The following is a 72,089-nucleotide window of genomic DNA, read 5'->3' on the forward strand; positions in this document are numbered from 1 at the left end:
TTGGCACACTTGCAAAAACGGGTTGAGAAAAAGCCTTTGTGCAAATATGTTGCACTTAACGGAACTCTCGGGTGGGCACCGGAGGTGTCACTGAAGAGATGGTCTTGTGAAGTTTAGAGGGACGCTTGGGGACCACCGGAAGTGTATTGTGGGCTCACTGGAGATTGGTTTTAACTATTGAAAAACATCAGAGCGGCCATGTTAAGTTTCGGTGTGCACCGGAGCTTTGGGAAAGTGGTGTTCAGCGTGCAGGAATTTCAAAAGTGCTCATTTGGAAGTTCCGGTGTGTGCACCGGAGTGCAGATCAGCGAAAGAGGTTGTTTTTGGTGTTTTCAAGTGCAATGTTCATCAAATCTCTCCGGTGGTGTCACTAGAGCTTTTGGTAGGAACGACTAGTTTTTTAGCCATAGGAAACGTGTAACACCTCACCCTGTTAGTAGCATATAGTAGTTATAAATTTGACCCATGTGGCACATGAAAAGTCATAGTTGGTGGGTTTCGTACCACCTTAGAAGTTTAAGAGGGTGAGGGCTAGCTTATAATCCTTGTTGTTCCAAACGTAACACCTCTATGATAACCTTTTTACACGAAGCGAGGTCAAAAGTGTAAGCGATGCACGACACGTATGTAGGCCCGTTCCACTTGCGGCAACATCGACCCTACTGCATGTGTCCGTTGACTATGGTGGGTTCTAGTTCTGACCACCTAGACGCCCTAAAACTATGGTGGGTCACCATTGAGCACCACTTGGTGATTGTGCTAGGGCTCTGATTGATTGGATTATGAGAGAGTCGATGCTCATCTTTGTGGAGATTGCAAGAGCAACCATTAGTGGAATCGATGCTTGTTGGAGTGTTGTGTTGGCTTTACCGGCTCATAGACATGCGCCCACGTCAGGGACAAGCTTGAGTGCTTGCTAGGATTGCGGAGGAGTGGTAGTCCAAAGACTCATCTCAACAGGGTCGTAGGTTGTTGGCAAGCAACTAAACCTCGGGTGAAAATTTCATTGTGTCACTTACCCCGATAGTTTGCCCTTACTACACTTGTTATTCAATTGATCATATTGTGCTTGTGTAGTATTTAGAGTAGCTCAACTAGTTGAGTAACTATTTTGAGTAGTTATATTGTGTAGCTCGTTTAGTTGAGCAATTCAATTCGAGTAGCTTGTGTGCATTATTTGCAATTTAGTTGATATTCTTGCTACTAGAATTGCATAGGAAGGCTTGCTTTGCTTGCTAGGCTAGGCACATAGAAATATTAAGGATTACCTTTTGTACTAATACTTGTGCCTACTTTTGTTTTTGTCATTGAAGGTTTTTAGTTAGGCTATATTCACCTCCTCTAGCCATACCAACAAGTTTTTTTTGTACTAATACGCTTTGTTTCCTTGAGAGGCGGCCTAGAGCGGAAGGCGAAAACCGTCTTTCCAAAATCAGCATATGAATGCCATTATATAGGGTCAAAATTGTCTACAATAGCATTAGAGTGGAAAGGCTAACGAGTAAGCAACGATAATTATGGGCCTGTTTGTTTGGGTGGTCCTGTCCAGCATGGGCAACTGGCCTGGCCAAGGCCATCTAGCTCCATCCCGACTCCCATGATACAAGCTCCTATATTTGTTTCCTGCATTGGAATGAGCCAGACCCAATAGAAATCATGTTTGGTTGCCTGTACACATGGCTATAGCCACCTTGGACTAAAGATGGGCGTGGTTGCTCCATGGATCGAACCATACCTGAACCATCAATCCATTTAGGACCTAAAGGAGCACCGGTTTATCCATGATAAGCTAAAGTTGTTTGGGTCTAATGCTCCAATGGGTATATGGGTCGACCCATGACGTCGGGCATGCGTCTCTGGCTATAGCTTGTTTTCTCTCCTCTGTGTACACCTACAAGCCGCTCGTCAGCCGCCTCCATGAGGAAGACACATGGACAAGGAAGCTCGCTGTCGACTGCGTCGCGTAGGGCGTCTTATTCGCGGAGGCCGACGCCAATGATTTTGGGGACGTGCAGAGCCCACCGTTCTCGTGCTTTAAGCAGTGGATGATGGACTCGTCCTCGCACTCATCTTCCTCCCCGGTGTCGTCCTTTGCCTCGCCGTGCTCCACGATCCACGCCGGCCTCAGCAGCGCCCATGCCCATTCTACCGCTCTACTCCAACTTCGGTAGCAGCATGATGGCAGCGCTCTCCTAAAATGAAGGCCATGGAGCGCTGAGATTCTGGCGTATGTGGAGATGAAGAGAAACTGGAAGGGGCAGCAATGAAGGTGAAAGGTCCTAATGGCTAGAGGGGGGTGAATAGCCTATAAAAATTTCTACAACAACACTTAAGCAATATGGTTAGTCAACTAAACGACAAAGCGAGTGTAGCGCTAGCCTACTAAAAATACAAGCCACCTACTACAATCCTAGTTGCTATAGTCTCTATCTACATAATGGATATGTCACTACACTAAGTTAGTGAGCTCTTAAAGACTAACTAAAGAGCCTCACTAACCACTAGTCCCGACGCAAGTTAGCTCTTAAAACTAATTACACTAAAGAGCTTAGCTTACACACTAGGAATGCAATACAAGAAAGGATGGCGATGATTATATCGACGTGTCGAGGTATCAGCCAATCACAAGATGGAGCCAATCAATCAATCACAAGATAACCAATGAAATCCTCGGACAAGGTGACATAAGATTTTTACCGAGGTTCACTTGCTTACCGGCAAGCTAATCCTCGTTGAGGCGATTCACTCACTTAGAGGTTCACATGCTAATTGGCATCACAAGCTAAACCCTCAATAGGATGCCGCACAACCAGCACAAGATAAGGATCACACAAGCCACGAGCAATCCACTAGAGTACATTTTGGCTCTCCACAGGGAAAAGGGTCAAGAACCCCTCACAATCACCATGATTGGAGCCAGAGACAATCACCAACCTCCGCTCGACGATCCTCGCTGCTCCAAGTCGTCTAGGTGGCGGCAACCACCAAGAGCAACAAGTGAATCCCACAGCGAAACACAAACACCAAGTGCCTCTAGATGCAACCACTTAATCAATACACTTGGATTCTCTTCCAATCTTACAAAGATGATGAATTAATGTCACTGATGGAGATGAGTGAGAGGACTTTGGCTAAGCTCATAAGGTTGCTATGTCAATGCAAATGATCAAGAGAGTGAGCTAGAGCCGACCATGTGGATTAAATAGAGAGACCCTATAAATAGAGTCGTTGGGCTCTCACTGCAGCCTGTCACGCGCTGACCGGACGCGCCGATCAAAATGATCAGACGCACCCTGCCAGCGTCCGGTCAATGGATGGCTGCCACATCACCCCTCGGTTCAACCTCGTTTGTTCGATTTCAACGGCTAGTCTCGCCCACGTGGTTAAGTTGTGATCGGACACACCGATCAACGACCAGGCGCGCCCGACGCCACTCCGTTCACCTGCTCCGCTACAGCCAACACGCCTTGACCGAATGCGCTACTGCCGCACCTTCCTAGCGTCTGATCAGATCCAGAGAGGCAAAATCATGACCTGACGTGCCCAGCGTCCGGTCCTCTCTGATCAGCCCACCAACGCCACATCACCTATGACCGGACACAGGCCCTACGCGTCCGGTCACTTTCACTATGCTGAGTCCGGTCACGAACCAACAAAGGCCGAGCGCGACCAACAAATTTATAAATGACCGGACACTGACACCCAGAAGTTCGGTCACAGCGTAACCTACGTCTGGTCACTGTTTCACAGTGATAATTACCTCATTCACTTCACCAACTTCTTCACCCTTGCTCAAATATGTCAACCACCAAGTGTAACACCTTATGCACGTGTGTTAGCATATTTTCACAAATATTTTCAAGGGTGTTACCACTCACTAGAATCTAAATACATATGCAATGAATTAGAGCATCTAGTGACACTTTGATAACCGCATTTCGATACGAATTTCACCCCTCTTAATAGTACGGCTATCGATCCTAAATGTGATCACACTGGCTAAGTGTCTTGATTACTAAAACAAAATAACTTCTACAACTTATACCTTTGTTTTGAGCCTTTTATTTTTCTCTTTCTTCTTTTCTAAGCCCGAGCACTCAATCACCATGATCACACCACCATCTTGATCATCTCCATCATTGGTTACCACTTGGAATGTGCTACCCTATTTCATTATCTCTTTAATAAACTAGGTTAGTACTTAGGGTTTCATCAATTCATCAAAACCAAATTAGAGCTTTCACATGAGGCCACGACGCCGGCGGCAGCGTCAGGTAGAAAAGGGTTGACCATGCGATCCTTTGGTTTGGGTGGTTCAGATCCGTTGCCCCTCTGATGTGTTATGGGATGTATTAGGGGCCCATTTGGTTAGCTTTTTTGGATTGGTTCGATGAACCGCTAGAGCGACCCACTCCACCCCTATCTTGGCCTTGGACTGATAATTTGGTCTGGTAACTTTACCACCACCGTTTCCCATCTCTCTCCTTAGAGGCATTTCATCACTCGGCGCAGACGCACAGAAGCAGAGACGGCGCCAGCCGTGGCGGTGTGGCGCTTAGCTATAGTGTCTGCCATGGCGTGCTGCGCGCGCGGCGCCGTTCATGGAGAGCACGTGGACCCCAAAGGGAGCACAACGTCGACACGATAGAGCCCGAGCAGCAGCACCACGAGGTTCCTGATGGAGGCGGCAGCCACCTTGGAGGCGGACCTCCCGCGCGTGCTCCAACGGCTTGGCGCGGTCGGGTCGAGGCGGCGGCGGCCCCGTGTGCGTGTGCCCCGGCTTGGCGCCGTGGGCATGGAGGTATTTCTTTTTCTGGAGTGGAGCGCGATGGGCATGTAGGTAAGAGCTACGGAGGTGACAAGACACTTCAGCTTGCGCTTGATCCAGTAGAAATCCTATTATAGAGAAACCCAACGTTTGGAGTCCTATAATAGCCAAAATTGGCTATTATAGGACTCCAAACGTTGGGTTTCTTTATAATAGGACTCCTAACGTTTGTTTCTCTAAAATAGGACTCCAAACAATTATAATAAGCTCTAATGACATTTTGTTTCTTTTTTAATCTCTTTTGTCATCTAAAAATACATGTATTTTTCGTATTGACCCTATTACCCTTCAGCAAGAGAAATTGGCTAGCAATGTATCGACTCATCTATTCTGGATTCCATTGTTTCATCTACTCCATATACGCGTAGTCGCGAGAACACCGACGCTCCTCCTTCCTGCGCGAGAACACCGGCGCCCGCCGCTTCGCTGTGAAGACCGCCGGCCCTCTCCCTCCCCCACGCCGGCGATCTGACCTCCATGGAGGAAGAGCCTCCAGCCGAAGATGTCCACACTGGGGCGGTTGCCATGGACATCGAGGCAACATCAGGGCCTGCTGCCCTAGCCCTAGGCGCTTCGGGGCCTGCTACCCTAGCCGCTGCGGCGCCTGGTGCACAGCCGGACGTGGCTCCTGGAGGGCAGGCTGCGGCAGCTGGTGCAGCCGATGACCTTCCACAGCCTCCAATGGAGAACCCTAGCGACGATGCTCTAGCTATAGCAAGAGCTCTGCTGCCCACTGTTCCTCATCCGATAACAGAGTACAATCTTCCGATGCTTGATGTGCAGAGGTATTGCCCCTAATGATTTCTGTTTTTTGCCATTAAGGATCCTTTCAGTTTGATCGTGCATTCAGTTTGCCTTGTTCATCCATTCAGTTTGCTCGAGGCATGGAAAGTTCAGTAAATTGTCATATGTAGTAAATGATATAGTACTAGACCATGCAGCCTAGCTGTAACAATTGTTCAGTAACCATGCAACCTAGCTGAGACAACTATCATATATCGCTCATAACTATTGTTCAGTATTGTAACTAATCAATTAAGAAGGCATAAAACATATATAGAACGTAAGGCAGATCATATATCAACCATGCAGCCACTAGTACAGTTGTGTAAAACATCAATCATCATCCTATCATATATAGTAAGTTTGTAGTATAAAATGTCAATGTATTTATTAGTATCAATGTTACTAGTATAGTAAACTAGTTTTCGCTTTTTTGTAGGTCCCAAGTAAATGATGTCGAAAATACAGAAAGAGTTGATTGGTCTACCATATAGATAGTTGAGACAGTTGATGATGAAGGTCGAATTGAACTTATGAGCGAGAGTCAGATGTGTGAGCTATTGGGATTGGGAGATGAGGACACACCAAATATACCTACACAAGCATCTGATCGTCGAATGGATGAAGAAGGCAATGATAATGAGCTTGGTCAAGATGTTGATGGTGCTGCCATTCCTACTAATGATGCCGTATCGGGTGAGATTGTCATTTCATATGATAAGAACAACCCATCAATGAAGGTTGGGACACAGTACCCAATAATGGAAGAGTTCAAGCTGGCAGTGCGGACATATGCCATCAAGGAGTTCCATTTAGGAGTAGAGAAGTCAACTACGAAGAAATATAGGGGTTTTTGCAAGTCTGGTGATGAATCGATGGGCCCTTGTCCTTGGAGGATAAATGGGTCGAAACTGAATGGCAGCACTACTGTGGAGGTAATTTTTTTTGTATCACTTAATTCAATCATTCATCTTGTTATGTAATTTAATATTTTTTTTTGTTTTTGTAGGTACCCGTGTTAGTTGATAAACATGAATGTGTGTCTAGTGAGAGGATGCAGGTTACAACTCCAAGTTGCAAGTGGGTAGCTAGCAGGGCTGTGGATATCCTTAGAGTTGAACCAAACATTGGTACCAAGGAACTGAAAACGAGGTTGGAGACAAACCCAATACATAGGTGTATAATTGGATATGACACTGTACAGCGGGGTAAAAAAAGAGCTCTTGAAGAGATTTATGGGAAATGGTCAGATAGATTTGAGCTATTATTTAGGTGGAAGGCCGAGGTGATGAAGCGGAGTCCTAGGAGTGTCGTTCATATCGATGTTCTTGAGGTAGATGGTGAGGTATATTTCCACCGTTTTTTCTGTGCCCTGAAACCATGCATTGATGGATTCCTGGAAGGTTGTAGGCCTCATTTGAGCGTAGATGCTACAGCACTTAATGGGAGGTGGAATGGTCATTTGGCTGCAGCAGTAGCAGTTGATGGTCACAATTGGATGTATCTAGTCGCTTATGGCTTCATAGCTCAGAAAACAACAGATAACTGGACTTGGTTCATGGAACAATTAAAGAAAGCTATAGGTGATCTTCTAGTCCTTGCTGTTTGTTCGGATGCTTGCAAGGGCTTAGAGAATGCAGTGAAGAATGTATTCCCCAATGCAGAGCAAAGGGAATGCTTTTTATCATATGGTCAGAAACTTCAAGAAGAGATTTAGAGGGTTTGTCCAGATATATCCTGCTGCAAGGGCTTACATAGAGGAGATTTTCTATGACAATATAGCAAAAATGATAAGTGAATCAGCTGCATCAGTGCAATGGTTATAGGCCAATCATAAGCTATTATGGTACAGGTGTGGTTTCAATCCAGAAATTAAGTGTGACTATATAACTAGTAACATTGCTGAGACATTTAATAACTGGATTAGAGACCATAAGGACTTACCGGTTGCTGACCTTGCTGATAAGATCAGAGAAATGATCATGGTACTGTGGAACAAGAGAAGAATTATTGCATACAGGCTACGTGAAGGCAGGATACTCCCAGCAATTATGGTTCAGCTAAGGGCAAACACTAGAGGTTTGGGACACCTGAAAATTGTACCATGTTCTAACTAGAGTGCAGAGGTGTGGGACCATAGCAGAGCCGTTTCTGTGAGGCATATTGTCAAGCTAGGCCAAAGAACATGTACTTTTCTTGAATGGCAGCACACTGGTAAGCCATGTCAACATGTACTGGCCTATGCAACCCGCTAAAGGGGAGTGGATCTAGAACAGTTTGTGCATGACTACTACTCTGTGAATAGATTTAGGGCTGCTTATGGTAGAGAGATTGAGCCAATGACAGATAAAACACAGTGGCCACATGTTGACCTACCATTTGGCGTTGGTGCACCTCTGGCTAAATTATCTGCTGGAAGAATGAGGAAACTAAGAATCAAGGGATGGGATGAGGGTGGACACAAGAAGAAAGGAAAATCTACCAATGAGGGTGAAGGTGAGAAGAGATGGGATGAGGGTGAAGGTGATAACGATACTGTTCCAACAAATGCAAAGGGACAGAAGATCATCAGAGGACCTATGACTTGCAAACGATGCGGAGAAAAAGGTCACAGGCAAGCTAGTTCCAAGTGCCCATACAATGGGACCGCAAAAAAGGGGTAATTGATGATTTTCTTTATCAACTAACTTGAATGAAAATATCAATATTAATTTATTTCATCACTTGTAGGAAGCGTAGGCAACCTAGGAAGAATGTCACAAAAGAAGGACCGGCGGAACCTAGCACCCCACGGAGGCCAACCGGGGATAAAATCCTACGAGATAGTCCAGGAAGGGTCACTAGAAGGTAAGGAATATTAACACATTTACTATACACAATAATTGTTTTATATATACATCTAATTGCCGATCGTATTTATGTGCAGCAAGCTAGCGATGTTACTTGGAGAGGGCACATCTTCACAAACTGACAACGCTAGCCCCGTGAGGATGCCTACCCCGGTGCCACCAAAAAAGATGACTCCAAAAAGGAGAAAGCTAAACATTTGATGATGGAGCATTTTAGTTGTGATGAGATGTAACCTCATGATTTATTTCATATGACATTGATTTCGTTTGGAACTACATTATGGTCTTCTGAGATGAACTTGTTTATGCTACAAACATGGTTTTATGAGATGAACTCGTTGCTAAATTCTTGCCGTTATATATTACTTGTAATTGTGTATGAATCAATTCTTGTTATATATTACTTGGAACGCTGTTATATATTACTTAGAACTGTACATATATTACTTGTAACCGTACATGGCGGCCATTGCCACGGCCAGCAAGCCAAGGCAGCTGTGGCCAGCCAGCCATGGCCACGGCCGGCCAGCCAAGGCACCTGCGGCCAGCCAGCAAAGGCCATAGCCAGCCAGCCAAGGCAGCGGCCCAGCCAAGGCCAAGGGCCGTGGGAAGCAAGCAGCCAGCAGTGACCTTTTTTTTTCAAAACGACACAACAATCACGGTCAAAACACTGAAGGGTAAAACGGTCACGTTAGGAACAAATACATGTATTTAGATGTTAAAAGAGATTAAAATGGCCCGAAATGTCATTAGAGCTTATTGTAATTGTTTGGAGTCCTATTTTGGAGAAACAAACGTTATGAATCTATTACAGAGAAACCCAACGTTTGGAGTCCTAGAATAGCCAATTTCTCCATCCAGTCGGACTTTTGAAAAAACGAGACTCAATCTCGTTCTATGAGAGCCAGGCCAATCGTGCTTTAAATCCCGTGCAGGTCAGGCCCAACAAGCTGTTCAGGAAGCAAACACGGGGTTGCAGCCCGGTGGCCTGGCTAGGCCGCTGAGCCAGGAAACAAACAGCCCCTATAGTATTTGTCACTGTTTTTCTATTTCTCTTGTATTTCCTCCATTTCAAATTATAAGACTTTTAGGTGCTGTTTGGATACCAGGATATAGGAGATGGGATAGGGATAAGGAAATGAATGAATGGCTAGGATTAAATGAGGTATAAAGAATGGATGGCTAGGATACAATATCTCCTTATCTTATCCCAATCTCAATCCCCATCCCCACCCATCCAAACATGACGTTAACTTTTCTAGATACATAGTTTTTATTATGCATTTAAATATATACTATGTCTAGATGCATTAAAAATGTATTTAGAAAAATCAAAATGTCTTAAAATTTGAAATAAATGGAGTAAATTGTAAGTCGTTCTGATTTTTCTAAGCTAGGCATCATAGAAGTATTTAGTGAAAGTTATGTTTCTAAAAAAAAATAAAATGACATATAATTTCGAATGAACGAAGACTTAGAATAATAAAACCATCTTCCGCAAAAAAAAAGAATAATAAAACCATATCCTGGGACTAGGCAATAGTAGGCTACGTCTAGATGTGTTGGGTTGCCAAATAGGCTCACCGAGTCATCGTATACATGGATCAGGGGATGCAGGTTGAGTAGAACGGTATTTTAGAGGAGAAAAGTGATTGGTTAAATGCAGTTGTGAATAGAAACTGAATTGAGTCTGTGTTTGATAGGATTAATCTGAAGTTGCATGAGAAGACACAATATGCTGGAAATGTGATTGATTGGTTGTATTAAGTGGATGTTGCGACCCTGTACCTAAGAAGTGGTGTGCCTACCTCTCTTCATACTTTTGGCATGTTCGCTCGTTGGTTTCAGCCAGCCCAAACCAGCCAGCCAACAGTGTTTTTCTCTCACAGTAAACTAGCACCAGCCAGCCCAAACCAGCCCAGAAACCAACCAGCGAACAGGCCGTTTGTCTGGTGTTCTAGAATATTTCTAACTCTGTAAGAGCATCTCCACCAGATTGACCAAGTGCGAACCCCTTTTCCTATAATGAGTAGTAAAGGGGATTCAAGATAAAAAAAAAATCATCCTCCAGCAGATCTCCTTTCCAGTCCCCTTTCCCTAAAAGAAATTTCCCTCAAAACTCCCCCCTCAATCTCTCAAAGAAAGGGAAACAAACAACATTTTTTCTCATCTTCTTTCTCTATTCTCTTCTCACTGACATCTGCCCCCCCCCTTTCCAAGCGTTGCGCTGCCGCTGTGAGAGCCCGCTGCCGCACTGGGCCGCGCACGCATGCCGGACGGGTAGCCACCGTCGGGCCGCACACACGTATGCTCAACGAGTAGTTGCCGCCAGGACCGGGAGTCATGTCCCGCATCGTTTCTCTGTCCGCACAGACGGCGTGTTCGCTGGTTGGTTTCTGGGCTGGTTTTGGCTGGCTGGTGCTGGTTTGTTGTGAGAGAAAAATACTGTTGGCTGGTTGAATAAGCCTGGCTGAAACCAACAAGCGAACGGGGTGAGAGATGGGAGTCACAGAAGGAAGACAATATAGAGGAAGAAGATATATCTCATTGCCAATGACAGGTGGGTCCCACATATTAAAGGAATTAGGCTTTTTCAATCTGTGGAGCACTTGTCCCACTATAGTTTACAATTCAGTTTTTTCAATCTCCTATCCTAAATTTTAAGAGAAGGAGGAAAGGGGGCCGGTGTAGATGCTCTAAGGATGTGGGTAAATTAATTTCGCATGTGAATGGGGAATGATATACCATGACCACATGCTCTCCATCCAAACGGATCACTTTGCCAGCAGTGTTACCTCTTGTGAACCAAATAATCTAAGTATATTTGATTAATTTCTTCAAGCTGCAGTGGTATTCATTTCCCATTACGTTTTGTTTTTACACTGTACTTATGAAACAATATATACTTAGATTTTGTGAAAGATGAAATGTATGCATATCAACGTCACAAGAGCACGAGCAGTTGAACACCATATATAGCAAGTGGTTTCCAAATCTCTTATATTTCATCTGGCAATGTATATTCTAGCCCGGTGTGATGCCCAGTACAATGCATGCATGATGCATTAGTGCAGATGCCTTCCTCTCGTTGTTTGCATCGTAGAGTTACACATACGTGGGTTTCGATATCTGGTTCTAGATAATTGGATCGACAACGCAAAACAGAGGAGAATTTGAAGTTGGAGGTGCAACATGAAGGTCGTCCACGCATACCGTTCTCTTTTTTCATTCCTCAAACTAGGATCAGGGAACCAAGGAAATTGGCACACACTTTTACGTGTTCTTGACTTGAATCCTCTGCCCGATGAATGCCCCTTTAGAATGCAGAAATTCTCGTTTTATATGTTTTCCATATGAAAAGAATGTGTCCTATGAAATTCGTGTATATGAACCATTTTATAGAAGGCGCTAGTAATGGAAAGTTGCCCAACAATTAATCTCTGGAATTTTTGTTCTGATAGTATCAATTAATAGAATAGAAATAGACTTATATTCGATGATTAAGGGCTAATTAATATATTTCACTTCATTTCATGGGGGTCATTATTTTTGCCTTTAAATATGAAATTTGAGTAAATTTTGTTGATTTATTAATTTTTTTAGGCCATTGACCATATTTGTGATGTTAAATATCATATGATGTATATTTTGCCAATGTTAGCGTTATCTTGGTTTTTCTACACTGTCAATAACCAATATTATTAGTGGACTTCTTCATTTCGGTATACTACAAGAGAAACACCTCTTTTGCAATGGATAGTTATTAGTTGCAAGGAATAAGATGGCAACGTTTATCAAACCGTTGGAAGCATATCCGTGCTCTTGTGAGCGGCTCTCGGCTCTTCTGAGCTACTAGGCCGGGTTGCGCGCTTCGCTGCGCACGCAGGTGATGTGCACATCTCTGTTTTTCTTGCTGTGAACCTGTGATACCGCTCTTGCTAAGGTTACATCACTTTGATCTTTGTGAGTTGTGACTTGTATTCGAGCATCGTCGATGCGTGAGGATAGCGTGGCTTGCCTTTCCGGAGTATGTTGACGTGGTATTTCCCTTTCAATGTGGTATATGTATTGTTTTGGTGATCCATTTAGATCTTTCCGTATTATATATAATGTTTAGCTATGATGATGAAGCGAATACACATGGGATACAAAGGAACTTAGAAAAGTATACATATGCAAATACTGACTGAATTCATAAAGGGAGCATATAACGTTCTTTGCAAAAAAAAAAAAATCCAAATTTGCCCAACTATGTATTGATTATTTTAAAAATACATGGACACAGGACACACGATTTAAAAATAAAAAACAGTTCTGGCCGAACCCGCTAAGGGTCATACATCGTGACATAAGCACCGATTCACTTTCGCAAGCCAAATTGCCTAACTTTCCCTTTCACCTGTAACCTGAAATAAAAATAGAGAACATATATCAAATGAATAAACATTATACAGATTGGGGTTTGTCAGAACAGATGGAGTGTAGTTCCATTTGAACATTGGAAATTACCTTAGCTTTTATGCAACAAAAAAGAGGTGGTCTCAAGCTTTGAAGATTCACATGTTTCAAAATTGTGAAGAGGTGGTTTCAATATTCACAAGGGATCATAAAAAAAAAAGTGAACTGACCTCTTCCAGATTTGGTGCTCCAGCTATTATTGTATTATAAGCAAGTAAATAGTTAGTCCCCACTAAAAATATATAGAAGTCAAAAGAGTCATGTTGTAGAGGAAAATGACAGATTGTAGATGAAGTTATCTGAAGTATGACAGGATCTGGTAGCTTTCAGGACATAATGTAGAGTGGTTCTACTCCAGGTTTCATACATAAAACTGATAAAACAGAGGTTTGCAAAAGAGTTTAAAGCCATCAGGAATATATGGTATTTTTTATCATAATAAAATCATGATATCACTAACCAAAAAGACTGTCGAGCACTCGAGCATGAATATAATTTAGTGTTAATTTTATATGCAAATTATGCTAGCACCATGAATATAAAGGTCACCTAAAGCACATTATTTCATAGTATTTGACTGTACTATAGGTTTGAAACTTTGGGCAAGTTCATTTTCTTTGAACAACTGCTTTTTAGCCTGATCAATAACATCATTCTGAGGTTTTCTGAACACCTTGTCCATGTAATGATAATAACAAATATGCCACTGACCTGTTGAATGTTGGATCTCCACTTGCAGTAAGAAGCTCACAGCTGACAGCTCCCAGGCAAGGAAGCAGTCATTGCTATTCTGAGTGGTGTGTGCTCGATGCGTCATGGCTTGCATTTAGCAACTCAGTATTGTAAGGCTTCAACATTACAATTAACTTTTAGAGCAGAAACAGAACCGCAACACTACTGATCTCTCTGCTACACGATTTTTATGAAAGAATACCACTGCAAGACGTGTGTTTACCTTTTTATGGGAGAAGAGGCTTAACAAAACGATTAGCTCAAAAAGATATAATGTAGAAAAGATTCATCAGGTGAACAACTTTCCTTTAACATTCCCCCCTCCCACGGGCCAAGAAGAAAAAAGAAAAATAGATTCCTAGCATTTAGTGCAGTGCAATTCAAATACAGGACGGCTTATATTGTAGGCATGCAAGTTTTGATCGAAGTCATCACTCTAGTGTCCGGTAAGCACAAACATAAAAGAAATCGCCATATAGGGAACATTCCGGCACATCAGCCAAAGATGCTCGACGCATATTTTATCAGAAGTGATAATAGCAAGAGGAATAAACAACAGTGGTGTAAACTCACATTTTAGAATCACATGATTGAGGAAGAGGAAGAGGAAGAGGAAGAGGAAGAGGAAGAAGCGCGGACAGAGGCGGCGAGGCGCGATGCCGCGGTAGGAGAGCGGGTTTTCTCCATTTTTTTATTTACTTTGATTTGACGCAGGCACAGGAAGAGACCATACGCGTGAGGTATTCATATATGATTATTAGTAGGCAGTCGTAGGGAATGTGTGGGATCGGATGATAGACCATCAGTCTCACAGTGGGATGTACCTGACCCAAGTCCGATTCTGCAGCAGCTTCCTGTTGTGACCAAGCACACAGTATATCGAAGAAACATCTACCTGCAGGAACACAATAGCACATGATATCAACAAACCATACATGCCACACATTGAGAAAAGCACGTGCGTTAATGACATCATCCCCATAAAGATTAGCATGAAACCATGTGAACACGGAGAGTTAACAGATTAAACTATTATGAGCCATAAATTATCAAGAATATATCTTCACTCAATTGTTATGTGAAGCACTGACCAAATGAGTAATCTTTTAGCCACTACAAATGGATCTTAATAGTTTAATTGGTATAAAACTAAAATAAGTTAGACAAATTTGATTAGACATTTGGACTGGCAACTCTGTAAAACCTTCATGCACATAACAAAAACTCCTGGCCACAATCCAAGAGGAAGCTCCTCGAAACACTCAACATGAAAATAAGTATTAACATATGAGCGGTTTACTACTGTGGGTTAAAACAGAGGCCTTCCCATGGGTCTCATATTCGTCAAGATTTGTTTATGGTAGGAGATGTATCATAAGTTCGAACTATTTATAACCAGAGTGAGCTTGCGCTGCTTCTCCGACCCTCCTTTTCTATGTCTGGCTATCTGTAAGTAGTAAGTAGCCTCACCCTGAAATAATTTGAAAACTGTCTACAGAGTAGTCTTATCTCGGAACTACAATATAGCTGTCACGGTAAAAAAAATAAAGCTCAAGTAACAATAGGGAAACAATTATAGGTACCTGCTGTCATAGTTGAACCCCTTTGTCAATCAAAAGAGATTTTGATAGACATAGCCAGAGGATAATTTAGACAGGAAAAGGCATGGGAATGTCATAAGCGTATCTTTAGTCGCGAAAGCACAAGCTTAATCTGGCCAAATAAAAGCAAACCAAAAATTGGTTAGTCTAAAATAAATATACTTCAACGCAAAAGACAATCTGATTTAAAAGCTCTTCACTCTAAACTGAAATATTAAATATCAGAACACCAAAAATGCACTGAATCTTTTTTTTTTCCAAAAGAAAATCAGTGGGGAACTGAAATTACCTCTAGGATGTACATGATCAGCAGCAACAGCATTGTTTGATGCAGATGACGTTCACAAATTATAATATAAAGCACCTAAGAATATAACAGTCCCCCATCTCGTCCTTAACCTATGGAAGGCCGGTCCAAGTTTGTTCGATGGAACATCGATTTGGACATAATATGTTTCAGTTATCACCCATGTCATCCCTAACCTGTAAAAAGCAACGATGGTTAGGCGATCTTTTGCAGGCCATATCTAGTTAGCTGGACATAATATATTTCAGTTATCTCCCATGCCATCCCTAACCTGTGCAAGGCAAATGATGATTAGGCGATCTTTTACAGTCTGAACTGAAGAGTTATTGCATCAGAATATATATTAACATGAATTATTTATTCTTAAAAACGCTGGAGCTATATAAATAAACCAAATTTCTTTTCTGAAAGTGAATTCCTGTGAAGATAACACCTTATATAGGATATAAATGAACAATATTTCTACAGGCAAAATAAATACGGCAATATCATATACTGAAGTGCTAGCTAACCAAGTATCCTGAATTCCAGAGGAAAAAGGCAATGGAAAAACTGATCGTATGATTAGCTAGTTTGACCTTTTTTTCATTCCCTTCCAGAGAGGGATCCAAATCAAATAGCAGTTAGGATGAGCATGGATAAAATTACAGATCAAATTACCAGATGTAATTAGAAGTACTGTGGCAAGAGTGACAACGGAGGAAGAGAATATGTGTACGGCTTAGGCCTCGTTCGCTGGTCTGAACTTTGGCTGAAACTGGCTGAAAAACACTGTTCCGGCTGAATTGTTGGGAGAGAAAAACACTGTTCCGGCTAAAAAAATAAGTCAAACAAGCCAAATTTAAGCACTAGGGGCCCCTGCACCCGCGCGCCGCACACAGCAATCAGATGGAGGAGAAAGAGAGGGAGCGAAGATCATCGTATGAACGAAACACAGACATAGGAGAAGGATAACAGAGAAGACCCTGGCAATGGCGACGGCGGCGCGGAGGAGATGGGCGAAGGAGCAGATAGGACGCGCAGGAGGAACAGTGAGTAAAGCTAAGTGGAGCACCTCAGAAGCGCGGCGAAGAACACAGACGAAGGAGCCGAGGAGAGCCCCCGGCAATGACGACGACGGCGGCGCCGAGGAGGCGGGCGAAGGAGCCGAGGAGAACCCGCTGCCGATCCCAGCGGCGCTGCCGAGGAACGGCATGCGACTCCGTGGGGCAGCGGTGCCGTGTCCGAAGATAAGGAAGAGATTTCTTTTTTATTTTGACGGACGGAGAGAGCGAGGGTCAGCAGGAGGGCCGGGCCAATTAAACGACGCGAGACCAAATCGAGGACTACACACGCACGAGGCCAGGTGGCTGCACACGATTGGTAAACAGTAACTAGAGCGCTCTCAACGCGCGGATGCTAGGAGCTTTATGGAGTTTCATATATATATGCGGGACGTGCTCTTTGTTTAACTTCTACTTAATAATAATTAATTAATAAGCGGCAAAAACAATCAAGCACGGATTTCGAACATGCGACCTCTTAGAACCAATCAAGCCACTCCGGATCCAGCACTTATAGCCCCTCTCTCTTACGTACACAGGAAATATATTATCCTGTACGCAGGAAATATATTGAAAAAAAATAAAAGTATTAGCACTGTAAAGGTATAAGACTGAAATCAAATGGCTATAAGTGCACCGCAGCTTAGGTGTGATTTTAAAAAACAAAAAAACATTTTTCAATATTTGATTTCTAAAAAACAAAAAAGTATAAGACTGAAATCAAATGGCTACAGGTGGGCCACGCGATTTTTAAAAAAACAACAAGACGCCTTTCAAGATTTGATTTCTAAAAAAACAAAAAAAAAGTTTTCATATGGATTTAAACCCATACCACCCAACAAACTGAACAACTCTCTACCATTAGGCTGCACATACTTTTGTTGGGACATGTAGGACATTGATTTTTTTATCACATTTCGTAACCTTGTGATAGGCTGCACGAAAGACTTCGTAACTTTCTCATATGATGTCCAATGAAGACAAACTTATTCCAAGATTATAGTACCTTTCGAGATCTACAACTTTATAGTTAAAACTTTTTTGATTTGAGGTCGTTTGGATATCCAAATATGTATCACAAAATTTTATAGAGTTAATATCAAAGGAGTCCATATGCTCTAAAGTCACAAGTAAGTATGTAGTGGTAGAAAAGGAGAAACAACCAAAACAAAAGTTGTAGATCTCAAAAAGTTATAAAACTTTATAGTTCACAACTTTTTAATTTAAAGTTGTTTTGATGCTGAGTTATTTGTTTCACCAGATTTAATAGAAGTCAATACCAAAGGAATCCATGTGCTCTATAGTTATAAGTGAGTGTGTAGTTGTAGTTAAGGATGTCGGATGGAGAAGCGACCAAAACAAAAGTTGTAGCTCTCGAAAAGTTATGCAACATTGTAGTTGACAGTTTTTTTCGTTTGAAATCGTCTGTCCAACGAAGATTACATTTAATTTCTCATATTTAAAATTTGATTTTTTAAAACAACCTCGGATGGAGAAATGACCAAATCAAAAGTTTTACATCTCGAAAAGTTATGCAACTTTGTAGTTGACGACTTTTTCATTTAAAATCATTTATAGAGTGAAAAATATGATCGAATTTCCTCATATTTAAAATTCAAATTTTTCATTCGACCTCGGATAAAGAATTGACCAAAACCAAAGTTGTAAATCTTTAACCATATTTTATTTTATCTTGCACAAAAAAACATATTTTAATTTAGATTTGATTTGCTTGATAGAAAGTATCAATTTAATGTAATTTAATTTGCTAGGCCCGATTAAATGCCTAGGTAATTTTCAGATGTCTTACTTTATTAACTATCGGATTTAAATACTAACACTAAAATAATAATATAAAAACGTAATCACAAGCTTTTGGTTTCGCCTTTTATGGCTCCTGCTATTCTTTCCCTCGTAATCACAACTTCACAAGTTAGTATTTTTTTTTTGTCATGTTTTGCTCCCGCCATTCTTTCCCTCCATTTTTTATTTCGCCCTTTTTAGATCTTCAAAAGTGCACTATGCAAAAAGAAGATTTTCCGTCACATCAAACTTGCGGTTGAGTACTAAATGTAGACGAAATCAAAAACTAATTGCACAGTTTACTTTAACTTTGCGAGACAAATCTTTTGAGCCTAATTAGTCAATGTTTGGACAATAATTCACAAATACAAACGAAATACTACAGTGGAGAATCGTACACTATGTAGTGTAAACTTTGCCGAACTAAACGCGCCCTTCGTACCTTTTTTCTTCCACACAGCTAATCTGTTTTTTGGTTACTCATACTAATTGTTAAGAAGTCTAATAGTGGGCCCACCCTTCATAGAGACTAGCCAATGAGGACTGCGTGAAAACAGCATAAGAACCGCCCCTTGATTGTGGATCTCGTCAGTTATCCCAGCTGAATCGTGGTTCCTTTTCTATTTATTATTTTTCATCGCACCAGCACAACTCCATACCTCTCATCTCCCTGCTGCAAACCACTACACCACCACCGGCGCAGCAGCGGCGCTGCGTCCCCGCACCAGCGCCGGTGGCTGCACCGCGCCGCCGCAGGACAATGCCCACATGCCCCCACACCCTCGCCGGTCCCTGTCGCCGCCTCCAGCGGTCACCGTCGTTGGTCCCTGTTGCCACCTCAAGAGAATGGTGTTGGATCGATCCCTTCTTCCGTGCAGCACGAGGATGATCTGAGCTCACTTCTTGGCCGCAGGTTCGTAGCATTCTCCCGCCTTCTGCATACTTCCGCTTCTTCGCCGCTCGCGACGAGTTCGCGCCGCCGCAGCGTGCGTGGCTGGTCGATTCCGTGCGTGGCTCGACGATTCCTGAATTTTTAGAATTCTACTAGAAACCAAGCGCGGAATTGCCCGCGTCTCCCTGTGTCGGATCAGCCCGTGATGTGAGATGAGTCCATCCGAAGATGATCAAAGACTATCAGTGCGTTGCCCAGCCTTTGCGCCAAACTGACCAATGGATCTTTTCGTGTTTGAAATGAGTTGATGATGTCTTGTTTGGCGCATGCTTGTCTGAAATCAAGCTCGAAAGTATAATAGCAGTTCGTACAATAATAAGATCTAACATTTCCTTACATTAGTTACTCACATTGAGGCACATTTTAATCATTTTCCATTTATCACTACTGAATCATTTCTATGTAAAGGCAACGCTTATTGTCTCATCAAGCAATCTGCAACACAGAACAATCATGAGCACCCTTGATTAAAAAAAAGGACCAACCAATAAATAGCTATACCAGTCTCTGCTAATCAGATGGGGCATTAGCACAAGTGCAGTGGCTAGTGCCCCAATTGGAACAAGCTGTGAGACACCATCATCTCTTATTGGCATAATGGCATCACAATCCCAACACTATGCATGTCAGGATTAGGCATTCCGCGTCCAGTGGGATAGCGGTAGCCATGACCACCTGTAGCCTGTAGGGGACATTTGCAGCATGCAGAAATTTCAGGCCTAATTCAACGAATGAAATTGAATGCCAAGAACAATACATCATACCTGTTGCTGACCACCCATTGGCATGGGTTGCTGCACTCCACTAGTGCCAACAGCCCAACACGCCTACTAGCAGTAAGCTGTGGTTGCTGACCCTGCTGAACCATAGGCATCATAAAGTTCAGCATTGGACCAGCAGGCCTCATCCCAGGCATCAGAGGTTGTTGGAAGGCAAATCCAGCCTAACAAACAACACAGAATTCATCAGATCACAAATACGATTACAAAGACACCAAGGAGTTCTGGTTAATAACAGGATTCCTAATGCATCTTACAAAGCATAATTTCATATGTATCCATCAACTTTCAAGGCAAGTCACAATAAAATTAGAGAGCAATAGATGTGTGATTGTGCACAGTAAGATTTCGTGTTACTGAGGGAAAATACACCAAGCACATATATGAACAACTGAATGATACAATGGTACAATTGAATTGGATTTTTCATACCAGATTTATGTCAAATATTTATTTGTTTTAGTTCACTGCAGAATGGGCAAGCTGACAATGTGGAGGATGATGATCTGCAGCCACATTACAAATACCTTAGTCCTGTAGAGAAGGTATGCACACTAATATGGATGAGAGCTTTTTACTATGGTTGGCACTGGAAAGCTACAACTAGAATTTTATGCTGTCATTTAACTGTGACCTGTGCCTTGCGCTTGCAGAGGCAAAATGTTATGAAGCAGAGAAATATAGATGTTGTTAGCTCAAAGAAACAGGTAAGAACAGCTATTTTTTCAGTGATTAGTCATTGTAAGGTATTTTGGTTAAATATTCTTTTGGTTCCTCTGTAAAGAAGGTGGCTGAGCACTCATATGAAGCCACAAATCTGGACTCATCTACCCTAGCCACAATAAATATTAACTTACAGGTAACTATTCATGAAGCACTAGCTGTAGATTTTCTTTTAGACAAGTTTCTGCAATCCTTATTTCAACTTTAGTCATTAGTGTTTACTTCATGCTTTACCCGTGACAGCTATCTGGTGTGCTTGTCTTGTTGACTTGATTGATTACTTAGAAAAAAACTTATGAATTTTTGTTAGGCTGAACTGATAATACCTTATTTATTTACTTACATGTTATGGCACATGGCCTTAATAACCTATCTCTGTTCTGATTCATTTTGTTGGTGAAAGAAAATATTAATTTATTCTTATTCACTATAGACGGAACAAGATGATTATGTGGAGCACAAGGATCTGCCGACACATTACAAATATAATTGTACTAAACATAAGGTTTGCACACCAAACTAAACACATGGATGCAAAGCAATATATTATGTTCATTTTACTGGATACCGTTAGTGTCACTGCCTTTTGACTTTCCTGACATATGTTTCTTTCTAGAACAAACACAGTATAGTACTGAATGACAGTATAGTGTTAAATTTTATCATATCTTTAGTAAGTGGATCATTTCTACTAGACCATACCTTTCCGCAAATTGACTAGTAATTTCTATTTAATTACAGGAAAAACATATCCACAATGATGTTATGGTGAATAAAAGCAAGTGTACTAATGAAATCAAGGTGCTGTATAAATAACTCTCTGTCCTATGAAGTTTATCAAATTGTTGATCAAATTATTGTATTTAAACTAGCACATATTACAGGTTGTGGCAAAGGAAACATCTGCCACTGAAATTTTGAAGCATCTGACTACCAAGTAAATATTGTTTTAGCAATGATATTTTTGTTACATGCATATTTTTCACTACTAAGTTATCTGTTTTGACTTGTTTCCAGCAGAACAAGATCTCAACAAGGCCTAGTGCAACAGTACCTGCTAGTGTATAAGACACATCTTTTAAAACTTCATATTATCCCTTTCTTAATTGTTCTTACAATTGGAGTCTAAGAATCCTCATATATACTTTTGTAGAAACATCATCGTGGCACAACAAATTGGTCAATTGGCAATTCAATGACGGTATGGTCATTTGATTTCTTGCAAGTAGTCTGATCTGTTATGCACTTATTTTTTTCCAATATGTGAACCAGGTTGGCACCAAAGTATACTTACAGAGCTGGAAAAATCAAAATAAGTCTGTTGCATTGGGTACAATAGTAAGTTGTGATCCAACACAGAAACTTGATGGTGTTCAGCTAGGCAAAGAATTTTGAATGGTTCATGTTAGTTTTGCAATGGTAGATGATGAAACATTGATACGACCATACAAAGGCTACAAGGTTATTGGAGACGTAGAAGGATGAGTTACTGTTGCATGGCCTTTAACTTTTGTACGGTCTTTTCTATAACCCAATATAACTTTAGTTCTCATAAGTGTTATATTAAATTAATCCAACTTTCATCTGTAGATCAAGAAGATAAATATATGATCACATGAGTGGAACGCTAGACTAAAGTGAAGGAAGGAGAAATGACACTGCTGGCATACTATGACGGATCACTTTATATGTTTTATATTTTGCTCACATAGGAACTTGTACTCCGAACAAAAATTACGTCATGAATTATGTGGATGGTACTCATTGTAATGCAATAAATTCTTTATTATTATATATATATATATATATATATATATATATATATATATATATATATATATATATATATATATATATATATATATATATATATATATGGTTGAATGTGCTTATTTTCTATGTGTTGGATGGTCTTGCATTTTTCATTAAATTGTACATGAATTATTTCTATTTTTGTCTCCAAAATTAAATAATTATATGATATTAATGACTGAATAATTTATTTCTTACAACACATGTAACTGTTGCAACAGACCAAATCTATATGTTACAACAAACCATAGAGGCCGTTCACCCATGGTTTTTACAAACACATATAAGTGTTGCCATAACCCATCATTATACGTTGCAACTTTGCAACAATTATCAGTACAGTTTACCGATGCATAAATAAGTGTTGCAACAGATTCTTGCAACGTCACTTTAGGCAACACATATTAGATGCGTTGGTATAGACCTTGCCAACGTATATATAGACATTTAGCAACGTATATTTGCGTTGCAAAAGGAAGTGTCATTTTGTAGTGGTACAGAGTTTTACGTCTCTTTATTATCGTAACCCTCGTTTTACTCTAGCTTTGCCAAGGTTCCGTAAAAGAAAATTGTATATATCTATAAGTTGGTGCCACTAAACTGGAGCTCTGTTAGCGATTGAGCTACTACTGAATACTAATAAGAGAGAGCTAAGGCCGGGTCAGTTCACTACGGTATGAGCAACTGAGCAAGCAGTGCATATATATGTGCCTAATGTGATACACGCATCTTGCATTGGACAACTGTACTAGTAGTGGGAGTTATTAGTTGTTGGCCCATGCGAGAACCATGCTTGATGTTCATGAACTGCCAGAGCAAATCTCTCTTAACCGTCCTTGCTCAGGCAGTTTGGCGCACACGTTCTTCGTGCAGCTGCAGCAGGCGGGTGCAGAGAGAGAGAGAGAGGTCGGATCAGTTTGTATTGTACTCGCCGATGCCTAAGAGCTCATTCACGTTGCTCGATCGCAGAATTACTGTGCCATCTGTAGATGGCTAAGAGCCAATTGGTAGTAGATGAGAAATCAAGTGCTTGTGCTACGAACCAGCAGCTGGGCATCAACCATGCATGCTTGCATGTGGCTGTGGCTCCCGCAGTGCCGGACCGATCACACGGAACGCAAGACGCAGTGCCCAGTTCCATTTCCGTGGTCGTTTCCAATCCAGCGAAGCGATCTGACCGAACGAGAAGGCTCTCCAGCACATGACCACGCCACACGTTGCTCGTTGCCCCTTTCACACGGACCATAGGCTGGCTGTGTGCCGTCGCAGAGTCCGGAACATTTCTTTTTAAAAAACAGAGGGCTCACGCTGCGCCAATGCTTCTTCCTCTCTTCTCTCACCTCTTGGGCGCTCTGTTACCACAGGCCAAGGCCGTTGAACTTTAAACCAAAAGTAGTCAAAACTGAGATACTTAGCGACCGAGGTATTTATTATTAAGAATTAGTGGTAACAGTTATGGTTATGTTTCAAATACAGTGATGTTGAGAAATGGAGTTACTGTTGTTCAGATATTGTGGAAACCATTTAGCGACTGAAATATTTATTATTCGTAATTCCCCCCCTATTGTACTAGTCGAATAAAGGCAACATTACAGAGTGATTTCGAATTTCCGTAAAAGTCTATCCTCCACAACCTGTCCTTTTTGTATTATTCCCACCTCTGCTGTCACCACCCTTTTACAGACTCACTAATACTTATCTGCAGCCAAGACAGAACTAAACCCAACTAGTATGACTTAAATTTTTGAATAAATAGACATATCAGTAAATGCCTTATTTCTTTATTTATTTGCTCGTGGTGGTCACGGAACATACTAGTATTAGAAATATAGGATGAGTAGTCCTTGAAAAGGTTATTAGTGTAATCCGGTAAAATTGTAATTTATTCATTATCAGTTCCTCGTGAATTCTGTATTCTAAGTTTTAGCTGTGGATTATCAGATATCATGTTTTTCTTTTTTTTTCTTCTGCAAATCAACATTATATTTTGTGTTTATTTTTTGCATTTATCTCATTTTTACTCTCTCAATCTAGCTTTGACTTTCAGAACAGTCTCCAATTAATGAGGTTAATTTGTTTGCAGCCCACCATGGTGCAATTGGTTCTTTTGTTGCTACTATTGACGCCTTCTTGTCCTTAGGTGAATGCAATCACACTAGCCAACACAGAGTAAGCACCACACATATTAAATAGAGTCATGGTTGGGTTAATATCTTTATAATTTATTTATTTATTTATTTCTCTGGCCAGTAAATGGAATGCAGGATCTACAACATTACAAGCTAAACTTAGCCGCGAATCCTAGTGGACGCTGGTATGAATTGAAGCCTGAAGACGGAAAAAGACTAGTGATACCACAAAGAGTCGTTCTGAACTTTGGTGGAAAGTATGCGGACCTTCTAGAAGTAGACCCCAAATCAAAACTGGAACAACTGGCGCTAAGCCAAGATCTTTTTCACATTTCCGAGCAGCAGCTCTAGATTGTAATAGCATGAATAATTGTCATGGTTTCTGAGGCTGAAGGCTTATTACGATAGGTAATAGAATAGTCTCAGCTTGGCCCAATCCAACATCTCTTACAAAAGATGAAGTAAAATATATGGTCACATGGGGGAAGTGTCTATGCTTATTATGTGTGAGTCAGTCAATTTATGTGCCTGTTTTAGGACCAATTCTATCCTTTGTTTTCCTCCAACACCTCAACTTATGACGACTAAAAAATACACAAACACACTCATCACTCAGACAGAAGCTTACAACACGGCCAACCACTTATAAACTATTGCTCTTGTTATATACAAGCCAACAACTTATACCAGGACTATTGGTACATAGACAAGCATGCATGGCCCCGTTCGGCTGGAGGGTTTTTAGAGGAAAGTGGAGGAGAAACACTGTTCCGGATGAAATGTTGTGAGAGAAAAACACCGTTTCAAATGAAAAAACAAGCGGATCAAGCCGGGTTCAGGGCACGCGAACGGGGTGATCTACCTATTCGCATGCAAGTATGTGCTACCACATGAATCAACTACTTTATTAGCATCGCACGCGGCACGCACGCTCATCCAAAGCAAATTTCTTTCAACCTTTTCCTGCTGCACCTAACCTCGTGGATTGGTGTGGCATCCAGTTGACAAAGTTAAACCTAACCAACAGTTTAGTGATAATGATAACTCATTTAAAAGGAGAATGGATCAGCTCGCTCGCCCACGAGTCCACGACGTTATGAATGGATGAAAGAAAAACGAAAAGGTACGAGCGGCCCACCTGAAGTCTGTATGGCAGAACCTGATAAAATAGGGAATCCTCGGCCCAATAGCTAATGCAAAGCCTACAGTTAAATTGCCAATCTCTCCAACCAAAGCCCACCACGACGTAAACCCAGAACCAGAACCTGAGAAAGTGAGAATGGCGCAGTTTCTCCGCGGCAAGGCCGCCGCCGCCGGGGAGGCGGCGCTCCGCGCGTCGGCTCCGGCGCCGTGGCGGCGGACGGCCTCTGCGTCGTACCACCACACGATCCAGGCTGTACCGCGCGAGACGGCCGGCCCGCGCGCCGCGGCGCGCGAGCGCCGCCACGGCCGCGTCCCGGCGGTCCTGCTCACGCTCGCGGGCGCCGCGCCCAGGAACGGAATCGCCCACAGGCAGCTCCTCACCGCCGACATGAGGCAGCTCGCGGAGATGCTCAGGCAGTCGCCCTACTTCCTCTCCACCCCCGTCCGCCTCCAGGTCCGCGCGGGCGAGCGATCCAACGCCATCATCCACGACGGCACCGTCCTCCCCATCAAGGTAACCCAAATTTTCTCGTATTCCCACCAAATATTGCATCCATTGCCTGCATTGCACATGGAAATAGAAGTAGCTTCTTTGGGCTTTGTCGGCTGAGATTGAGAGCTGCTTATCTGCTCACCTTGTGTCTGTGGAAATGCTCCTTAGTGAAAATGTTGCTCGCTAATGATGATCCCTAAATGGTAGAGGGACACTGATGAAAATGTGCTTTTAGCCGTATGTCTTTGCAGTAATCGTCTATGTTGTCCATGTAGGATGTCTGAATCATTTGTCATGTCACACGCTGCAATTGATGTATCTGCTCTTTGTGTGCAGGTGCATAGATATGGAACTGGGAATATATTGAACTTGGTAATGGTGAAGGCAGGTGAAGGAACAATGCTGAAGGTGGATTTGCCTGTAGAGTTCAAGGGGGAGGATGCTTGCCGTGGGTTGAAGAAAGGTATCACTTTTTTCTTATTCTCTTTTTTTCAATACATCTTTGCTACACTGCATACTAGTGTACATGACAAGGGAATCTAGAAACATGCTGGTTCAATAGTGAACACATACTTTGAAGTCGTCTTGCATCGCTTAAGTAGCATGGCTGTGGCCTATGTGAGAAATATCAGTTACAGTCGCAAGCTCTTGATTCATCTGGTACTTGTTGAAATTCTCTTTGATCTTTTGTTGTTGTTGATGCTGTGAAGAGAACGGACTTCGGTATAGAAGTTTATTTGGCATTCGTATGTTGGTGAGTCCATTTTTCAATAATGAAATTATGAAAACACATGCAGATCGTTTTCTTCCACATGTATATACCCAGTTGCCCAAATACTATGGTTACTTGAAAACAGTAAGTCATGTAGTTGGTGCAAAACTGGTGGTCTGGCACTTGTTTTCTCACTGTTGCATTACACTGATAAAATTCTGGACTTCTCGTGCTTCCTAGCTTAATAGGCAGCGAAGAGTGACAATTTGGATGTGACCTGTCATCTGTTTTGTTTCTCAAAGTACTATCACATGTGAAAAAAAGTGTTTCTTAAAAGGACCTTTTCATAGTAGATAGCATCTAGGATATTCAATGTTTTTTGATCTAGGATTCCCTATCTAGTCATGTAGAGTTGATGGCAGAGTTTGTTGTAGTGTTTCTCTACCTTTCTGGGGTTGTTGGAAATCGTAGCATCAGGCTCTGCAATTACATGAAATGCTAAGCTTAAGATTGTTTCCATGTTGGCGTTGATTTCAGGGGGGCAAATACGTGTTTACGATTATTGTTCAGAACATATGTTGCGTATGAAATAATATATCATCTTACCTGTACTTAATTTATAAATAAAAATTAGAAACTGTACTGGCACTTTGAAGTAACTGGTCATCTTGCAGTTGACCAATGGGGTATGTAAATCTTGAGCCTGGTAGCATGGGCATTTGAGGGAGAACTGAAGAAAGGTAAAACATGACTTCTTTCAGTGGTGCTTGAGTTTTTATGAGCCCATAAGGCCATAACTGACTGGGAAGAATGGGATTGCTACCAAATCCTTATTTCCTTGTAATCTTGTCTATAATGTCATGCAAGAAGAATGAGAATTGACTCAAAAAATAGTTTGTTCAAAGTCTTAAATTAAACTAGTTAGGTCCTTTAAAACAAGTATATCACTAATGTCATAATTGCAGGGTCTGCCAAAATTACTTTTTTCCTTAATTTTGGGATAACTTGAAATCAGTTGGCACTGTTTTGTAAGATGTTGACAGATCACAAAGCAACCAACTTTTATTCTCTGTGGTAAGCAGGCAGAACCCAGTTTGATTTTATTTACCAGATTACAGACTCCTTTCTGTTATCTGAATCCATTCATGTGTAAACAACTTTCCCACCCCAAGATTGGTTGAGTGTAGTGTAGGGAAGTACTGAGTAAGCAGCATGCAGTATCTACCTAATTTGTTTCTTTATCTTATGTGAAGACATCGCCCATGTAAATACCAATTACCTTTCTCAGAGCAACTCCAAGAGCCTCTATAAATTTCAATCTCTATATCTCTATTTGGACAGTCATTCAACGAATGTTCTCTTTGTATATCCCTCATGTCTCCAACAGACTTGCCAATTTTTGTTATCTGTACTTCAATAGTTTATCATAATTTTCCTTGTGTGAAAAATTTCATGAGAAAACTACCATCTATTGTATTAGAGTCATGTAGCCTCTCCAAAAGTGGAGAGCGAGAAGGGTGGTTTTGGAGAGTGGAAAAGATGGAGAGTGATTTGGAGAGTCTATTGGAACATGTTTTTTTTTGGTTTGTTTCCTAAATTTTGTGATAAAGAGCTATATAGAGAGTCTCCTGGAGATGCTCTTAGGATACCAAGGAAAACCACACCTTGATTAGTAAGTATACCAAAAAAAAACCATGCCTTGATTATTCAGTAAGGACAGATGACTATAAAACTTCCACAGTAAGATTATTACTCCTGTTATGGCGTTCGAATAGCTTTGTCCTAATTCATGGACACATTTGAGTTATGTAAGTTCTAAGTTCTATATCAGTATACTGTTCTAGGCATCTTAATAGTAGTTTTGATGCTCCTCCGTTTTCTACAAGGCACGTGTATTCTCTGTAATTTACTTCTGCATCAATTGTGGTCCTGGCCTGGTGTCGTTTGTCATTGTTTGTATCAAAACGTCTGGTATGAGATATCAACCATGACTTTGGTACTTCTGCAATGATAAACTGCAATCAATAGGTCCCAAATGTGCTTCTGATATGAAAGGCATGTCGATTGTGAGAGGGACAACTTCCTGTACTTGATTTTCACTGACCTGAATGCCAACTTGAATGTGCGTATTTGCCTTTAGAAGCCACATAAGCTGGGCTTCTCGAGAAAGCTTGGGTCCAAGGATGCCCTCATGCTTTTCAGTACAAGTGTTGTTTAGTCTTATCTGGGAAGCCATCATCATTGCTGCATCTATGATGTCATAAGTTCATAGTATTTAGCGCCCAAGATTCCCCAAGCTTGTCCTGATTTTTTAAGGGCATTTCAGGTTAGTGCCAAATTGGCTATACCGCTATAGTAAAAAAGAATGAAAAAAAAGTCAGAAATTATACAGCTCATAGTTGCAATGCCCAGTAGATCAACACTCAGAGTCAGGGTAGGACATGCTAGTTGGCACATCTGTTCAAAATATTACTAGTCAGTGTCTCCTTGCTTTTTGCATTTGTCAGTTTCCTGAGTTACTTGAACTCTATGTACATCTACTTCAACGGTTTGAAGTCTGTATTAGTAAAAAAAAAGGGCGTACCCAGTGCAGAGAGCTCCCGCTCTGTGCGGGGTCTGGGGAAGGGTGTTAATGGCAAGCCTTACCCTCGCCTGTGCAATGCGAGGAGACCGTGACTCGAACCCGGGACCTTCCGGTCTGTATTAGTAAGGTGTTGTTTAATGTTTGTTTGGCTCATTAACTGACATACGTGATGTTTACTACCTTCTGTCAGACTAAAGTGTTGCTTTTTACTTTTTGGAGTCTTCATGATTTTATGTCGAGTGTTGGTTTGTACAATCCAATCACGTATTCAAGTTGTAAAATAAAGACTATGAAATTATTTCTATGAAATAGACTTTTATTAGTTTGATGTGGCGAATCTAAAGATTACATAGATGTTAATGTTATTACTCGAAGTTGCTTGGTTCAAATTTCACGCTTTCCATTGGCACCTTCTATTGGCCAGTTGAGACTACATAACTTGCAGTTTGGTGGCAGTGACCATTCATCTGGCTGCAGTATTTGATAATTCATTTGTTACTCACTCGAATTTTAGTTTTCTCTGGACCCCAGCACGATGCGTACAATTTGCCACCTAAAAAAACCTGTCTGCATACGTGCAGCTAGAGTATGTGATGATCAGTTCATCACAATCTTTTTTTCTTTCTTAGGTACAACTATACAAACCTGAAGAACACACATGTAACTAGATATAAGGCAGGGTACCCTGACAAGTTAAGTATCTGCAGCAACTCAACACCTTTTTATGTGTGTTGCCTAGCTCATGCTATCATATTCTTTGATTATGTAATTTGCTACTGGTTATATTGCTCGCTTTGAGTTCTTGGCCTGACTATCAAATTGGTTTGATAACGCAGGAGGCTTTTTGCAGAAAATAAGGACCAGCCTGGTGTATCTCTGCCCAGCTGAGCACATCCCTCCAAAAATTGAGGTGGACCTGACAAATCTTGATGTCGGAGATAGGGTATTAATGCATGACATTCCCGTCCATCCATCGCTCAAGTTGCTGAGTAAAAACGAGACCATGCCCGTCTGCAAGATCTTGGCCTCAAAGCCAATTGAGACAGTCGAGTAGGCAGTACTGCAAATATTTCAGAGTTGATAACATTGTACCTTTGGGTGGACAGTCCTCCAGCAGCTCCATCTCCTGGCTTGGTTTTTGGTTATCCGTTCCCTAGGTTTCAATGTGATAGTGGATTCAGACAAGCTATGAGCTTCAAGTAAAGATATGAAGGAACAAAATGAAGAACAATCACTGGAGAAACCTTGTCTGTACCAGTCACTAGAGAATAACATCCTCTCTTTTAGTTCGGGTTCAGGGACACATGACATGTAAGAAGACATTGTGGACTATCCTTTGCTGTGGCCTGGGTGAATTGATTCTCTGGTCTTGGTGTTGTTTTGAAACTGTAAGCTACTCTTGCAATGGCTTACGATTCATCGTTCTGACTGCATGCATGGCACTGTCATGATCTTACGTATTGAATGTTGAATTCACGCGAATGATCCGGTAGATGAGTGTTGCCCTGTACGGGCAACCTTTTCGTATTTAACCATCGTGTATATCAGTCTCCAGAGCCCAGTCACCGACCATCTGATCTTTTTCTGGTCTGGCAGGGATGGACCATTGCATGCATGCATGCACGATCTTGTACAGACAATGGTGCGGCATCTGCATGCAATCTCTTTATAGTTTCATCCATCGTGAGATGGTAACACCCTGCAGCAATGTTGTTCTTCATTCATGTTAATGTTTCTCTGTCTTGAAGGCCAGTTAAGATGGCACAAAAGGAAGGAAGCACGGCATCATATTTCTGATGCAATATTACAGTTTCATTTCAGACTCTGACACTCTGTTTGACTGATGCATTTCATGGTGCTGTTTCTTTTTTCAGTATTTTTGTGCTCTATATATAGCCTTTAGCTTTATTATGTATGTACGTTTGTCTGATGATCCTTTTTTTGGCCCAGACAGCAATGCACTGCTATTGAAAGACAGTGAGGAAAACAACACTTTGTCCTTTTGATCGAGTCCAACGATTGAAAGATACTACTAATCTTTGCTCGCAGGCCTTTCATTCATCAAAGTACTACAAAAAAGAGGGCAGAGTGACTGGTGAAATCGGGCCGGGACAGCTACTACTGCGCGCGGCGTTGGTAACTACGTATCGCCGGCAGATAGTCGTGGCAATAACTCCAAACCGCGGCCAAACAACAACAACAACTAGGAGACTAAATTCAGAGGTCCCCAGAGTTAGATACACCAAAGCTACCACGTCTGTTTCTGCATTTATGCCACGGATTTCTTCCACGGAGGAAATCGCTGCGCACACAAATATATGGATCCACCCAACTAAAATTTAGCTAAGCTAAAATTTAAAAGCTAAACTTTAGCTGAGGTGTTTGAATCCTCCAACTAATAGACTCAGCTAAGGTTTAGCTAGGTTGAAGTGGCTAAACTTTAGCTGATTTTTTAGTTGGACTGTTTGATCTATAGTAGCTAAATTTAGCTAGCTAAAGTTTAGTCAGTGGATCCAAACAGGCCTACGATCCATGTGTGCAGTGGCTGCCAAGGTGGTCCCTCTGGCCCCCCCTGCTCTTTGCATGTGTACTAATATGCTTGAGTCGTCCTTATACTTGTACGGCCTGTTCGCTGGTTGGTTTCTGGGCTGATAAGCCCGGCTGATACTGATTTGTTGTGAGAGAAAAACACTGTTGGCTGGCTGATAAGCCCTGACTAAAACCAACAAGCGAACAGGCTAGCTAGCAGTTAGCGCTCATTTGCGTAGTACTAGACAGTTGCGCAATTAAATTCAAGGCTGGGGATACATGCTCATCTCCTTATATTTTGGCGTATATACATATACATATACATATATCAAACCAGGACAGGGATGGCGATGGCAGCATATACTACAACTTTGTTTCTATTCCCATGCATGCAAAGGGAGGCCTACCACGACATGGCCACCCATGGCACTGATTGGTGCACCACTGTTTGCTAGTACAAAGTACAAACGCTAGATCGGCTTCTGAATCCTGAATATTTCTAATTAATTAATGTGGGTCAATAGCTTGACATGGGGACGAGAGGAGCTTAATTATGTAGCCGTCCTCTAATAGATTGCACGTACACCAAAACCTTGGTTTGCACTACAGGCTACACTTTATACACATACATACATACGTCAACTTGAGCTAGCACACATGCGATGAGAAATAAGAAAGTTAAAAAATGACATAGTAGGCTGCAAGCCATGGAATATGAGAAAGGAACTATATATGGTGGCCTGGTTGCATTGGGGAGATGGGAAGTCAGCCCTAGTTGTTTGTGAGATCCATTGATTTCAGTGCAATCCAAAAACCATTGCTAATGACTACCCCCTCTTGTCCAAACACTTTCTCTTACTCTAGGTAGCTATATAGCTCCCTGTACATAGAACGACTCCGATGGGATTCATGCGTCAAGGTTTAATTTGACGTAATCTATTTACCTCAGGGCAAAATTTGTTGTGGTACATCAACTGTTGGTATCATGATATATTGATACATTGCTGCTTGACTCTGCTAATTTTTTGTGCAAAGAGTACACAAGGCACAATATTCTAGAGAAGAATTTCGATCCACATATATATCCCATTAATTAACTGCAAAATGCGTTTAATACTACTATCGAGAAGAGAGTGCCTCAATGAAACATGTCCCCCCCTCCCTAGTAAAGACCTAAAGCAATGAAAGTTCATTTGAACCTTGCTACTTAAACTTATATATTTTCCGAATGAAGGTACCAGATTAATTTTTCCTGATAAAGAGATTAATGTAATAGGACATTTGATTTGATTTGAACAAATGTTGGCCCAAAAATTTGAGAAAAAAAAAGAAAAAGGAAATGGCTGGCCGGCCACCACACAAGGTTTTGAAATATCAACCAGTTATTAAAATACCGAAACTAGCTTACAAACGTAGATTTCTGGTTATAGCCGTTCATGTGTGTATTTTGCATTGGTGTTGATTATGATACTAAAAAATTAGCAAAAAACATTTCTGTTAGACTGTGCTGCCTAAAAGTGAGCGGTGGCCGGGTGAGTGCACATTGGTGTGTGTAATGAACGAAATTATTAAGGGATTGCATGAACTATTAGCAAGTTGGACTGCGGTGTGAAGGTTATTCAGGTGCATTGCATGAGAGATTGTTACTGCTGGAAGTAAGCTTTAAGCTCCTGGAAGTGTACCGACGCGATCCACTTGAAACAAAAGCATGAATGATTAGTAATAACAATCAAAGATATACACAATTGTCATACTGCTTTTTTCTATCCTTCCAAAAAATTAAATAACGACACATCTTTAAAACTGTTATAAATTGATGGGACAATATATATGTTAGGACACTAACATATTTAATTTTTATATAATGATGAAGCTAAGTGAGCCAGATGGCCCTATCATAAGCATGAAGGCTACCGCACATATATATAGTATAATAATTCAGAAGAAATCGATAATGACTCAATATAATTAAAATGATGACTAGCTAGCTCCATGCCTCTCCATCATCCATTTATGTAGATTCTATTTCTTTATACACACAATGCAAGACGACAGAAAGAATTTACCAATATGAGAAACCAGAAAAAGAGGGAAAGGTGAAAAGAATACTAATAAGAGCGGTGAAGAAAGAAGATACACATATGTTCAACACCAAATAAATGCACAAGTGAACGAAGATATATGTTTAGCTGCTCCTCCTGTTAATTTCGGCCATGTTCCGCTAGCCGGAAAAACGGCTGATGCTGATTTGTTGTGAGAGAAAAACACTGTTATTTTACTGAAATGATACGGCTGATAAGTTCAAAAGGACAGGGCCTTCTTTATTCATCATGACTGCTGCTCCCTCCTGCAAAGTGCAAGCTATTTGCATGCATTTTGTTTCTCTTCACCATTTGCTGCTCCCCTCCTCCCTGCGCTGCAGCACACCATGCATGCTTCTCTCTGCTGTTTCTGTCTACCTCTACTACCCCCGTCTCTCCACCTTCCCACCATTAATTTCTCTGTGTTACACTGATCCATATGATGAGTATCTGTCCCCATTTCCTACCACTCCTTCTGTCTTGCATTTATTTGGCTCTAACTCTTGAGGAAGAAAGGCAACTGATCATGAGGAACCTGACAGGGCATAATTCCAGGTGAATGATATGTCAGCAAGTGTGATTCAATGGGTGATAAACAGTGTTTGATACATCATGTTCATGCTTCTTATAGTAAGATGTCCAACGGGGGAGGATAGAAAGAGGGATATTGAATTTATGCACTAGAAGTTCAGAACACAAAAGAGTCATAGGTATGCATGTACAGATTAAGTGCAAACATAGAAGATCATTGCGTGTGATCAGATTCTAGAGATTAAAAATGTAAGAGTTGGTTACTTGTGTTTCCTAATCATGCATCAAACTGTTGTGTCTTTCAAGTCATGCTTAGTGAATGGAACTAGCTAGCACTGCTATCAATAACTGTTTAAGCAACCAAGAGATATTATTACTGAACTAGGCAGATTCATTGCACCTTTAATTTCAGTGATCAATCATTAAAAAAATACTTGACTCGCCATGGGTATGACCCTCCCCCCAAAGGCATTGCTTTTAAAGTAGAAAGCAACCAACCTTCCTAGCGAAGAAAATTCACAAACCCCGACCCCTGCTTTGCTAGCGAGTTTTTTTTTTAACCAGCATAAATTTGTTCCCACCGGGAATCATACATAGGACCTGGAGGTGCTTCTAAAGAACTATAAGCACTGCGGTGTAGGCTCGTGCCTTCGGGGATCATCATGGTCACCCTAGAAGGCAAGAATCCCAATTTAGGGATGACCATAAACCCACCAGGTTGTTCACTTTGTCAGCCCTTCAAACCATGCCAATCCTTTTTAATTAAGCTATTTTTCTACCACGGGAACACACTTTACAAAGAGCTAAAAATGTGGACAACTGAGTTTTAGCAATACAATGTGTTAAAGAAGTCCAATAAAATATATTTTAGATCGTGCACATTTCATTTTACATGTATCTAGCTGCACATGCCTAGCTAGTATTTCTTGTAATCAAGCCAATTGCTGGCTTGGTCATTTTGCTAGCTAGCTACATCAAGACTAACATACTTAACATGTGTTAACTTGTGTGTTACACATGCATAGATATATATACATTAATGATGGAAATTGCCTTTTCTGATCCACAATGAAAAAATATGGACAATGAACTCAAGCAATCAGTTTTCCATATGCAAGCACCTATATATACTAGCTAGTATACTTAATTAACATGACAGGATAGTCATTTCATGAAGCTAAGCCACACCACTCTACTTCTGTATATATGGGTGAACAATAATATTCACCAACTCAAGATTCACTTTTCTCTATAAATTTCATTAGTTCATTCTGCAAGCACTAAGAATATATCAGCGTTACTGGTTAGTAAGATTAATAAATATACAGCACTCCCAAACAACTAGCAAGATTCAGCTCAAGAATTTAAATAAGCTCGCTTGGGATACAAAATGGTAGTAGTAGCTGTAGCAGCTAATAAAGCTAACACAGTGAACGTTTTAGTTATTACTCCCTCAGTTCCAAATCTAAATTGTAGGTGTGTATGTTTTGCTATGCGCCTATATATATATATTAATGTCTAGATACGAGGTAATAAAACTATGTATCATGAAAAGCCAGAATGACTTATTATGACTTAGAACATTTTTAATAAGGATTAACAAGATTAATAAAAACGTATACTTTTAGTATTCTTTGTTCATGCACTGCTGGCCGGTTCCAAAGAATAAATTTGTATGTACAAACAATAGTTTCGAAGATCGAGAAAGTCAAAAGAGAATCAAACAGAGAAGGCCACCATAGTCAATATAATCGGAAGAGGAGGATATATCTACTTGTGGTAAAAAGAATACCTTGATAAGAATCCAGCTATAGCCTGCCTTCGGGAGGCGTGCATGGATCCTAGATCGACGATGCCGACGCGACGCCATATGATGAAGACGACGGAACGGGAAAAATTCATAACGAACAAGGAACGAACACCAAACAAGAAAGAAAGGAAAAGGCTAAGGCTAGAGGAAGCACGAATCAGATCAGGCCGGCGGCACGACACCGCCGCTGCCCTCGTCGCTGCCATCCGTGTTCTGCTGCTGCGACACCTCGGGGTGAGACTGGCCCGTGGACGACGGCGGCGGGGACTGCTCCATCTGGTACGTGAGCGCCATGGCCGTCTGCGCCTGTGACGGCGGCGGCTGCTGCTGCTGGAAGAGGAAGCCGCCCTCGTACGGCACGGCGTCGGGCGGCACAACGGCCACCGTGGCGCCGCCGCTGCTCCCGGGCACGGCGTGCGCGTAGACCGCGGCCTGCCGCATCATGAGATCCTGCTGCTCACGCGCGACCTCCACGGCCGCAGCGAGCTGCTGCTGCGCCTCCGCAGCGGCCATCTGCTGGTGGTGGTGGAGGTGCTGGTGCTGATGCACCATGATCTGCTGCTGGTGCGGATGGTGGTGACCGTGCTGCGGTCCGACGCCGACACCGACACCGACGGCGAGCCCCATGCCGGTGGCCGCCGCGAGAGGCACGCCGCCCGCGGCGTACTGATGGTGGTGGTACTGCGGCGCGGCGACGAAAGGCGCGAACGCCGCGGGCCCAATGTAGCCCGCCAGCTCCTTGCGCGCGGCGGCGAGCTCCTCGCGGACCTGCTTGATCCTGAGCTGCAAGACGGAGATGTAGGAGACGCAGCCGTAGACGGGGTCACGGAGGCGCGCCTCGGCCTCGTACGCCAGCGAGTTGACGGCGTCCTCCCGCTGCGCCTGCGGCAGCTCGTTGAGGAGCTTGGAGACGTTGCTGGCGCCGAAGACGCGGTGCACGCTGGAGAATTTGGCCGGGTTGTCGGGCGGGAAGTAGGGCGCGAAGACGCATCCCTGCGTGCACTTGCGCCGCAGCAGCTTGCACGCAGCGCAAGGCGAGTTAGACGACGACATCGTCCTTCCTCGCCGCCGCCAGCGGGACGACGGCTCCTTCGATTCCTCCTCCTTCTCCTGTATCCGCTGACATACAGATACGTAGAAATGAGTACTGGGGTGATCGAGATCGGTGGAGCCCTGGCATCGGATCAGCCAACATGCGCCGCCGCATGTCGTATGGATCCAGGAAAGGAAGAGAGAGGGGGATTTGGACCGCCGCGGGACTTGCTAGGGCACGCACACGCGCATGATTCTTACCGAGGGACGACGAAGAAGGGATCACTTCATGGCGGGCCGGAGGGATCTCCACTCCTCGACGCGCGCGCGGCAGTGCAGGAGGCGGCAGGGGCGGCGAGCGAGGAGGACGCGGTGAGAGAGAGAGAGAGGGAGATGCGTGATCTGGAATTCTGGGCGGTCCAGAGCGCTCCAGGAGTTGGGGTCGTTCGTGGGGAAGAACCGAAGAAGGGGAGGAGGGGCTGGGGTTGCACCGACTGATCGATGGACCACACGGACGTGTGGGCCCGGGGTAGTTGAGGTGACGAACTAGCCATTCAAAATGCTGGCCGTACAATACCAAGTTTATTAGGCCGGCATCTCAACTGAACTGATCGTGGAAGTTAAATCACAACAGAACGGTGAACAAATCACACTATTTTCAGAGTTGTCTTAGTAAGTCAAACTTTTCTGGATTTGACTGAATTTTTAGAAGAAGAAAAAAAGTCAAGATTTATGATACTATTAGTATTATTAGATACACCATAAAATATATTTTCTTGATAAACTTATTTGATGCCATGTATATTTGTGTATTTTTCTATATTTTTTGTCAAACATAAAAAAAGGTTTAACTTAGAATATATAACTTTAGCAGTTGATTTATTCAGAGGCCGAGGGGATACAATTATACAAATAATCTCCGGAGTAACGGGTTTCTTTGTTTCTAGTAAAATTCTATATGAATAAAATATAAATTTCAGGGCTAGATTTGGAATATCATTTGTTTTGTGACATCATTTTGGGATGAAACAACTATTTTCTCATCTATATGAAGTATTTTTTTAAATATTTATAGCATTAAGTTGGCATATATCCAATTATATATATAGTTTGTTTTCCTGTTGTTGGTTTTTGCTCACAAAAAATTATTATATACTACATAAAATTGTTGTTCTATCCCATATATATATATATATGTATTAGTCTGACACGCATGGTTTGAATTTTCTGATATGCACCATTCTTGCATACCCATTAGAATTGGCGTGATCATCCCATGCCTGTGCTGACTTTTCTCCGATGAACGCCACACAGTAGGCTCAGAGAGCTATCAGCTAAACCTTGCCATTAAATGGATTGGTACATAAGTAAGGTTTTACATCCAAAGATTTTGTGCAATACATGCAATATATATTAGAGGTACCCACGTAGGGAGAAAAGAGAAACAACACTATAGAAGGCTACGTTGAACAACCTATATACATGTCTTACATGTCCCCAAGATCGGAGTTTATCCTTGAAGCTGCCCAGTGCCAATTGCCCTAATTAGTAATCCCGACTATATATATTAGTCTACCTCAACCAAGTGGTAGAATGATGAGACAACTGTGTTGACAACGAGGACTGCCTCCCCAAAACTTTATGTTTGCCATTTCTTTAAGCCTCATTCTCTCTTCTACCATCCATTGACACCACTACACAAAGGATGTTTAGTCATGGTTACAATTGATTTGTAGAGGCATTTTTTTCAGCATGCCTCTACTCAAGGAGCGTCATTTTCCTTGGTGCCCCTAAAAATCATTTTCTAGAGACGATTGGTAATATAGCCGTCTTTTAAAACTAATTTCTAAAAATTGTAAATCAGACATAAAAATTGAAAAAAAAATCCCAGGAGAAGTCACATGTCCAATAATATTTCACACAAAATATTTGCGAGTGCGGTTCCTAAATTTAAACTCAAGACCTCTTGCCTCCCACAAGCCTCTCCCACTATTATGCCACAGAGTCACTTGTAACTAAGTGTAGGATGTCATCCTTTTGCATTTGGTAAAAAAATTGCTATGAGACACTAAAAGTGATGTCATGTTGCCAGTGGACACCGAAAAGAATGCAATTGGCTTTCTAGCAATGTGTTAATTTGCTTGAAGACACCACACTCGTTGAAATATTCATTTCCAACTAAGAGGTGAGCTAGAGAATTATTGTGCATTGTCCATTTTGCCCAAGCTCTACATATGCCCACACCCACAGGGGCGGGCCCAATACAGAATGAGCGGGGGTATGTGCCCCCACTCAAATTCTAGGTTTCCAAAAAAAAATCTTTTTTAATGTAGCTATAGAGGTCCATCAGGAACAGGCAACCACTCAATTTTTGTGCTAGTTCTGCCCCTGCACACCCAACATGATCTAGTCTGGTTCAACCATGTCAGGTTGAACTAGGTTAGTCTAGCTCGACTAGGACCCTAGATCCATTTTGCCTTCATCTCTCTCTTTCTCATTGAAAGGTCCTAATGGCTAGAGGAGGTGAATAACTTATTAAAAATCTCTACAACAACACTTAGCAGAGATGTTAGACAATTAAACGGCAAAGCGAGTGTTGCGCTAGTCTACTAAAAGTGCAAGCCACATACCACAATTCTAGTATCTATAGTCTCTATCCACACAAAGGCTATGTCACTACACTAAGTTAGTGAGCTCTCAAAGACTAACTAAAGAGCCTTACTAACCACTAGACCCGACGCAAGCTAGCTCTCAAAACTAATTACACTAAAGAGCTTAGCTTACACACTAGGAATGTAATACAAGAGAGAGGATGTGATGATTATACCGTCATGTCAAGGAATTGAGCCAATCACAAGATGATCACAATCAATCACAATGAAAACAAAAAATCCTTAGAAAATGATGACACAAGATTTTTTATCGAGGTTCACTTACTTGTCGGCAAGCTAGTCCTTGTTGTGGTGATTCACTCACTGGAGGTTCATGCGCTAATTGGCATCACATGCCAAATCCGCAACTGGGTGCCGTACAACCAACACAAGATGAGGATCACACAAGCCATGGGTAATCCACTAGAGTACCTTTTGGCTCTCCACCGAGGAAAGGTCAAGAACCCCTCACAATCACCATGATCGAAGCCGAAGACAAGCACCTTCCTCCACTCGACGATCCTCGCTGCACCAAGCCGTCTAGGTGGTGGCAACCACCAAGAGTAACAAGCGAATCTCATAGCAAAACACGAACACCAAGTGCCTCTAAATGCAATCACTCAAGCAATGCACTTGAATTCACTCCTAATCTCACAAAGATGATGAGTCAATGATGGAGATGAGTGGGAGGGTTTTGGCTAAGCTCACAAGGTTGCTATGTCAATGCAAATGGCCAAGAGAGTGAGCTTGAGCCGGCCAAGGGGCTAAAATAAAGAGCCCCATGAAAAGAGCCGGGCTCCTCACTGTAGCTTTCTTGGGACGACCGGACTCGCTAGCCATCCACGTGTCCCTGCAGTTTAACCATGAACGTTGATCTCCAACGGTCAAAAACTCCCGAGTGGTTACTTAAGTCATGACCAGATGCGCCGCTCTAGACGATTGGACGCGTCGGTGCTCACACTGCTCACGCACGCACCTAAGCCACCAAGACTCAACTAGACACGCTGCTCCCTCCAGCTATTGCGCATTAGGTCACTTCTAGAGAGGTTCTAGAGCGCCCAAATGATGATCGAACACGTCAGATGCACCTCGACCAGACCCAGCCCAGTGTTCGGTTAGTTCTCCTCTACGCGCCAAGTTTTGTGCCCGACATCAGCGTATGTTACCTGTGATCGGACACAGGCCCTGCGCATCCAATCACTTTTACTGTGCAGTGTATGGTTACATGACCGAAGCCGAGCCACTGCTCCACTACTGACCGGATGCGTAGGTCCAGCGTCCGATCCTATGTCTAGTTAGCACAGTGACCTCCTCAACTTCCCAAACTTTACCGCCCTTCCTCAAATGTGCCAACCACCAAGTGTATCATCTTGTGCACATGTGTTAGCATATTTTCACAAACATTTTAAGGGTGTTAGCACTTCACTAAATCCTAAATGCATATGCAATGAGTTAGAGCATCTAGTGGCACTTTGATAACCGCATTTCAATACAAGTTTCACCCCTCTTAATAGTACAACTATCGATCCTAAATGTGATCACACTCGCTAAGTGTCTTGATCACTAAACCAAAAAGTTTCTATGAAGATTCACCTTTGCCTTGAGCTTTTTGTTTTTCTCTTTCTTCTTTTCCAAGTCCAAGCACTTGATCATCATGTCCACACCATCATCATGATCTTCACCATTGCTCCACAACTTAGAATAGTGCTACCTATCTCATGATCACTATGATAAACTAGGTTAGCACTAGGGTTTCATCAATTCACCAAAACCAAACTAGAGCTTTCACTCATCCCCTTCTCCTAGCTCACAGTGGCGGTGACAATTAGGTGGTCGAAGTGACAACCATGGTAGTGATCTAGTGGAAGGCTTATAGGGCTATCGGAGGCAACTAGAGATATTGAGGCTAGGCTATGGTGTCCAACTCAGGCTCTAGGCCATCTTCCTCTAGTGGGGTAGTGCGATCTCAAGTAGGAACAAATCTCAAATTCTCAAACCTAGGTGCTATTCTAGAAAACGAGGATCATAGTTGAGTGGTTGTTGATGACGAAGCCAATACATTCAAGAACTTATGCATGAATCATGATCAATTCAATAATTAAATTTAGTTGTTTGGATTTGCTATTTTGGGGGATTCAAATGCATAATATAGGGTTCCTTGATGTGCACAAATGTGCTAGCCCTTCATGTGGAAGTCAACAAGCAAAAAAGATTCCATGGAAACTGTCACACTAAAGATGTTGACTGCAGCTGATGAACTCAAAGGTGCTATGAAGGAGTATGTGTGCATGTTGACTATTGCAATGGCTACTTAGAGAGTTGAGATAAGGAGATATGTTGCTGTTGAGATAAAGAATTCAATATAGTTTCTAGGTGGTTGATTGGCTTTTTGTGTAGGCTTAGGATTTGTCGTACTCTTTTTGTTGTGTTATTGTTGTTGTTGAAGTAATTAACTAAATGAGCTATATGTGTTGTAATGTGAGGAAAATAGATGAAAATGTTGTTTCAAGCAATCCACTAACACAATCCATGTAAATAATAGGCACAAACATTATGTGTAAATATCATTACAAGTTGAGTACCATCCATAACATATTATTGTCGAGTTCACAAACTGAGTACCTTTCATACATTACCAAGTTTCAAAAATAGATACCATTCAAACATTACCATGTTCGCAAACTAATGACCACAATAACAAGCAAGCTAGTTTTGGAACCATAGTACTACATGTCCATAAAACTGACATGACACCAACTGACAAAAATGAAATTTATGCACCAAACTACCTATGTTCAACACTATTGCTTCCTCTTCTCTATCCACCACTACTTCCTCTTAGGTAAGGCATTCTGTCAAGCTATTCATCATGGCCCTCTAGTTCCTAGTCAATGGTCTTAGGCTACTTATCACTTGAGTAGTGTTAATGATCCTCAGAAAATTTGTAAATAAACTAGATGCATTAAAGAAATTAACCATATAGTTTGCACCTATTTTCATGCACTAGAAAATGCATATAAAATTCTACCTAGTTAATTAGCTATAGAATAAACTTCTAAAATTCATAACTTTTAAACCATAACACTGTTTTGCATGAAACCACATCTAAAATTCATCTAAAATCAAAGCCTACCATATGCACCTAGTGCCACCATATAGTTCTATGTTTGCTTTGGCCTTTTTCTTTTGCGAGTAGCGATAGTCTTATTCGACCGATACGTCCGACAGAGTGTTAACGACAAAGGCAAGTCCTAGCTCCCCTCCCTACCATCTTGCTTAAAACCACCAAAATGCTAAAACATGACTATGAGATTATTACCTTAGAAAATAAGCTTGGTTAGCATGAAATAATTAAGATAAATGGTTATCTTGTTATTTTATAAGCTCCACACCATGACTAGATTTAGGAATAATAATAGAACTTAAAACTTGTTAAACCTAAACTAAACCCCGACATGAGGCGAGTAGTGGTAAACTATGGAGGTAGTTTACCATGGCAGGGATGACTAGAGAGGATTCCTATGGGCGATACTCGCCTCGGACACATAAGGACCGGTTCGTAGTCCCTCTCGCCTAGTGAGTTATTTTTGTATAGTCACATGTCTATATGGGTAGGCTTGACCTCACACCCAGTTAGATAAAAGTATAGTTCCTACTAGGAGGCCAGTGTAGGCAGTGGAATATCAGGAGCCGATACGGGGGATGGATTTCTTTCGTATCCGATTGACGTGGATGCTATGTGATGTTCCACGTTAAGCTTTAGGTTTTTAGGCCATGTTCGAGCCACTGCTTTCTTGGCTGTGTTCGAGCCATGTTTTCTTTTGTGATGATTTGGTATCATCACGTTTGGGGGATTTGGTATCTTCCAGGTTTTGTGTCTCCAACCCCTGAAAAGTCGTAGTAGAGTTATATGGACATCTAAGGTCATGTACATTTGGGTACGAGGTGTAACACCCTAGGTGTTAAGCATGAATTTGGCATTGACATTGTATGAGCACAAACATCATTGATCATTCATGAGCATGAGCATCTCAAATTTTATCTCTAGGATTGCTTATATCACATGTGTTTGTTACTAAATGCTTTATATATGCTAGGATTTACATGTGACCAATGTATCAAATGTTTGTGGGACCTTAGGAGTACCTTAAACATGTTTAGAATTTCACATGGAATAACTTTGGTATTCATGACTTGGACCCATTTGGCCTCTAAGTCATGGTTATAGTGTAGGCTTTCATTTTCAACTGTATGTTTGACCTAAGTCGAACAATAGCATAGAATGTTTGCATGGTAGTGCACCCTTAAGCAAAGTTGTAGTACTTGACTAGGGTAACAACTTTTATTTTTGGGTCAAGATCTAATTCGGTGCATAACATGCTCAAAAATAGCTCACAAGTATCAACAAAATACTGTTTTGGACTTGCAAAATTTTTCTAAGTCTTAGTGTTGTTTACAGTTTCAATGTACCTTACTTTAGAGCAATGTAGTTTGTTAACTAGTGAGAATTAGATGATGATTCTTAAAACAAAGTTGGAGATCTCATGTAGCTCTACAACTTTCATTAAGGAAGTTTTTGCTAATTTGCAATGGATTTGAAGTAATTGGATCACTAATTCACGCTGTCAGTCGTCGAAGGCAACACCTGAACCGTGCCCACGAGCCTGGTAGTGGCCGTGGCCAGCCATACGCCAGCGTTGGCCTGGCCGGTCACTCCACTCACATGCCTTTACCTTCTCCTACTCGCTCTGCCTCACCGCAGCGCTCCGGGCACCACCACAGCTCTACCATAGCTGCTCATCGCCGACGTAGCTCCACCGGCTGATTCGTCTCGGCCACAGCTGCTACACCATCACATCCACCTCCTCGAGCCAACCAAGTGCACCCATCGGTACAGGACATCGAGGCGAAGCCATCGGTGGTGCCTCACCACCGACGAGCTATAGCCGGTCAGCACCATGCTCTGCTTCTGTGTGTCTGACTTGTGGGTCCCCATTGATCGTGGGCCCTAGCTGTCAACTTGAGTAATGTTGATTTTCTGAATTGTTTTCATAGATTTGAATGCATGTTTCAAAAATTCATATTTCAAGCTAGGAGTGTCAAATTTTGGTGAAACAAATTTTGTTAGTTTCATATTAAAGTGTAGTATTTGATAAAAATATGAGATGAACTATTTCTGGTATTTTTTAGGAAAATAAAATATAGCTAGATAAATGCTTTTCAAATAGTTTCTATCTTGTAAATTGCATAACTTGAGCTAGAAAGTGATAAAATTGTGATTCTAATTTTGTTGGTCTTGTGCTGGCATGCTCTAGCTAGGAAAAATATTAAACCTACAGTAAACATACTTTTAATATGGTCTTCATATTTAATCCTAATTAATTGCTAGTTTCTAGTGAAATTAATTGAGGTAAAAATACATAACATATGATCATGCAAATTTTTACATAGTATCCTTATGCTTGGAGGAATATAAGAAAAATATTAAATCTGTTGTTTGACACTTTTCACTATACTAAACTATTTTTGCAAAAATTAGCCTATGTAAATTATCATTTTTGTAGAGATAGTTGTACTTATCCAAATGACATGAAACTTGTACAGTGGACTATTAAGGTCATTTGTAGGCAACTGTAATTTTATAAGAATTTATTAAGCAATAAAATTATTTATCCTTTAAATCACCCAATTATTTAAGGGAAATAATAAATGGATATAAATAAGTTAGTTATGTTTGACCATGATGTTTTATATGGTGCTTGTGATACATATGATATGTTGATGTTATTAGTAAGGCTTAAAAGCAATTGGTTGTATACAACTAATTAATTATTATTTTATAATTCAACTAGATGATTGCATGTATAGTTTCAGTTGAGTTGATAATTTAATGATGATAATGGTCTTTTATGTAAAACTTCTTAATAACAAAGTTGTATATAACTTACTTATCTACCTTGTGTTAAATTTTCATATTCATAGGCCTTATGGTTTAAGAATTATGGCTGTTAGAAGTCTGCTATCAGAAATGCTTGCTCTCTGTACATATTTCAATGATTGAATTGTTTGACCTGGATAACTGCTGAATCACATTAAGATAATTAAAATAAAGTTCTAGGAAATTTCATAAGATTTTCTAGAATGTCCACACTCATATTATTTTGATGTATATAAATCTAGTTCGGGTCAAAACAAGTGGCTATTGTCTTGTTGTCCCAAAAATAATTTACATAAGTGTTTGCTTAGTTATTAGAGATCAGATAAGCACCTACTCAGTAAAATGAGATGCAACTTGTTATTAATTTATACAAAGTCATTGAAAACACTTATGAGGATGCATTCATCACATCATATCATATTATACGTCTCATCGTATATGCATTCGTGATATCTTATTTCATTCTCATGCATATAGGATCATCTGAAGGAATAACTCTGTTGGAGTTCAACAAAGAAGAAGAGGAGGATCAGTAGGAGATGCCTCAAGCCATAGCTCCAAGAGAAGAAGCACAGACTCTCGAAGATCTCCCTAAGTGCCTGGATCAATGGCCAACCTCATTCCTCAAAGACAAGCCTCAGAGCATTCTAAGTCTCCCATGTTTTACAAAATATAACTTGAGTCATTTATTCTTGATGCATTAGGTTATAAGAGTTGATTGAAAACACTTTATGCATAGAACTATCTTGTCTAGTTACATATACCTTTAACCCTGTGTAGGTCTAGGATCAAATATATGCTTAGCTATGCTTAGACCGATAGAAGTCAGGTGATTTCCTGTCACCTACGAGATACAGGTGGATACCAAAGCACGATTGGCTATATTTGCTATCGTGAAAAAAAATCATGAGGTAATGTAAATGGAGGCTGGGTGGAGTCTATATATAGGTTGACTTATGTGATCCCATCTATGCCGATTAAGGACCTACTGTTGTTGGGTTCATAAACCCAGGGTCCCTCGGGGACCAGCTTCCACGCCAGGGCTCGACCTAGGAAAACGGCCTTTCTTTTTTCTAGACCGGCCCGAAAGTCTAAAACCAATAGACCGGAGCACTTGCTTCAGGCCTAGGCCGCCTTCGGCCCATCTCTCCGACCGGAGCACTAGCTCAGGCTCAGGCCAGCTTCGAACAGCCTCTTCGATCGGAGCGCTAGCGTCAAACCTCGGCTACCTCCGCACAGCCTCCACTCAAAAAGCCTAACCCGAGGGCCACCTCTGACTCTGACCCCATGTCTCCGATTGAGATTCATAGAAAAACACCACCATCACTATTCTCCAACTGGCGTGCCTGAACCGACTGGGGACCATCTGACCGGGGACGCCCGCTCAGAAAGAACCAGAAGGCATGCGGAGAAAGGCAAGGCATGGCTCACAAGTCAACACCACTGTACCTAGGACCATACCTTGCATGAAGCAGTGCTCTGCAGCTACCCTGACACAAAGTATTGTAGGGGCTGCTAGAAACTCCCATATGGTAAGCCCCCCATGTGTCTCTAGACATCGATCGTAGTATGGGCTCCAGGATCTGCCATACCGAGTGAACATAGCACGGCTCCTCACATGCCACCAGGCATCCAGAAGTATTTGCAGGTACCAGCGTCCATCCTTCCTGAAGAAGATATCTCGACCCCCGTGCACATCTAACATCCTATAGTGACATCGACAGTATTAGGAGGCTTCAACCATTGTCCAGTTTTCATCACCGTAGGCAGCAAGACTTAGAAATATCTATACTCTCTCCCTCTCACCTATAAAGAGCCATCCCCTTCATCTATAAAAGGGGATGCGCTCTCTCCCCCAAAGGGGAGATCAATTTTCTTCAAGCCCAGACTCACTAGAACGACATCAGCCCCTTACAACTGCAGGACCACCAAGTTCCGACCACAACCCTTCCGATCGGAGCCATCCGAACTTCTTGTATACCACAAGTTCCAACCGCGACCCTTCCAATCGGAGCCGACCGAACCTCTTGTACACCCCCTTCTTCCTCCTTCTCGTTTGTACCCCCACTATAGACTTCGAGCACCTGGGCTCAGGAATAAAGTCGCCGACCGACTCCGACTGGATATAGGGCACATTGCCTAAACCAGTATAAATCCTATGTCATTGAGTGCTAGGCCACCTCCGATCACAACGTACAGCAAAACTACAAATCTTCACTAGTTGGTCACTTTTTGCACCGACAGTTGGCGCCGTCTGTGGGGAAGACGCTGTACGTTCAACACTCTTGGCCATCGGATGGCCTATTTTTCTGCCACCCCCGTCGTGGCAGGCTCGGGCGATACGATTCGCTCCGGCTCGCTGGAGTTCCCTGCAGTCTCGCCCACCGGGATGCGGGTTCCACCTGTCTTTGAGCCATTCTAGGCCTTCCGCTTCAGGAGCCTAGACTTCATCGCTGACCGGCTCAACGTACTCCACCTCCGTGAGGAGGCTCACGACCTGGCACCCGTCGGAGGAACGTCCTCCATCGACTCTGGGATGCGTGACTTCGATAGAGCGGCATCTGTGCTTCATTCCGAGCAAACTCTTTGCTCAAACCCCACTGTAAGTAATATGCGTACTACTCACTCTTTATTTGCTATCTCTCACTAGTCACCTAGAGGAAATGTACCGCCCATGCCACAAATGCCATATGATCGGTTTCCCTATGGCCTTGTGTCCTCTGTGGATGCCTACGCTCGAGGGATCTAAAGGATGCTGGCACTGTCCCCCCTCACGTCCGAGTTCATGGGAGTAGTGGGCTTCGTTCCTACCATTCCTCACAAACTTTTAGATGATGATGGTGAGAGCGACGGTTCAAGCATCGGTGACATGGCACCCCGCCACTGTCCATCCCGGGAGTGCGCTATGGCAGACGCTCTGCGATAACCACCGATGGTTGTAGAGTCTATGCAGACTCACACCCCTCCAAACCCATGTGCGGGAGCCCTCGCATCTATGCAAGCACACGCTAAGGAATTACAACAACAATGGCAGAATCAACCGCCGTCTGCAGCAGCGCAGTCGGTACAGCACATTGCACCCCACGCGCCTAGCCTGGCGGGTGGCGCCTGGGGTCACGCTCGTTAGGTTCAGCATGACATCATGAGCGAAGGAAACGATGTCCCACAATTCGCCCGGGCCAGCCAGAATATTGCTGCTGCAGCAATGCTTCTCCGCGGTGTTCGAGCCCGTTGACTCTCAGGAGCGGGCAGTCTACCAGAACCTCCAAGTTCTAGTAGAGGCCGCCGCTGTCCAACAGGCAAAAAGCTCTGCATCACGACTTCGACCCTCGCCCTCTCTCCCCATGGGGGACGGGGACGCACTAGCCGGATCAATCCGTTCGCTCACCGTCGCAGCCGGTAGGCTCAGCTCAGGGAGTGGCAGCCACGCCACGGTCCAACTAGGTGCCTGCTCCACACCTACTGCATAGCAACCGTCGTCGAGCCCAACACGGTAACGACGTCCGCCATACAGCAGCAGGCGACATGGACCCTAGCTGAATCATCGAGGGAAGCGGAGAAACACGCCCCAGGCATGATCACTGGCCAGATGACTAGAGCCCTAGCCTTGAGGGCCTAGGGCCACGGGCCTTCAGTCGGCGCATCCAGAGAGCACAGTTTCTGTAGTGTTTCTGGCCTCCCACCAACATCACCAAATACACCGGGGAGACAAACCCAGACATTTAGCTTGAAGACTTCTGGCTCGCCTATCGAGCCGAAGCAGTGGATGATGACTTTTTCATCATCCAATATCTTCCCATTTGCGTAGGGGAGCATGTTTAGGCATGGCTCGAATTCCTTCCACATGACAGTATCATCGACTGGACAGACCTCAAGAGGGTCTTCGTCGAGAATTTCCAGGGGACGTAGGTCTGCCTGGGAAACTCCTAGGACCTCAAGAGCTGCCAGCAGGAGCCTAGTGAATCCCTATGGGATTACATCCATAGGTTTTCCCAATGTTGTAAGTCCCTCCCTGATGTCGTCGACACAGACGTCATCAGCGCTTTCCTCTCCGGGACAAACTGCGAGTCCCTGATCCATAAGCTTGGCTGCCTAAAACCCCGCACCACCCGCGATCTACTCAACGTCGCCACCAACCACACCTCTAGCGAGGAGGCAGTCGGAGCAGTCTTCAGCGGAGGTTGGGACAAAGGCAAGCCCAAGAGCATGGATCCAGACGAAGGCCCCTCCACTCAGAGGGGCAAAAAGAACAGGAAGGATCGGTGCCGGACGGACGACACCACGTTGATCGCCGTAGCTGATCGCGCACCCAGGCAACCCCAACAGGGACTGCCTGACCACTTCAACAAACTCATGGATGGTCTATGCCCCAACCACAACTATCCCGTCAACCATCTCTATAAGGACTGCTAGCTCCTCAGGCGCCTGCTAAGGTAGGCCGGTAGGCCAAGGGAAGAAAAAGGTGAGGAGGCAGCGACCGAAGAAGGGGGCACATCAGACAAGGATCCAAACGACTAGAGCATGAAGGGATCTGACTAGAAGCCTACCAACTAAAGGACAATGATGACGATGCTCTCTCCGATGACCTTAGAATGACTATGTCTTTTCTTCTCTTCCTAAGTTTCAGTCTTACCTTTACTTAGCGAATGCTCCCGTAAGAGCACCCCGACCTGAACACTTTTCAGCTTGGGGCGCTCGGGGGGCTCCACTTGGGGGCTCTACTACCCCTTTGTTTTTGTTTTTACCCTAAGTACTCTTTTGGTTTTGTATGAAGAAACTCCTTCCTACCTGAACAAAAGGGTAGTTCATTCCTTTGTTTTACCTTACGTAACTTTGCTTTAGAATATTCCAACTGATCGCACCTCGCCTTTTCCTATGGCTACGATCGGCCAAGCCTCGTGGGCCATGCCCTGGGCTCGCAAAGTTGTGACCTATGGATAAAATGGGCAGGTACGAGATAGAAAGAAATTTAAAACAAAATTATGCTAAGGGAAAACTAAGGAACGAAAGGGAACAAGCTTCCCTGAACGGAGTGACTCCATCATAAGAACAAAAATCGATTACAGTCATTAAAACACACCACGAAATGTCTTACACGGGGGCTTCCCCATGAACTTAAAACTTTCTACATTTGCTAACTACTATTATATTTTTACATGCTACTAGGCCGACCCGGCGACATCCGACGATGGTGCAACTGATGAAGGCTCGAGCTACTCACTTCCTGACGACGTGGCATCCGGCTCGACCAAGACCAGGGTGACATTCACCTCCAATCCGACATCATGCTCTAGGTTTGCAAAAGGATCCATAAGTCCTCCCCCTCGCTCACTCTTCCTCTCACTAAGGAACCACCGTAGCATATAGGCACTCTTGGTGAGAAAGAAGAAGGAAGGAAGAGCGAGGAATCTCTGCCAGAAGAGACCACCAGACCTCCCTGAGTCAATTGAGTCACCTAGGAGAGATCAACCAGCCTCCTAAGTCGATCGATTCACTCAGGACAAGCACCTGAGATACAGGAAGGAAGCGAAGGGATGCCCCATGTGGGGCATGCCAACTCTGTCTCAAACAACGAGCACGGGTCCTGGTCGGACATTTTTGACTGAAGCTCTCCGAACCCCGTCTCTTAGGTCATCAAGGTAAGCATGTGTTCATTAAATACCAAACTATTCACATGAGAGCTAACCCACGATTGACAAGTGTAGGTCCCGGACGGACGTTTCTGACTGGAGCCCGATGAACCCCGTCGCTCCAGTCTTCAAGGTAAAACACCATCAAAGCCCCTCTATTTCATTACAAATCATTCATACATCCATACGTGCATTCATCTCATACGCCTGACCCCCCGGACGGTTAGGGCATGAACCACCTGGGGACTTAGGAACTAAGCATCGCACGTGCAGCAAAATGCACCAAAACGCTCCATGTTGTGCCATGAAGCGGTGGCTTGCCTCATTCGACATGAGCAACCAAACAGAGCCAGGGGAGAAAACCGTAGATGAGCACCATGCGACCTTCGCCCAGTCTAGCAAACCGGGTCATCTCAAGCTTCTCGTTCGATCCTGAACCCACCAAGCCCACAGAATCTCCATCGAGGGGAGGCCATCAGGCCACATGGGTCGGTCTATCGAACAACCTAGGCATCTGCTGGGCTATAGGTAAAGAAGTAGTGGAATGTCACAAGAGGGCTATGCCGACCTTGTCATGAATGACAGACCTGGATTCCCCTCGATCACACCCGTTAGCGAGCTCACCGAGCTAGTCTTCGAGCCCAAGCGATTAGGACAGGCGACGAAACTCAGCCCCTGCGGTTGTGAGGAACCAGATGGGGTAGCACAAAAATGACTCACAGCCCCCACGAAGGCCCGACAGGGCTCGAGGGTTTAAACACCATGGGACCGCGACTCCGAATTCACGTCGACAGGATAGGCGACATCTGGCTATGGCTTGGGACCACGACTCCTTAACTCGTGTCAACGAGATAGGTGACATCTGGCTACGGCTTGGGTCTGTGACTCCTTAATTCGTGTCGATAGGATAGGCGACATCCAGCTATGGCTTGGGACCACGACTCCTTAACTCGCGTAATGGCTTCAGATGACTTCACTAACTAAAACTAACTCTTTCGATCCACGGCGAGCACCAACGCCTGGGTCTACTCGTGACTCCACCTTACCCAATCCCACGACGTGCACCAACACCAAAGATCAAACTCTGTTGCATCCGAAACTAAGTTTTTTCTATTCATGGCGCGCACCGACGCCAGGGCTTGTTTCAATAACTAAAAACTTCCTCGTCCGATCCCCGGCGCGCACCGATGTTGGGATCATTAAATTCCATCTCAAACTAAAAAACATGCATACACGCCTGCTAAGACAACACCCCCAACCGGTTCGGCCCGAACCGCCTAGGGCTTGGGGCTACACCCGCAGGTGCGCTCACGCGCACCCGCCGGTAAGATAAAAATCCCCCGGACGATTCTGCCCGAATCGCCCAGGGGCTCAGGGGCTCCTGTCGGGTTCATAAACCCGAAGTCCCTTGGGGATTAGCTTCAACGCCAGGGCTCGGCCTAGGAAAATGGCCTTTCTTTCTTCTAGACCGGCCTGAAAGTCTAAAACCAACAGACCGGAGCACTCGCTTTAGGCCTAGGCCGCCTTCGGCCCATCTCTCCGACCAGAGCACTAGCTCAGGCTTAGGCTAGCTTTGAATGACCTCTCCGATTGGAGCGCTAGCGTCAGGCCTCGGCTGCCTCCGCACGGCCTCCACTCGGAAAGCCTGACCCAAGGACCACCTCCGACTCCGACCCCGTGTCTCCGACCGGGATTCATAGAAAAACACCACCATCACTATTCTCCGACTGACGTGCCAGAACTGACTGGGGACCATCTGACCAGGGACGCACGCTCGGAAAGAACCAGAAGGCATGCGAAGAAAGGCAAGGCATGGCTCACAAGTCAACACCACTGTACCAGGGACCATACCCTGCACAAAGTAGTGCTCTGCAGCCACCCTGACACAAAGTATTACAGGGGCCACTAGAAACTCCCATATGGTAAGCCCGCCACGTGTCTCTGGACATCGATCACAGTATGGGCTCCAGGATCTACCATACCAAGTGAACATAGCGCGGCTCCTCACATGCCACCAAGCATCCAGAAGTATTTGTAGGTACCAGCGTCTATCCTTCCTGAAGAAGATATCTCGACCCCTCATGCACATCTGACATCCTACAGCAACATCGACAGTATTGGGAGGCTTCAACCATTATCCAGTTTTCATCACTGTAGGCAGCAAGACTTAGAAATATCTGTACTCTCTCCCTCTCACCTGTAAAGAGCCATCCCCTTCATCTATAAAAGGGGATGCGCTCCCTCCCCCAAAGGGGAGATCGATTTTCTTCAAGCCTAGACTCACTAGAACAACATCAGCCCCTTACAACCGTAGGACCACCAAGTTCCGACCACAACCCTTCCGGTCGAAGCCATTCGAACTTCTTGTATACCGCAAGTTCCGACCGTGACCCTTCCGGTCGGAGCCGACCGAACCTCTTGTACACCCCCTTCTTCCTCCTTCTCGTTTGTACCCCCACTATAGACTTCGAGCACCTGGGCTTAGGAATAAAGTCATTGACCGACCCCGACTGGACGTAGGGCACGTTGCCTGAACTAGTATAAATCCTGTGTCATTGAGTGCTAGGCCACCTCCGATCACAACATACAGCAAAACTACAAATATTCACTAGTTGGTCACTTTCTGCACTGACAAACTCATTCCAACCTAAGGTGACTGTTGATCTGGTCTGCCTGGGTTTGTGTTAGAAATAAATTCTCTGCTAGTTGAAATCAATTCGAATCATTGTCTCTCCCGGACAGTGAGAAACTTGGCTAGTACCAACATCATAGTAATTGTGTTATGGAAAATGATGGTTATGATGAACATGGAATTACTACACCGACTATGGTTACTATTGTATGCTACTAAATGATATACTACATGTTTGGCATAGGTTAGTTGCTAATCTAAAGATGAATAGCTATAATTAACTTGATGACCAAATTATAATTTGTATAACTGAGTTAATCGCTTTTTATGCAAAATGTTGTAAGCTACCTCTACTTATTAAAGCCATGCATAATCCTTGGAGTCACTTTGTTTTTGGTTTATGATGGGTAAGTCTAGCTGAGTACCTTCTCGTACTTAGGGTTTTATTCCCATTGTTGCAGATGGTATAGTTTATCACGACTATTGCAAGAACTGCTTTTGTCCCACCGTGGATGAGGAGTGAGCCCTCGGCAGGCATCTCTTATTAATCCTTCTTACATGCTTTTATGGGAGTGTGATCATGAATTGGCACTTTGTATTTGAACTATGATGGCATATGTTAGTTTCAAACTTTAATTTGCTTCTGCTACTATTTACCGAACTTGGTTTGTAATAACTTTAATTTGTACTCTAATGAATGAACTATATTTGTGAACCTTATGTAACATGTGACATGTATGATCTTGGTTGTATGTTGATGGTTAATCGAGACCTGTCGTGGCACTCGATGGACTACCGGGTTTATATAGGCTCAAGTATGATAGTGCGACCGCTTGTGGACTGCCATTGTACTTGTGCTCATATAAATTGGTTGGTTCTGCTACACGAGGTCTTGTTAGGTCTATTTCGTCCACCGATCATGGATGGGGTTGCACCTATCATATGGGGAAATTTGTACACCTCTTCAAAGTTTATTAAATCTATTCGAATAGCCACGTCCTTGGAATGGGCAAATGCTAGAATGTGGTACTATTATTAGTTTTATTTTTATGTGTAATGAAACTGGTAATGGAATGATGCTAACCAGGGCACTAGTGGGAATGGTAATACTCTGCTAGGACCCAACCTTTAATCATAATCACCACCACATCTCTATTTCCACTCTATGGTTGGGACTTGCTGAGTACGTATGTACTCACCCGTTGTTGACTCACAGACCTCGGCATGACAGAAGACTATGACTTCGAAGATGAAACATACCACGAGGAATTGGTTTCCCGTAAGGAGGTACGATCATAGGAATGTGACATCCAGGCTAGGGTTTCATCCGCGCTCAAGTTGCCTATGTAATAGGATGTCGTTTCGTTGTGTTATAATCCCACTTTAGAGACCACGAATAATACTGTTTTATGGCCATAGTCTTCCACTAGCTATGTAGCCTATGACTATGCCCCTTGGGCCACCGTTGTAGACCTTAATTTAGAATATCAATAAAGCTTAGAATCTTTTATTATATATCTGTGTACCATCTTTGTGATTAGTGCATATTTGTGTGTGATCCTAGCGCAAATACGGATGCACTGAGGACTGTCAAATTGAGGGACCGACATTATTTGCATTGAGTCTTGGCACCAATCAAGCTATGGGGAGTCACATTGTTATTAAAACATAATTAAGCATAGCAAACACTGCAAACTTTGCTATTACCATTCCACGCGAGCATTGATGTAACGCTTCAATTCTTAGAAATGAGAGGTGGGAAAGGGAAATGTATGTTGGGATATCCCTAATCTGATGTTTAGTTTGAGGGTTTGATAAAAGAATAGAATTTGAAATAGGAAAATGATTGCCTCATTTCCCACCAGTATTATCCCAACGGGGAGGCTAGGTTATGGTAGGAATAGGATGTTATTATGACATAAAATTACAAAACTACCCCTATGTAATAAGAAAGTTTGCATATAAGAATGAACTTATTAACCTTAATTCGTACTGAGCTTGGTACTGAACTTGGTTTGTAATAATCTTAATTCATACTCTGATGAATGAACTGTATTTGTGAACCTTATGTAACATATGACATATATGTTGAATCATGTACGATCTTGGTTGTATATTGATGGTTAATCGAGACCTATCATGGTACTCGACGGACTACCAGGTTTATATGGGTTCAAGTATGACAGTGCGACCGCTTGTGGGCTGCTATTATACTTGTGCTCTTATAAATTGGTCGGTTTTGCTATAGCTAGTATCAGAGCAAGATTCAACATTAATTGCCACATATGTATTTAAAACAAAGGTTTTTGTTTTCCAAAACCAGTTTTTAGTAACTTATAACTATATATATGTGTTTTAAAACCTAGAGTTTGAATCTAAAGTGTGCCAGTGATCACTTCCTTTATGCCCAATTAAGAACTTTAGGTGGCTAATTAAGTACTAACTTGGAGGTTTTCATTTTCATCGTCCATACGACATGCTATTGTATGGATGTCATTCACTTGAGTGATAATGTATGGATCAAATGCCTCTATGCCCAAGGTAAGATGCCAATCATCATCACAGTGGCATGACCGTAAGTTGCGAGCGTGCGGTCTATGTGGAGAGTTAGCTTTGATACTGAAGTGTATATATGCTTCATATATATACAAAAGTATTTAATTGTGGGTTAGCTTTGATACGACTATATATGCACATTTATATGTATATATAGGACGTATTTACTTTCAGGTAGCTTTGATACGGAAGTATATATATATATGGGTATATATATGGAAGTATTTAGATTGCAACTTAGAGCCCAAATTTAGATTCTGCATATATAATTGTGGGGTTGGGCTGAAATAAAATTCTTGTGCAAGTGCACTAACAACGAAATGTGTAGCCTGACTAGTTACACTATATATATGAGAGAACGTATGTATGCCTTCGTGTATGCCATTAGAAATAATTTTCTTAAGTTTATAAGGATGTACGGAACGTGCATGCATCATGATAAATCATTATCCATACTTGCATTGTTCCTCCCCTTATAAATCTCATACTCGGTTATGTAACTCTTATCTATTATGACTTTGTCTCATGAGAGTTGCACCATGTTGTTGGTATAGATGGCAACATCGGCTGGAAGTGAGAATTTTCTGTTGATATTTGGAACTCCTGTCCTACTTTGGAGAGTCTTGCATTATGCGGGGTATTACAAACCGCCCCTCTATTACTAGAATAAAGTATACCTAGAGGGACAACCATGGTATGAAGTATAGCTGACCATACCAGCTCATAACCAAGCACCCTTCTGGCTGGGATGGAAGGCAGAATCCGAAGGGAGAACTCCTTGGGAGGCTGCCTAAGTAGTAGCCTTTGAGGTACTGAGTTAGATTTGTCAGCAGCATGGGGATAAGCTTACCGACATGCCGCTAGTACTTTTCCTTAGGTGAATCCATCCATAATAGTATGGGCATAGTGCAACAACAATGTGTTGATCTAAGATTAGGATGAGCGGGCAGACAGTTCTAGTCCCGCTATGAGTGCAATGTTTACAGTGATAAAGATGTTCTATACTTGTCAGGACACCAGAGACTTCTAGCAGGAATCCTATACCACCTGCATGGATAAGCTCATGAGAGCTAAAGCTGCACAACATAAGCTAAAGAAGCGTGTGCGCAAGCACAAAAAGGCAGCAAGTGAGGCTCAATGGGAAACTGATCAAGCTTATGTAGCTTTGGGAAATCTCCACACCCAAATGGAGCAAGTTGATTAGCAGAGAGCTGCCGCAAAAGAGGCAAGAGCGGATGATCAGGCCATGTTAGCAGGACTATGGGAGCAGCTGGAGGCCACCCATGCTGAGGCGTTCACAGCCACGTGCCAGTAGATCCTAGCAAATAATCGTGCAGCTATGGCAGAAGCAGAACAAGATAGGACCCAAGCCTTGAATGTGCAGCAAGACCATGTCGAGAGGGACTTGTGCTAGCAGCTTGCATAGACCTAGAATGTGGTGGTTAATCTTCAGCATGAGGTGCATTTCTTGAACAACCAACTGCACCCGATCCTTAATGAAGAAGAAGATCTAGAGATGTTAGTCGAGGATGACGGTTGGGAGGAAGAAGTAGAACTAGAGGATGAGGACGATCCTATCTTCGACCTCGACAGCGAGCATGTGGAAGATTAGAGTCGCCTAGTGACTAGTTAAAGCATTAGATTTATCCTAGTTATTTATGTAATGGACTTGTAGCTTGAAGTTTGGTATTAGTGGTTTGACTTTTGTGTAATATTAGCACTCTACATGTTGTTTCGCTATGGGTTGAACTTTAATGAAATTCCAGTTTTGTTTTACTGGTGATTATGACATGCATGTTAACGCGCTGCGAGCACAATAAGTAATCAAATTGATGATGTCATGTTGCGAGAATGAATTATTATGCCTCTGTTTTATTATATGAATTTAAGATTCTCTCTAGTAATTTTAGTTTGGCATGATTATACAATTCATCTGCAATCTCTTGACATCATCCAATAATTACTTATCGTTGCAACTTTATAGATGACTCGCACTTGCGCCAGAGCCAACAACAACCAGGGTGGCAACGACAGTGACTTACCACCACCGCCACCATCATCTGTGAATGAATTATTTGCATAGTTCTTGGGTAGTCAGAGAGCCATGGAGGAAACACTACGCCTCATTGCGCAGAACACTGCTCACGCCCATCAGCAACAATAGGGGCCTGAGCCAAATCAATACAGCTCTTTCAAGGATTTCTTAGACACCAAGCCTCCTATCTCTAAGGTGGCCGAAGAACCACTTTAGGCGGATGAATGGCTTAACACAATTGAGCAAAAGTTCCATCTATTGAGGGTTACGGAGCATCAAAAGGCAAAATATGCGTCCCATCAGCTACAAGGACCAGCCAAGATATGGTGGACCCATTTCCTATCCTCTTTACCTGCCAACGCATAGGTCACATGGGAGCAATTTAAGTTAGCCTTTAGGGGACATCACATTCCCCCAAGGCTAATGCGTATGAAAGCAGCTGAGTTCATGTGACTAACACAAGGGACCAAGACCCTTATGGAGTACATGCATGCATTCAATAATTTGTCCCATTATGTCTTAGGTTTCGTCGATACAGAGGAAAAGAAGATTGAAAGCTTCAAGAGAGGCCTTAGCACTAAGCTAATGAAAACCATGGCCAACTCGAGGTGCACCACATACAATGAGTTCATCAGTGATGCCTTGACTCAGGAGAACTAGAACAATCTGCATGTAGCGGTGAAGGGCTGCAAAAGAGTAGTTGAGGCAGGCGCCTCAGGGTCTTCTCAGTCTAGAGCTCCCATGGTAGCTAGGCCATAGTTTCGACCACCAGCACCCAAGTTTAGGCCTCCTCCACCAAAAGTCTAGACCAATCGACCTCAGAAGGTGTTTCATAAGGCATTCACCATTGCCTTACCCAAGGGGAACGGAGGGCAAGGAAGCTCAGCAGGACCCAGGAGCAATTAGCCATACTTCAACTGTAATCAGTTGGGTCATTGGGCCAAGGAATGCCCCCATCCTAAGAAGAACAACAATCAAAGATAGGGAAATCAGAGGCAGGGCAAATTCTAAAGCACGTCCTGGATACATGCATTACACCGCTATTGAAGAAGTTCCTATAGGAGAGGTTGTCATAGCTGGTATGTTCCTTGTTAACAAATATCTCCTACCGTTGTTTTATTTGATTCTAGAGCTTCTCATTCATTTATGAGCCAAGCATTTCATCTAAGTATGATCAGAAAGTAATTGAGGTAAGCAAGGGTGGTTATAATATAAGTTCGACTAGGGCTACTATCTCTACAAATAAGACAGTTAGAGATGTGCTCATCTCTATACAAGAGAGGGAGTACATGATGGATCTGATAGTATTGCCCGGATTAGCCATAGATGTGATCTTAGGCATAAAATGGATGAGTGACCATGGTGTTCGCATTGACACCTCTACTCAGACAATTATGTTGAGAGAACCAAAGGGAGGTAATGCTTTTCTAGTACCACTTCCCCAAAGTTTTGATCTCTAAAACTTATCTTGCGCTATTCAAACCACTACCCTTTGTGATATTCTAGTGGTTTGTAAGTTTCCTGATGTATTTCTAGATAAGTTGCTAGGTTTACCACCTGATAGGGATATGAAATTTAAGATTGAGTTAGTGCCAGGTATGGCACCTACTCAAGAAGACCCTATAGGATGCCACCAAATGAGTTAGCTGAACTTAAAATTCAATTACAAGAACTGTTGGACAAAGGTCTCGTTCAACCTAGTTCGTCTCTATGGGGATATCTAGCTTTGTTTGTAAAGAAGAAGGATAAGTCCTTGAGAATGTGTGTGGATTATAGGCCACTTAATGCTGTGATCATTAAGAACAAGTATCATTTGCCTCGTATCGATATCTTATTCGATCAGTTGGTAAAAGCAAAGGTATTCTCCAAGATTGACTTGAGGTCAGACTATCATTAGATTAAGATCAGGCCAGAGGATGTACCTAAAACAGCTTTCTCCATTAGGTATGGTTTGTATGAGTATTTGGTCATGTCTTTTGGACTGACGAATGCTCCTGCCTACTTCATGTACTTGATGAATTTGGTATTCATGCCTAAGCTCGACAAGTTTGTGGTTGTGTTTATCGATGATATCTTGATTTATTTAGAGAATGAGGTAGATCATGCAGAGCATCTAAAAATTGTTTTGTCTAGATTGAGGGAACATAAGTTATATGCTAAATTTAGCAAGTGTGAATTTTGGTTGAGCAAAGTACCTTTCTTGGGTCACATCTTATCTAAAGATGGAATTTCTGTAGACCCATCTAAAGTACAAGAGGTCATGGATTGGAAGGCCCTAACTTCGGTTCATGAAGTTTGGAGTTTTCTAGGGTTAGCAGGCTACTATCGCTATTTTATTCCTGATTTCTCCAAGATAGCTAAGCCCATGACCAGACTACTTTAGAAAGATGAAAAGTTCAGTTGGACACCAGAGTGTGAAGCAATTTTTCACACCCTAAGGACCTTGTTAACTACAGCTCCTGTTTTAGCACAATCCAACATTGAAAAGCCCTTCGATGTGTTCTGTGATGCATCAGGTATAAGTTTGGGGTGTGTGCTCATGCAAGAAGGAAGAGTTATTGCCTATTCTTCTCGGCAGTTGGGAAAGCATGAAGTTAATTACCCTACGCATGATTTAGTGCTTGTAGCAGTTGTTCATGCATTGAAGATATAGAGACATTATTTATTGGGAAACATATGTCACATATATACTGACCACAAAAGTCTCAAATATATCTTTACTCAACATAAGCTAAACATGAGACAACGAAGATGGTTAGAGATGATCAAGGACTATAATTTAGAAGTGCACTACCATCCAGGAAAAGCCAATGTTGTAGCAGATGCACTTAGTCAGAATTCTCATTGCAACACTTTGGAAGCATTGTTGGAAGATGAATTTAATTTGTTACATCCTGTTGTGCTGCACAATATCACTGTCAGTTGCTCACTTGAGAGCAAAATTATAGAACTGCAGAAGATAGATGTAGGTGTATTTCACATCAAGAGAAAGATGGAAGAAAAAGAAACCAAGCATTTTAGGTTAGATGAAAGAGGTGTGCTATGGTTTGAGGACTGGCTTGTGGTACTGAAAGACCGTGAGCTTAGAAATCAAATTTTAGATGAAGCTCATTCATCCAAGTTGTCTATCCATCCGGGTAGTAGCAAAATATATCAAGATTTGAAAACTCATTTATGGTGGACCAAGATGAAGAAAGAGATCGTCGTCTGTCGCTAGATGTGATAATTGCAGTAGAGTAAAGGCCATTTATTTGAAATCTGCTGGATTACTTTAGCCTTTGCCTATTTCAAGCTAAAAATGGGAGGAAATAAGTATGGACTTTATTATAGGCCTTCCGACAAGACAGTAAGGTCATGATTCAATATGGGTCATTATAGATCGCCTCACTAAGTCAACACATTTTGTACTAGTTAAAGCAACATATATAGCCGGGAAGTACTCTGAACTGTATGTTTCTCAGATTGTGAGACTACATGGAGTACCAAGGACCATAATCTTAGATAGGGGACCATAGTTTATAGCTCATTTTTAGGAGCACTTACACCAGGCCTTGGGAACTAAACTAATCAGAAGTTTAGCATACCATCCATAAACTTCTGGACAGACCGAGCGAGTAAACTAGATCTTAGAAGATATGTTGACAGCTTGTGTTATATCTTTCAAGGGTTCATGGGAGAAATGGCTACTATTAGCTGAGTTCTCCTACAATAATAGTTATCAAGCGAGCATCAAGATGGGTCCTTTTGAAGCCTTGTATGGTCAGAAATATAGAACTCTGTTGAATTGGACTGAGCCCGGCGAAATAAGATACTTTGGCATTGACTTTGTCACTGAAGCTAAAGAGCAGGTACGCATTATCCAATAGCGTATGAAAGCAGCTCAATCAAGACAAAAGAGTTGTGTTGATAAAAGAAGAAGACCACTAACTTTTAAAGTGGGAGATTATGTATATTTGAAAGGGTCACCCATGAAGGGAGTGCAGAGACTTGGAGTAAAAAGAAAGCTTGCACCTAGATATATAGGGCCATACAAGATTATTGAATGGAAAGAAAATGTCGCCTACAAGTTACAACTTCCTCCATAAATGAGTGCAATATTTGATGTCTTCTATGTTTCTCAGTTGAAAAGATGTCTTCATATACCTGAGGAAGCCATTGCACCCACCAACATTAAGCTCCAATCAGATTTGATGTATGAAGAGAAACCAATCTGAGTGTTAGAAAAGATGGAAAGAGTAACACGAAGCAAGGTCATTAAGTTCTACAATGGTGTGGAATAACCACAGTGAACAAGATGCCACATGGGAATGGAAGGATTGCTTACGTGAGGTTTATCCCACCTTTTACGAAGAATGGTAGGTCTTGCAAATCTCAAGACAAGATTTCTATAAGGGGGAGGGACTGTAACACCCTAGGTGTTAAGTATGCATTTGGCATTGACATTGCATGAGCACAAGCATCATTGATCATTCATGAGCATGAGCATCTCAAATTTTATTTCTAGGATTGCTTATATCACATGTGTTTATTACTAAATGCTTTACATATGCTAGGATTTACATGTGGCCAATGTATAAAATGTTTGTGGGACCCTATGAGTACCTTAAACATGTTTAGAATGTCACATGGAACAACTTTGGTATTTATGACTTGGACCTATTTGGCCTCTAAGTCATGGTTATAGTGTAGGCTCTCATTTTCAAGTTGTATGTTTGACCTAAGTTGAATTATAGCATAGATTGTTTACATGGTAGTGCACCCTTAAGCAAAGTTGTAGTACTTGACTAGGGTAACAACTTTTATTTTTGGATCAAGATCTAATTCGATGCATAGCATGCTCAAAAATAGCTCACAAATATCAACAAAATCTATTTTGGACTTGCAAAATTTTTCTCTTAGTGTTGTGTACAATTTCAATGTACCTCACTTTGGAGCAATTTAGTTTGTTAACTAGTGAGAATTAGATGATGATTCTTAAAGCAAAGTTGGAGATCTCATGTAGCTCTACAACTTTCATTAAGGAAGTTTTTGCTAATTTGCAACGGATTAGGAGTAATTAGATCACCAATTCATGCTATCAGTTGGCGAAGGCAATGCCTGAACCATGCCCGCTCGCCTAGAGTGGCCGACCGGCCACAGGCCACGACCATTGTGTGGCAGTCGTACACCGACGTTGGCCCAGCCGGTCAGGCCAACGCGCGTACTTAAGCGCTGCGCACCCATCGTTCACTCTACTCACACACCTTTGCCTTCTCCTGCTCGCTCCGCCTCACCGCATCGCTGCACCGAGCTCACCGAGCACCACCGTAGCTCCACTATAGCTGCTCACTGTCGACGTAGATCCATCGGCTGATTGGTCTCAGCCACAGCTACTATGCCATCACATCAACCTCCTCGAGCCAACCAAGTGCACCATCAATACAGGACGTCGAGGCGAAGCCGTCGGTAGTGACCTCACCATTGGTGACCTCGCCATCGATGAGCTATGACCGGTCAACATCGTGCTCTACTTTTGTGTGCCTGACATGTGGGTCCCCGTTGACCGTGGGCCCTAGCTGTCAGCCTGAGTAATGTTGATTTTCTGAATTGTTTTTCACAGATTCGACTGCATGTTTCAAAAATTCATATCTCAAGCTAGGAGTGTCCAATTTTGGTGAACCCAATTTTTTTAGTTTCACATTGAAGTGTAGTATTTGATAAAAATATGATATTCACTGTTTCTAGTATTTTTCTAGGAGAATTAAATGTAGCAAGACAAATGCTTTTTAAATGGTTTCTATCTTATAAATTGCATAATTTGAGCTAGAAAAGTGATAAAATTGTGATTCCAATTTTTCTGGTCTTATGTTGGCATTCTCTAGATAGAAAAAATATTAAACCTATAGTAAACATACTTTTAATATGGTCTTCATATTTAATCCTAATTAATTGCTAGTTTCTAGTGAAATTAATTGAGGTAAAAATACATAACATATGATCATGCAAATTTTTACACAGTATTATCATGCTTTGAGGAATATAATAAAAATATTAAATCTATTGTTTGACATTTTTCACTATGCTAAACTATTTTTGCTAAAATCAGTCTATGTAACTTGTCATTTTTGTATAGATAGTTATACGTATCCAAATGACTTGAAATTTGTACAGTGGAATATTAAGGTAATTTCTAGGCTACTGTAATTTTATCAGAATTTATTAAGCACTAAAATTATTTATCCTTTAAATCACCCTATTATTTAAGGAAAATAATAAATGGATATAAAAAAATTAGTTATGTTTGACCATAATGTTTTATACGATGATTATGATACATATGATCTGTTTATGTTATTAGTAAAGCTTAAAAGCAATTGGTTGTATGCAACTAATTAATTATTGCTTTATAATTTAACTAGATGGTTGCATGTATAGTTTCGGTTGAGTTGATAATTTCATGATGATAATGGTCTTTGATGTAAAACTTCTTAATAACAAAGTTGTAGATAACTTACTTATGTACATTATGTTAAATCTTTATAGTCATAGGCCTTATGGTTTAAGAATTATGGCTGTTAGAAGCCTGCTATCAGAGATGCTTGCTCTTTGTATAGATTTGAATGATTGAATTATTTGACATGTATAACTGCTGAATCACATTAAGATGATTACAATTAAGTTGTAGGAAATTTCATAAGCTTTCTAGAATGTCTACAACCATATTATTTTGATGTATATAACTCTAGTTAGGGTCAAAACAAGTTGTTATCTTGTCGTCTCGAAAATAATTTACATACGTATTTGTTTAGTTATTAGAGATGAGATAAGCACCTACTCAATAAAATGAGATGCAACTTGTTATTACTTGATGCAAAGTCATTGAAAACACTTATGAGGATGCATTCATCACATCATATCACATTATACGTGTCATCGTATATGCATTCATGATATCTTATTTCATGCTCATGCATATATGATCATCCGAAGGAATAACTCTGTTGGAGTTCAATAAAGAAGAAGAGGAGGATCAATAGGAGATGCCTTAGGCCACAGCTCCAAGAGAAGAGGAGCAGACTCTCGAAGATCTCCCTGAGTGCCTGAATCACCGGCCAACCTCTTTTCATAAAGGCAAGTCCCATAGCATTCTAAGTCTCCCATGTTTTATAAAATATTACTTAAGTCCTTTATATTTGATGCATTAGGTTATAAGTGTTGATTGGAAACACTTGATACATAGAACTACCTTGTCCAGTTATATATACCTTTAACCCTGTGAAGGTCCAGGATCAAATATATGCTTAGCCATGCTTAGACCGGTAGAAGTTGGGTGATTTTCTGTCACCTATGAGATATAGGTGGATACCAAATCACGGTTGGCTATATTTGCTATCGTGGAAAAGAACCATGGGGTAATGTAAATGGAGGCCGGGCAGAGTCTATATGTATGTTGACTCATGTGATCTCCTCTGTGCCGATTAAGGACCATACAGTTGTTGGGCGCTTCTGACAAGATTGAACACATGCCTATCACTTAGCTTATCGGATAACTCATTCTGACCGTGAAGCCGAGTAGCTCAACTCAGGTCAGGCCCCATTCTATAAAAGTACACACTTTGGATGGTAATAAGGATGTGTGGGGAGCCAGACATGAGCTCAAGGGTAGGCTAGGCCTAAACGTCCTGGCAGTTGGTTGTCCCTGATTGTGCGGCGCTGGGCGAACCCACAAAATGTGGATCTGAGTTGTACCAAAGGTGACCTAAGGTGACTATTGATCTGGTCTGCCTAGATTTGTGTTAGGAATAAGTTCCCAGCTAGTTGAAATCGATTCGAATCATCATTTCTCCCAGATAGTGAGAAACTTAGCTAGTACCAACATCGTAGTAACTGTGTTATAGAAAATGATGGTTATGATGAACATAGAATTACTACACCAGCTATGGTTACTATTGTATGCTACTAAATGATATACTATATATTTGGCACAGGTTAGTTGCTAATCTAGAGATGAATAGCTATAATTAACTTGATGACTGAATTATAATTGTATAACTGAGTTAATCGCTTTTTATACAAAATGTTGTTAAGCTACCTCCACTTATAAAAGCCTTACATAATCCTTGGAGTCACTTTGTTTTTGGTTTATGATGGGTAAGTCTAGCTGAGTACCTTCTTGTACTCAGGGTTTTATTCCTATTGTTGCAGATGGTACAGTTTATCATGGCTATTGCAAAAACTACTTCTGTCCCGCCGTGAACGAGGAGTGAGCCTTGGGTAGGCATCTCTTATTAATCCTTCTTACATGCTTTTGTGGGAGTGTGATCACAAACTAGCACTTTGTATTTGAACTATGATGCCAGATGTTAGTTTCAAACTTTAATTTACTTCTGCTACTATTTACTAAACTTAGTTTGTAATAACCATAATTCGTACTCTGATGAATGAACTATATTTGTGAACCTTATGTAACATGTGACATGTATGTTGAATTATGTATGATCTTGGTTGTATGTTGATGGTTAATCGAGACCTGTCGTGGCACTTGATGGACTATCAGGTTTATATAGGCTCAAGTATAACAGTGCGACCACTTGCGGACTGCCATTGTACTTGTGCTCATATAAATTGGTCGGTTCTGCTACATGAGGTCTCGTTAGGTCTATTTCGTCCACCAATCATGGATGAGGTTGCACCTATCATGTGGAGAAATTTGTACACCTCTATAGAGTTTATTAAATCTATTCGAATAGCCACGTTCTTAGAATGGGCAAATGCTAGAATGGGGTACTATTGTTAGTTTTATTTTTATGTGTAATGAAACTAGTAATGAAATGATGCTAACCCGAGCACTAGTGGGAATGGTAATACTCCGCTAGGACCCAACCTTTAATCATAATCACCACCACATCTCTATTTCCACCCTATGGTTGGGACTTGCTAAGTACGTATGTACTCATCCGTTGTTGACTCACAGACCTCGGCATAGCAGAAGACTATGGCTTCGAAGATGAAATGTACCATGAGGATTAGGTTTCCCGTAAGGAGGTACAATCATAGGAATGTGACATCGAGGCTAGGGTTTCATCCGCGCTCAAGTTGCCTGTGGAATAGGATGTCGTTTCGTTGTGTTTAATCCTGCTTTAGAGACCACTAATAATGTTGTTTCAAGGCCGTAGTCTTCCGCTAGCTATGTAGCCTATGACTATGCCCCTTGGGCCACTGTTGTAGACCTTAATTTAGAATATCAATAAAGCTCGGAATCTTTTATTATATATCTGTGTACCATTCCTGTGATTAGTGTGTATTTATATGTGATCCTAGCGTAAATACGGATGCACTGAGGACTCTCAAATTGAGAGACCGACATTATTGCATTGAGTCTTGGCACCAATCAAGCTATGGGGAGTCACATTGTTATTAAGACATAATTAAGCGTAGCAAACACTGCAAACTTTGCTATTACCATTCCACGCGAGCATTGAGGTAACGCTTCAATTCTTAGAAATGAGAGGCGGGAAAGGGAAATATATGTTGGGATATACCTAATCCGATGTTTAGTTTGAGGGTTTGATAAAAGAATAGAATTTGAAATGGGAAAATGGTCGGCTCATTTCCTGCCGGTATTATCCCAACGGGGAGGCTAGGTTATGGTAGGAATAGGATGTTATTATGACATAAAATTACAAAACTACCCCTATGTAATAAGAAAGCTTGAATATAAGAAAGGGCTATTTTAGTCAATTGCATGTGTATCCCACTTCAAGCACTATCCCAAACCTAGATCCAAACCTAGGAAAATGATAAGATTCCATTTCTTAAACCATAATAACCCGCATCTCATATCCAAGGTTCTACTATGGCAGTGTACGGTTGGTTGCAGAGGCCCGAATTTTTTCATTTTCTAAAAAATATCCAAGGTTATAGGTTCGTAACCCCTTCTCCCATTCCAAATCTACGTCCAAACGGCACCAGAGCTTCAGGAAACCCAAGGCCCAAATACGGTGCTCTCAAAGGGCACGTACACAGCACTACAACCAAAACCGGGCCCAGTGAGAATGACAGAAAAGCCCATTTAGTTGTATTTCCAGAAAAAAAAATTAAAAAAATCAACGAGGCAGCTGCGGCTGCGGCGCCAGCGGCGGCGGAGCCGCCGTCAGCTGCTTCACAACGGCGGAGGGTAGATGTAGCTCGGTGGAGCCGGAGAGCGTGGTGTACCGCATCCGCATGTCAATGCTGCGGTGTCCCTCTTCCGCCAGGAAGAAGGGGCTCACCTGGAACTCTTGGAGCCTCATGGGTGGCCTTGTCACAGGGCGTACGTACACCTTCATCTCCGTCACCCCCTCGTCGCCCGCGCCCTCTTCGTCTTCGAGCTCGACCAACTTAACGTTGAGTCCCTCGCTTCCGCTTCCCCCAGCCAATCCTCATGTTATTTCCTCCCTCGCTTGCTGCAGAGGTTTTTTCTCGTCTCTTAGAAATTGGGTGGATTCTCATGTGGATTTCCGATTTTGCTTTGCAATATGTTGTTGTTCCTGTATTCGATAAAAGACGTCAGGTTCGATTGCGTGCTCTGGCGTAAGTAGGAAGATCCAGTTATGGTTTAATCACTATGTAGAGTTAATATGCTTCGATTAAAATATCAATCCCTTCCTTTTATCCTGGTGGAATAGAAGAAATAGGTTAATTACATATTTTTATATTGTGTAAAACTTGGTTGCTTAAGACCTATGAGAAACAAAGGGCATACAAGCACAAGACAACTGAGAACAGTTCTAACAAAATCATTAGGAACTTTCTGTGATGCCATTTACTCCATTCTGGTAAGCGGTAACAACCTGGTTCAGTGGAGCAAACATTTAGCTGAAGGTCTGCCATGTTGGTATAAAGTAACTTGGTGCATCGTGAATAGCTTGGGGCATTTTGCACCAAACAAAGTCGAAGTCATACTTCCAAATTGTTATGCAGCCAAGTTTGGAAGCCTTATGTTTGACTAAGGCTAATAAATCTTCTCATGCTTAGTGTGCAAAAATCAACTTGTATTGTTTATTTTAAAAATTGGCTTTGATGGAATGCTATGAATGTTACTGAACAAAAGTGTTGGGTTGCTAATAGGCATCACAATGAATACATTGTGATGTTTCTACTTTGAAATAAGAAAAGCCAATCTACCATTCAAATACAGAATGCATCCATCAGGCAAAGAAAGCACTATTTGCCAGAAAACAGATTGTAAGAAGCAACTCATTTTCATGACACCTAGGAACAAATCAGGAGCACTTGCCCCACACACTATTCACACCACGGTGAACAACTAACGCGTGCAGGGCGTCCACATGTCATGCGCATGTGATGTGACTCAACTAAAAGAAACGGAGTCAGGTAAGTGGTAACTAACTAACTGACAACAGATCAATGTGCATGCTTTGGCTAACACATTTCAATAGGGACGGGGAACTTCAGAGTGTAGTTTAAACTTCAAACTAGATAACAGGGCATCTACGAACTTACTTGAGCACTTCATAATACATTCTTTTGTACTCTAAAATACTGAGCTGAGCAAACTAACAAAATATATAATACAATCATAACTATGTTTTACATCTTGTCCACACAGTCAAAGATTGCCATCCTCCAAGGCTTACAGAAACCTAAAACTCCAAGCCAAAGCCATATTCTGAAGATAAACCCAGCAGCTACCCAATAGTGTAACCATAATTCGCCAAGATCTTTGTGATATCCCTTCTCATCAAACGATGGTACTGAGCTTGAATCACTTGGACAAGCTATGCTCAAAGGAAAGCCACACAGCCCAGAATTATTAACATAAATAGAAGGGTCATCGAGTGTCTGGAGTTGATTGCCTTTGGGAATCTCACCCGATAGATGGTTGCTGGAGAGATTCAAAGAACTAAGAGACATCAAGTTTGCGATGCTTGATGGGATAGTGCCTGTTAGTTGATTCCATGAGAAGTTGAGAGATTCTAGGAACTTCAAGTCACCAATATCTTTTGGAATACTGCCAGATAGATGATTCCATGACAGATTTATGAACTTGAGGCTGTGTAAATTTGATATCTCTGTCGGTATTTCACCAGTGAGGAAGTTGCTCGATAGGTCCATTTCTGTAACCAGAGAAACTGTTCTCTGAAATACCTCATAATAATTACCCTTCCAGTTTACATCAATTTGTCCAAAATACTGATATTGAAATATGATAGACTGTTTCATATTTTGTTGCCTCATGGATTTCAAGTTGGCAAACTCAGTTGGTATAGAACCAGTGAGGTTGTTGTCAGCTAAGTCAAGAAGCTGGAGATAAGCAAGTTGTGATAACTTCCTTGGCATATTCCCATAAAACATATTTGACCTTAATTGAAGAATCCTTAGCCATGGATTTTTCACACCTAACCATGAAGGAATTATGCTGTCATATCTATTTCCCTCAAGGTCGAGTGTGCCTAGGTTCTCACATTTCTGTATGACAGACGGAAACTCTCCATGAAAATTGTGTTTTGCCAGGTTCAGCCATTCAAGAGAAAAGATATGGTTCCTTGCAGTTGGAAGTTTGCCAACAAAGGCATTTCTTGACAGATCCATAAATTTCAGGTGTTGCAAGTTCCACCAGCAGCTGGGAACTTCTCCAGAGAGATTATTATTTGATAGGTCCAGAATCAGAAGAGAAGTATATGAGCAGAAAGTTGGAGGAAGTGTTCCATTAAAATGATTATCAGAGACATCGACAACAGTTAGGCTGGAATGGACTCCAAATACCTGTGATATGTTGCCAGAACCCAGAAAGGTGGTTTTGCCCCAGCCTAAGGTATATCAAATTTGAACAGTTTTTTATGCATGATGGCAATTTGCCTGGCAAGCTATTGTTGTTTAGAATCAGCGTTTCTAATGCAAAGGATCTGCACACGCCATGTGGCAGTTCTCCAAAGAAGCTATTATTGGCTA

At 42.2% G+C, this 72,089-nt stretch overlaps 5 protein-coding genes and 2 long non-coding RNA genes across 9 annotated transcripts in view; 4 read left to right on the plus strand and 3 right to left on the minus strand.

Moving 5' to 3' along the window:
- The first annotated feature begins 5,305 nt into the window (after positions 1-5,305).
- LOC136456200 (uncharacterized) lies at positions 5,306-7,328 on the plus strand. Its single transcript, XM_066455985.1, has 4 exons — positions 5,306-5,613; positions 6,051-6,057; positions 6,106-6,546; positions 6,621-7,328. Exons 1-4 carry the CDS (start codon positions 5,306-5,308, stop codon positions 7,326-7,328), a joined length of 1,464 nt encoding a protein of 487 aa, XP_066312082.1.
- A 512-nt stretch (positions 7,329-7,840) lies between these two features.
- LOC136482701 (uncharacterized) lies at positions 7,841-8,795 on the plus strand. Its single transcript, XR_010765169.1, has 3 exons — positions 7,841-8,270; positions 8,342-8,458; positions 8,538-8,795. It is a non-coding gene; the product is annotated as an uncharacterized lncRNA (long non-coding RNA).
- A 5,480-nt stretch (positions 8,796-14,275) lies between these two features.
- Positions 14,276-16,790, minus strand: LOC136482708 (uncharacterized). 2 transcript variants are annotated; one of them, XR_010765173.1, is made up of 4 exons: positions 16,613-16,790; positions 15,541-15,734; positions 15,234-15,363; positions 14,276-14,545 (listed from the first exon to the last, which is right to left on the minus strand). It is a non-coding gene; the product is annotated as an uncharacterized lncRNA (long non-coding RNA). The 2 variants fall into 2 exon arrangements; XR_010765174.1 differs by having other exon boundaries at positions 14,276-15,121.
- A 1,593-nt stretch (positions 16,791-18,383) lies between these two features.
- Positions 18,384-22,609, plus strand: LOC136456208 (uncharacterized). Its single transcript, XM_066455998.1, has 11 exons — positions 18,384-18,391; positions 19,051-19,317; positions 20,599-20,680; positions 20,789-20,842; positions 20,920-20,994; positions 21,292-21,363; positions 21,600-21,659; positions 21,743-21,795; positions 21,876-22,059; positions 22,131-22,370; positions 22,449-22,609. Exons 1-9 carry the CDS (start codon positions 18,384-18,386, stop codon positions 21,985-21,987), a joined length of 783 nt encoding a protein of 260 aa, XP_066312095.1. The 3' UTR covers positions 21,988-22,059; positions 22,131-22,370; positions 22,449-22,609.
- Positions 22,610-26,031: 3,422 nt separating this feature from the next.
- LOC136482719 (uncharacterized) lies at positions 26,032-31,099 on the plus strand. The gene is made up of 3 exons (XM_066479921.1): positions 26,032-26,456; positions 26,772-26,898; positions 30,568-31,099. The coding sequence occupies exons 1-3, from the start codon at positions 26,079-26,081 to the stop codon at positions 30,783-30,785; spliced, it is 723 nt and encodes a 240-aa protein (XP_066336018.1). The 5' UTR covers positions 26,032-26,078; the 3' UTR covers positions 30,786-31,099.
- Positions 31,100-34,232: 3,133 nt separating this feature from the next.
- On the minus strand, positions 34,233-38,196 carry LOC136482730 (LOB domain-containing protein 36-like). 2 transcript variants are annotated; one of them, XM_066479936.1, is made up of 3 exons: positions 37,976-38,196; positions 36,665-37,792; positions 34,233-34,876 (listed from the first exon to the last, which is right to left on the minus strand). In XM_066479936.1, exon 2 carries the CDS (start codon positions 37,733-37,735, stop codon positions 36,845-36,847), a length of 891 nt encoding a protein of 296 aa, XP_066336033.1. In that variant the 5' UTR covers positions 37,736-37,792; positions 37,976-38,196; the 3' UTR covers positions 34,233-34,876; positions 36,665-36,844. The 2 variants fall into 2 exon arrangements, with proteins under 2 accessions (XP_066336033.1, XP_066336027.1); XM_066479930.1 differs by having other exon boundaries at positions 36,665-37,801.
- A 32,531-nt stretch (positions 38,197-70,727) lies between these two features.
- Positions 70,728-72,089, minus strand: part of LOC136456217 (receptor-like protein EIX2) — a 1,531-nt gene continuing 169 nt past the window's right edge. The window contains exon 2 of the mRNA XM_066456008.1: positions 70,728-71,947. Within this exon, the coding sequence (XP_066312105.1) occupies positions 70,728-71,947 (1,220 nt within the window). The remainder of the gene's footprint in view (positions 71,948-72,089) is intronic.

Source organism: Miscanthus floridulus, chromosome 1 (assembly GCF_019320115.1).
Source record: "Miscanthus floridulus cultivar M001 chromosome 1, ASM1932011v1, whole genome shotgun sequence".
Taxonomy (NCBI): domain Eukaryota; kingdom Viridiplantae; phylum Streptophyta; class Magnoliopsida; order Poales; family Poaceae; genus Miscanthus; species Miscanthus floridulus.

Coding starts and splice junctions, on each gene's coding strand:
- LOC136456200 (XM_066455985.1), top strand. CDS start 5,306: ATGGAGGAAGAGCCTCCAGCCGAAGATGTCCACACTGGGGCGGTTGCC. Junction 6,547..6,620: donor ATGGCAGCACTACTGTGGAG/GTAATTTTTTTT, acceptor TTGTTTTTGTAG/GTACCCGTGTTAGTTGATAA.
- LOC136456208 (XM_066455998.1), top strand. Junction 20,681..20,788: donor ACCTTAGTCCTGTAGAGAAG/GTATGCACACTA, acceptor TTGCGCTTGCAG/AGGCAAAATGTTATGAAGCA. Junction 21,364..21,599: donor ATAATTGTACTAAACATAAG/GTTTGCACACCA, acceptor ATTTAATTACAG/GAAAAACATATCCACAATGA.
- LOC136482719 (XM_066479921.1), top strand. CDS start 26,079: ATGGCGCAGTTTCTCCGCGGCAAGGCCGCCGCCGCCGGGGAGGCGGCG. Junction 26,457..26,771: donor GCACCGTCCTCCCCATCAAG/GTAACCCAAATT, acceptor CTTTGTGTGCAG/GTGCATAGATATGGAACTGG. Junction 26,899..30,567: donor TTGCCGTGGGTTGAAGAAAG/GTATCACTTTTT, acceptor TTGATAACGCAG/GAGGCTTTTTGCAGAAAATA.
- LOC136482730 (XM_066479936.1), bottom strand. CDS start 37,735: ATGTCGTCGTCTAACTCGCCTTGCGCTGCGTGCAAGCTGCTGCGGCGC.